The 67,292-nt window shown below is 45.7% G+C and overlaps 2 protein-coding genes across 8 annotated transcripts; one reads left to right on the top strand and one right to left on the bottom strand.

The window, feature by feature from the left end:
• Nucleotides 1-7,793: 7,793 nt before the first annotated feature.
• Nucleotides 7,794-23,321, bottom strand: LOC125701343 (uncharacterized). 7 transcript variants are annotated; one of them, XR_007380212.1, is made up of 6 exons: nt 22,999-23,321; nt 22,284-22,430; nt 21,608-21,697; nt 21,015-21,307; nt 13,901-14,013; nt 11,113-11,518 (listed from the first exon to the last, which is right to left on the bottom strand). XR_007380212.1 is itself a non-coding variant. In XM_048963300.1 (4 exons), exons 1-4 carry the CDS (start codon nt 23,292-23,294, stop codon nt 21,115-21,117), a joined length of 726 nt encoding a protein of 241 aa, XP_048819257.1. In that variant the 5' UTR covers nt 23,295-23,321; the 3' UTR covers nt 20,482-21,114. The 7 variants fall into 7 exon arrangements, 1 of the variants encoding a protein (XP_048819257.1); XR_007380216.1 differs by lacking the exon at nt 11,113-11,518 and adding an exon at nt 7,794-11,105 and having other exon boundaries at nt 22,284-23,321; XR_007380211.1 differs by lacking the exons at nt 11,113-11,518; nt 13,901-14,013 and adding an exon at nt 7,794-11,105.
• Nucleotides 23,322-23,354: 33 nt separating this feature from the next.
• Nucleotides 23,355-66,319, top strand: BMP7 (bone morphogenetic protein 7). The gene is made up of 7 exons (XM_048963269.1): nt 23,355-23,871; nt 46,190-46,382; nt 56,192-56,340; nt 59,653-59,850; nt 61,520-61,596; nt 62,204-62,314; nt 63,564-66,319. The coding sequence occupies exons 1-7, from the start codon at nt 23,355-23,357 to the stop codon at nt 63,711-63,713; spliced, it is 1,395 nt and encodes a 464-aa protein (XP_048819226.1). The 3' UTR covers nt 63,714-66,319.
• The last annotated feature ends 973 nt before the right edge of the window (nt 66,320-67,292 follow it).

The raw sequence follows: 67,292 nt of genomic DNA, 5'->3' as shown, positions 1-67,292 counted from the left end.
TGCAGCCTTTCCCGCCCTGACCGACTGACCCACAGACTGACCCACAGACTGACTGACCCACAGACTGACCCACTGACTGGCTGCAACTGACTGCCTGACTGACCAGGACTGACTGACTGCATTAGCAACTGAAGCCAAAATCGATCTTCAGGGTTGCTGTACCTCAGCAGCTGCTTAAGCAAAGTCCTGCAGCACCCAGATCCCTGCAGGCACTGCAATCAGTGAAACCATTGAGCACAAAATGGCGGCATGGCTCATCAACACTTTTCTCACCCTTCCTGAGCAACCAGTGATTTCTTTCTTCCTCCAGCACCAAAAGTCTCTTCCTGATTGCTCTCAGTAGCTGGAAGAAAGCTGAAAGCCCCAGTGCCAAGCTGAGAAGTCAGTTTCTTTTCTCTAAATGAAATACAGCTTTGTTTAATACTAATTTTATAACTCGCCTCCAGTGTTCAGAGGATTTAGAATAGAGTTGGGATATGTTTTCATGTTTTTCTCAATGCACTGTTAAAAACTTGTGTTCAGAAGAAATACTCAACCTGCAGTGTTGGAAGCTGAGCTTTAAGGAAAAAAAAATGCTGAATATTGTCAGACTTTTGGCTGCAATGGGCCATGTGTGATTCATGTGGAACCATTAGCCACAGGGCATCGCTTCAAAATGGACAACACACAGCTAAACTGTGAATTTGAAAGGAAACCCCACGTGTCCTTATTATCTTGGCACATTTCGTACAATTTTTCTTTAGATATTTGCCTCTTTCCTACCAGAAATTCAGAAGACATCATGAGCTTCGAGAGAAGATGCAGAACTTCTGGGGGAGCAGAACAGCAGAGCAGCGTGCGCCCATCTTCTGCTCAGTTCAGACGTGCTGCAGTGCCCAGGATGAGCTGCATGCTCTTTCTGCTCTGTGGTTTCTGAATGCACAGTACAGGGACCCCCCACTGCAGCTCTGCTGTAATGAAAAGCCACGTCTGGGGATTTACACAGCTCCCACCTCTACAGCTACGGTAGGCCAAGGACTTTTAAGCTCCTAACTGTGTCAGAGCAATTGGCTGACTGAAAACAGTCATTCTGTGAATATTAGTAGTTACTCAGGAGATAAATATCTTTCTGGAGAAAATAGTAGTGAGCTCAGCGCTGATAACACTGCATTCTGTGCACAGCAGGCAGCAACACTGGAAGCTGTGCTGTGCTGAGCTCACTGCCAGCAGCACTTCCAAAGTCGCCATGCTTAGGCTTGTTAGCAGGCAGACGACACGGGGCATAAAATGTTGGAGACAGCAGGTTGTTGCTGTTGCTCCATTGGCTCCTGCCTATGAAGTTTCTTTTCTGGTACTCATGAGAGTAAGCAGTCCAAATCCATCCTGAGTAGGTAATTAAAAGAATCGTGGATTGACTGATCTGAGGAAGGCCCCAGGCCATTAAGAGTCGAACACAAGGTGCTGCAGTTAGCAGAGGCAAGCAGAAGAAAGGGGAAATAATGAATAGAAATTTTCAGTTCTTTCATGTTCAGTCTTTTGGCCTTTAGGTACCTTGAGATCACTCCGGAAATATGTACGTAAAAACTCCGTCGTTCTTTCCAACAATTCAACATCAAAATCAACAGATTTTTGTTTGATGTAGAACTGACAACACAATACCCTGCTCCTAGGGATGGATTGCAAATAAAGCGATATGTATCTACATGAGAGAAGATAATTCAATGACTTGTCCCTCCCCCGTAGCAGCAAACAGCAACTGGAAAAAAAGCAGGACCAAGATTCTCAGTGCTTACATCAAAATGAACAGAATAGAAACTAAATATATGTGTATAAATATGTAAGTATTTGTAAACAAATAAGCTAGTATCCATGATAATAAATGAACAACAATCAGTAATAGAACTAGCAGGTTTATTTCTGAAAGCCCTGTTTAATTATTCATTTTCACTCTATAAGTTCTCCTTATTATTATTATTATTTTTTTTGAAAGCATTTCAATTATAAATGCAGAATGCATTTTTATGTGTGTTAGAGGGAAAAGGACCAGGAAAACTAATCATAAACCATTATTAAATGTTCAGATGTGAAAAAGAGCAGTGTGAGGAATGCAGCAGCATGCGCGCTTGGCCTGCTCCTACAGAGATGTGCAGCAGAGGGCACCACAGATGGCACAGGGAACAGTGCTGCTCTGAAGCTGTTAAGTTCTACCCTGTAATTTCACAGCTTGGATAAAAAAAAGGTAACACAGAAAAGTAAACGTTTGTTTTATGACAGCCGTTTCCCAGTAATTCCCATAAGGCTGCCTATTTGTTACACGTGTGCTCTTTTCAGAGCAGTCGTGAGGGGAGCTCTGCTATGAGATAGTCTGTATGAGAGGTCTGATGTCGACTTCCAAGAATGTTCTGTAACTGCAGAGGAAGAGCCTGTCTGGATCAAAAACTACTGCAGTCAGTACATGCTACAGATAAAAGAGCAGCACAGAGCACAAATGTGCATGTATCTTAGTGCCAAGATATTAAACTGCTGGATACTAATGTTTCCTACATAAATCACCGCATCAATAGAATAAATAAACTCATTTCCTTTTCTTTGTTGCATCAAAAGGTGCTTTCTGTTTTTACGTGCAGCTGGTCGCCTACATTCAGCTCACACGATTGCAGCAGTACATATTTCTCACCAAAGGTCTGTCCTTACCTCTTTCAGTGGACTGGCTGGCAGACCTGTGGATCTGACAGGTTTATTTTGAGTTAACATGAAATAGCATGGGAAATCCAGCACCTCACTCACACCTAAAACAAAGGCAAACCTCTCCAAACTGTAGTGATTCAGGGCAAGCAGAAGTGTTTGGATCAGCAAAGAGTCTCAAGGAGACAGACGAAAGCTGAAACACTGCAGTGAGAATAGGAAAAACAAAATCCCCACTGGCCATTTAAGAGCTTGCCTTAATGCCTACTATGTTCCAGCTAGCTTCAGTCTCTTGCTGCCTCACTTGGCTGTGGTCTGGACAATTGCTGGAAGGACGGACATTCTGTGGGCCAGCAGATCTTACTGTGCAAAGTTAGGATGCAACAGGTGCCAGATGTATCATCTGCCAGCTACACTGAACGTTACTGATCTTCTAATGAGCAAAGCCCGAAGGAAGAAGGGAAAAAGAGAAGAATGGTCATTCTTTGCTAACAGCTAACAACATCAAATGGGACAGCCCCTTCCAACTGATGCCTTTGGGTTTTGAAGAAACAAAAAAAGGAAAAGAATTGCTTAGATGTTTTCAGTTTACCTGCTATAGAGGGAGAAACACCTGCAGCAATCTGTCCTGCAGAGAACCAAATCACCATGAGAGCAAGTGGGGATTTTTGTTACCATCTCTTCCTGTTGTTGTTTAGTTTTTCAGAAGCAAACTCCAGCAGGCCTTTCTTAAAAAGGAAAAGTGATTTTCATCTAACTTCTGTTACAGGGATCCAACATTCCCTTGTGCTTTTAGGAGCAATAATTTATTTTAGGCAGCAGGACAGCTATCTGAGACAAAGAAACACCAAGTGAACTAAATAAAAGGATGTCTTTTCCCAATTCAGCATAAATGCCGTGAGAACTTCATGGACAATAATTAAGCTGCAAACAGAATTATGTGTGAGCACTCAAATAGACAAACTTTATGTGCTGAGAAGTTTGAGCTTCACCAGCACTATCATAACCTTATATTTCAGTCCTTTGCTGGTCTCCAAACTGCCCTGAGACCGAGACTCCAGAATATTGAGGGATTCTCTCTCTGGAATCCAAATCACTGCACCAACTTCCCTGTTTTAAAAGTGCTGCAAGGATGTAACTGCAAACTGTAAAAACAAAAGTGCATGAATTTCAAAGGAAATCAGCTGCAGCAGATCTAGGACTTGCAATAGTTACATGGAAATAAGAATAGGATTCTGTACTGGGAACTTGGACGTTCTACTGCTTTTATTATTCCTTTGAAGAGCATGTTGGGAGGGAATATAAAGTGAGAAGATATTTTGAAACATCCAAACCTCTGTGGAAGTGACTCAGCTGGAATAAAACACAAAGACTGCCCTGCTGTTGAATAACCTGCTGGTCTCTCACACACAAGAAACAAATATAAACATCAAACTCTTCATCTGTCGCCTTCTGTATCAAAATCCCATGAGTGCTGAACTACGAAAGAATCAAGCAAATTAACAGCACCACCTTCTGCACGAACACCTGTCTGCTTCTAACAGAAATTAGCACCTCACGTTTACCTGTTACCACATTCTCCACTGCTAGGAGTAAAATGAGAATTCGGGCTGAAGCGTCCACGTGTCAGCTAAAAAGATAACAAGATCCGAATGGTGAGGGACTGCGGGGGGCTGGCAGCTCCCTCCAGCCTCCTCACAGCCCCCAGCAGCAGCCAGCCCTGCTGTCTGACCAGCTGGGCTCTGCCAAACCCTCTGCCAACAGCAGCAGTGTTCAGGTGGCTGCACATCATCCCCTAGAAGCAGCAAGTGCATTTAATGGATTGATTTGTAAACATTTATATACTTGTCAAATTCCGAATCTGGTTTAGCTGAGCGTTGAATAAACATGTTATTAGGAAAAATTCTGATGATTGAAAAAATGTGTTAGAGGGAAAATATGTTGAAACAAAAAAAATGAAAGACATTTGTGCTAAAATGTAACTGGAAAGCAAGAATGTCTTCTGTTCCAGCGTTGATGTGACAGTGTGAACATCATGGTCAATAGAACATATTCTTGGAAACAGCTGCACCATTTCCTCTGGATTAGGAAAAAGGTAAAATGTTGATTTTTTATTCTCCTTTTGTTGGCAAAGTTCTCGAGAGCACGAGAACTCAGGTGTGATTTTGCTCCTTAAGCCCAAAATTGCCAGCTGCTGTACATTAAAAGTACTTGTGCCAAAACCTGTTCTTTCATTTCAGTGAAAGCTGCACCGCTGCTGTCACGGCCTCAGGTTTATGCCAACAGGTAAATCTCAGGATGGACTTCAGAGCTTTGTTACTAAGTATTTAATAACGCCTGGGGAAAGTGAAGTAAGAGGGTGACGTGGGAGCCTGCTCTGACACCGAGGACCCTGGGCCATGTGAATAACGAGAAGGGAGGGGCGGGTGATTAACACATTCCTGCCTCGTTTTTGAAAGCCTAGATTAAAATCAGCTCTATGTCACTATTCAAAATGCATTTGGAGATTTTAATTTCAGTTGCTAATGTTAATTGGCCTGCACCACAAAAATGCCAGGGGCACTGTGATGCAATTTGGACTAAAAGCAACCCTTCGCTTTGGAGGGTCCTGAGGCTCATACAGAATACGTCAAATAGCAAACAGCACACAGGCGTTGGTTTGCTGGGTTTTGTTTGTTTGTTTTTTCCACTGGAGGAGAGGTGAAAACACGATTCAAACATACACAGGAATCGAACCACAGCACTCACACCGGGTTGCCATGAGAGCAGGTTGGGTGCAGTAAGATTCACTGGCCTTCACTGAAGACTTTTCTGCACCTTTTTCTCAGGCACATTTGTAGCCCTTTCACACGCTGTATACATATTTGTAGACCAGTCTTTTCTCCCCACTGCAGGAAAGCTCAAATGTTAGCTGGATGCTGCTGCCACCTTCTATATTTGGGCATGGAAGAAGGTTGGACATTTTGCTTTGTTTTGCTTTGGTTGACTGCTGTTGGCGATGAAAACCACAACCATCCTGAGCCTGGTTTGGGGGATCTTCTTCCAGGCTGCTTGATGCCTTGTTTTGGGACCAGGCTTTGGGAAGTGCTGAGCTGGACATCCTGCAGCCAAAAAGGGATCCAGCTCACTGTTAGGAGGTATGAATTAAAAGTTTCATTAATAAATTACAGAATCTGTGCACATAAATACAAATTCCTATGATATAAAATTCTCCCCGGCAGATCCCAAAGGGAGTTCAGTGCTTAAAGAATAGAATAGAACAAATTTATACTATTCTCTACAGACCAAATCTTCTGGCACAAACAAGAGTTTGGAGCTAAGGACTGGAAGCTTTTTTGCACTGGAAAATTGACTGGAATTACTATTGCAGAACAAGCTATTCTGCAACAGCTTACCAGCTGACCCGTGACTTTTCCAGACTAGAATATCCACACAGGGAACTATGATGGAACAGTTTATTCAGAAATAGCTGTTGTGGTTAGTCCTCCTGCACAGATAAATGCACGGTGTCCATGGATATCCATAGCAAGGGGGAAACAGGCTGCTTTTGTTGCTGTTCATTTTGCTTTCTTCTTACAGGATAACACTTAATGTCAGATACATTGCATGGCCAAATGGTAAAGCAGGCAGGGAACTTCCAGCCGGGTCCTCGTGCAATTGACTAACACCCATCACTGCGTTTCCTAACGTAACACATGCTCACACTACAATCACTTACACGCTAAGAACATCTCTACATCTGCAAGGCTGTGTTCATCGCAGGAAGTTGCATCAGCTTAAGTAAATAATTAAAAACATCCCTAATCAGCAAAAAAAAAAAAACATTAGCAAACACATCTGTTGAAGTCTCTGACTGACAGAGCTCACATCTCAGTCATCGCCCGCAATGACATCACGCGTGTTGTTAGAAAGAAATATACTGCAGATCCACACACCCGCAACAACCAATCTATTTTAATAAATAGCAAATATCCAACTGATGCCAGCAGCGCCTCTTTCGGGTGGAGAATTCCTGCTTGTGCTTCAGGCACGGTCAGCTCACAGGTCTGGCTCCTTCCCAGAGAGACAGTTCCTTTCTAAAAGTCTGGGGCAGTGCTCATTTATTATCTCGCTATTTTTCTGCATGTCCTCCTTTGTTCTGTTAAAAACTAGTTGAGCTCTATAGAAAAAAGTACATATAACCTGTAAAATCTAGGCTGGTTGGAGTTGAAGCTTGCCTCCAGAAACTGCATTCAACAACTGATGGCATCGTGCTGTGAAATGAAGGGAGAGGAAGTAGGAGAACGGGTTGATAAGTCTTACAGTTTTTAAAGTCATTTTGCCTCCAAAGAGCTTTTCAAGGACTCTTGATTATAGAAGTCACAAAATATATATCAAAATTTCTATCATAAAATACATCTGAATATATAATGACATTCACTTGTATGTTAGAGAGCCTGCCAAAGAAACGCGACGTTTTCTATAAACAGGAATCTTTTTGCCAACAAACAAAGAAGATCAGTTGCCACAGGGAAATAAGCACTCAAATCACACCAGCATCTTAGCAATCAAGCGCTTCTTTGAATAATTGACACGAGGAAGGCAATCAGACCACACGGGCAGCTGGGAAGGACCCAAAGCTCTGCAGATCTGTGCAGGCAGTGAGAGCCGCTGCTGACAGCGCAGCAGGCACTGCTGGCATTTGGAAGCAATTCCTGCTCTTCTAAGAAGCGCTGAGCTGGAGGGAGGTTTTCTGGGAATCGTGGGTCTGCCCATGGGAGCGGATGGGAATTCAGGCTGTCTGCTCGGGCTGACAGAAGGGACGGCCACGGGTCTGTATCACCTCCTTGGGGAGGGAAAAAGCTGCGGCAAAACTTCCCAGGGAGTCCTGGAAAAAAAAAAAAATAAATACATGAAGTTTAATTCTGGTCCAACTACTGATTACAGCGCTATTACCCAAAGCCTTTCATGTCACACTTACTCTGGAAAGCACCAAAAAATGGCAAGTAGGAAGAGAACTGTACAGTCTGCGGGCTGCGACTTGGAAGAAACAGGGTAAAAAACGAAGGAATAAGAGAGATGAGCTGAGCATTGGGAGGATTTAAAGTATTTATTTAAAAAAAACTGAGGGAACAAACAACATTCACGGCCACAGACTCCAGGTCGGAAATCCTGCCTGAGAGGTTCCCATAACACCCTGAGCACATCTCCTGATTTAAGAAACCTGTGCCACATCAGTGCTGCGCTTATTCTCCATGGGCACAGAGAGGAGCAGCGCAGCACCAAGCAGGAGAGGACACTGTGCTCACATCAGATGCATTGAGTCGCTCATAAAGCATGACCTGGGGAAAACAAACCAGTAACTTACACACCAACATGGAGATTCATCTTGATTTGTGAAGAACTTCCCCTTTTCAGGTCACAGAATAACTGTTGCACACTATAAGCTCCTGCACAGCGCCCAGTCACATCCACGCTCAGACCAATTCACCATTATGAGACAGCAGCAGAGTCTCCATCCTTTTTCTCCCTCTGTTACAAAATGTTCAGTCTTTTGCTGGAGATTCAAACCGAGAGAACTTGGACTTTGAAATGAAACATTTGTTTTGCTGTTTCACATGAGACACATGTAATAAATACATTAAGCTCTATAATTCATAATTATAATTAAGCATAAATGCATTAATACTTGCTCAAACTGGTGTCCCTGCCCATGGAGGGGGGTTGGAAACAGATGACCTTAAATGTCCTTTACAACCCATCCCATCCACGATTCCGTTATCTGAAACATGCTAAAACACCACAACAAAATGCTTTCCGCTGAACGTTTGAGAAATCATCAATAACTTTTCAAGTTTTTATAACTGTAAAATCAGAAAACTGACTTCGTATTGGAGAAACATTTCTGTGCTGCACAAATGCATACTGTCATCATAATTTTGAAAATAAAACCGGTGCTGTAAGCTTTGCCAACTGCCTCCCGAGGTATAGGAATTTATAGCTGCCTATAAACGCACTGAGGCGGAATGAGTTCAATGAGATGAAAAGTTCATCTTTGTATTCACTTCTTGCACTCTCATACGAACCGGCAAGATTAGCAGTAGAGTATCCACATTCATTTATACCAGCTCTTCCATTTATTTCCCCAGGGCACACAGACAGAAGTTGTTCAGCCATGGAAGCCCCGCCATGCTCCCCTCTTGCTGGCCTGGATCTGTGCAGCACTGGAGCACCTGGAGGCAGCCGTGGAGGCGCTGGGCAGTGCTTGGCTGGAGGGGTTACATGGCAGGAGGAGAGGGGGCTGGAACTGCACTGCACGAGGGGCAGCTGAGAATTAGGAAAAATTGTGATCCCTTTTTTGGGCATTCCTTGGGGGAAAACAAACAAGCAAACAAATAACAGCAACAAAACAACTACCGAAATTACATCCCAGTTAAAGTACAACAGAAGAACCTCATATAAAATACTAAATTGTCACCCTCTGGTTTCTTACTCTTTCAGATATCTCCCAGCTTCACTATCACACACATTGCACTGCTACAGATATTTTATCTTGCATGTATGTAACATAAGGTATCTGTAGGCCACATTTTTCTTTACATTTCTTCCCATTCAACCATTAGTTGAATGCCTGCAGGATGACACTGAGATGGGCAGTAAGAGCAGGAAAAGAAGCTGGGAATAAATTAAATGGAAAGAACAAGTAACAATTCCACAAAAGACCCTCCATCTCATTGTGGATGACACAGGTAGCAAGATTCAGAAGCAATGCTGGCCATTGGAGGTCGGCTGGAAGCTGCACAGCCCCTCTGCGCCTCCCTTCCCCCATAAATGTCAGCTCTGACAATGGAAAAGAAAAGAACCATGTTTTAAATTCCTTGACATTTGGGCACATGAGAAGGGTTTCACCTCTCTTACACTGCCTGAGTCCTGCTGATGTCAGCCCTTGGGAATCTGAGGTCATAGTTTGGCTCCAAGGAAACTCAGAGAAGCACATTAGGGTGACATACCATCTTTTCTCAGCACTGGAGGGAACGTTTTTGCCCCAGCTTGAAAAAGGGCTTGGGTGTGATTGAGATGAAATAGATTATGGAGAATTTGATCTGCACGTAAATGTCTCCAGATATTTAATCAATGGGGAAGCAGTGGAACAGGTTTGGGCAGCCCACTGGTCGATGACCTGCTCTGATAAAAACCAGCGGACTATAGAAGTCATTCAATATCCATCCTTCCTGCAGTTCCTCATGGCCAGCTAGCTACACGGAGCACACAGGCCTAGTTTTATTGCTTTCACATCTCACCTTCCCACAGTTCTTTGCATTAGGATATAAGAAAGCAATCAGAAAAGAACACTGACATTTCACCTACCTATTAAAAAAAAAAACAAAACTACACGATGTACCCAGATTGAGATGGGAAGGAGAAGAACAGGAAATATTGGCTAGCAGTCCTGCTATATGCATAGACATGAAATCTTGGCTGCCCGCTGTATGAGCTAAAATGTTGGATAGTAACAGTGCTCTAGAAAAGATTGATCCCTAGGGCTTACTGCTAGGCAGTGATGGATTTAATTAGCAGGGTGTGTCTAGAGGGAAAGAGGGAGATTCTTCTTAGTACATGCCTACACTTGAAACTTTGTGTGCTTTTTTGTGCATCTCTGTTAAATGATTTGAAAAAAAAACCAAAAAACCTACAAAAAACAAACCATGGTGCAACCCATGCACACACACTGTAACACTGCACTGCACACGTGACTGATTTTCTGTCACTGCAGGTTCTCATGCGATTGAAGTGCACCTCTTATGAGCTCAGTTTAATTTCTTGTCTTATTCAACCCCCCTTGGAGTTCTGTGCTATTTCCTATGTTGTGAATCATCTCCCACCTTTCCAGTTACAGATAGGATAAAAACTGGCAGGTGAGCGTCAATGCTGGCAGCCGTGGATCTGAAACAAAAGCATCCAGTGAAAACTGTGGCGCTTTCCTCGCCTCTCCTCAACAGGCTTCATTAAATAATGCTTTTCCATGCCTGCAGCATTCGATTCTGCTAGCCAATACAATATGGAACCTTTATTGAAAAGGAAGGACTTCATCTTATAGAACTTGAACCTCGTTACAGGAAATGAATTAATACTTGGAGATTCAGTCTCTTAATTCAGAAGTTCGTGTTCCACTTAGCAGTTTCAGTTGTTATTTAAGTTGCAGGAGTCTGTACCAGAACATGATTCAGCAGGAAAGCCATCAGACGGGGATGTGCACAGCAAGTTTGTGTACAGACCAGAAACGGGGTCCCACGAGCCACACAGCTCCCTGAGAGCCTCCAACACCTCCACGCTCTGACATCCATGCGCCGGTCGCTGTGTCTGCGAGACGGAAGCACAGCACTCGATTCGTCTCACTCGGCTGCCGTTCCTGTAGCACGGATACCAACCATGTGCAGGCGGTGCTGCGCCGCACTGCGAGCCTGACAAAATCAAAGAGAGCAGGATTAGGTTTCGGGCATGGGAAACACTGCATTAACAAGAGCCTTTTTCACATGACTTTATCCTCTGACAAAAGACAAGGAAATTGCTATTAAATGCATTATATTGCATTACAGATGAAAGAAGAAAGCGCTGCCATCTTTCTATTTTGTCAAGAGGAGGAAAGCAGCACGGAGCCATACTGCAGAGAAACGTCTGCATAGTGAGAGCGGTGCTGCACACAGCTTGTGTCCTACGCGTGAATTTCGTTTGCAAAAGAGCTGCCGGTGCTGTTCTGCACACAGCACCCACTCCTCCAGCCCGGCCCTCCGGCGCTCGCACTGCTTCACTTCCTCCTTCTGTGAAGTCTCAAAAGGGAGCAGCAACGGGATCAGTGCTCCCCTCTCACCCGGTGCTGCAGAGGAAAGAAGAAGTTTGATTGAATCCTCTACAAGTACGAAGGCTGAATCAGACCACACACACACACACAAAACAAACAAACAAACAAACAAACAAAACCACCAACAAAAAACCCATGCTCTATGCTGACAAAAAATGCCACCTTCCTACCGACTGGAGCCAAATCCTTTAGAGCTGGTATTTACAATCAAATGCATTCAAATATCTTCAAGCCCTAACGCAGACGATACGGAACCGACCACTGGCTATAACTAAAACAGGCGCTCTGCAGGTCTGGGTGTAGCTCCTATTGCAAACCGACGGACAGGGATGCACAGACACACACACACATATTTCATCCACCGCCACCAGCCCTGGGTCGCATTGATTGACGCTTTTCACATAAACACACTTTTTCTTCCTTGAAATGTTAATGCCTGCTTAGTGCAAGGTGAAAGTCTATCCAACGACTGAATCCCTTAAGAGTGTTAATTAAACAGGACAATAATAATCCACCGGTGATTTATGGCGAGGTGGATGACTAGACCATAGTGGTTGGTCTGATAGGCATTTATTGCCTACTTAACCATTTAAGTATAACAAAAAAAAATCATTGTGGTACAAAAGGTGATGAATGTTGCTGCTAAAACAGTCCATTAAGATGATTCATTAACATTACAAAGAGGTCTGCAGCCTCTGTGCCACTTGGAGCCCGTAAAAGTCTGGGAAAGTGAGAGGCATTACCATAGGAAATGCTTTATGCTAAAGGCGCGCTGATAGAATCTAAAGTCCACTTTCTGCAGATAACATCACTTCTTACATTTTGCACTACAAGGTCTGGGGGTGCTTTGTACTTCTTACTTCTGCAGCTAGAGAATGTATCTTCCTAACAGAGAAGTGCGGGAGGAGTAATAAAAGCCACAAAGCTCTGGCGCACATCTGAGCCTTCCGTGCTTCCCTTTGAACTGATGTCGCTGGAATGCCGAACCGCTGGTTGCACCGCTGCGGAGCGACCGAGAGCCATGAGTTATAGTCACAGTGGTTACAACTTTATTAAACGCACACCAAGAAAAGCTACTACAGCGATCTGTTCAGGTCAAATGACAGCGGATTCCTGCTGCGGGACAGCAAGGAGATGTGCCACGGACGGCTGATGGGTGAAACTGTGCAAGGGTTACATCAGAGCATCAACGTATCTGAACATACCAGATTGCTCTCAGTACCTTCCTAACAAATGATTCCCGGTACCCAATGAAGCCTGTCTCCTTATGGATTCATGCCACATCTCTCTTTCTCTCCCCATCACAACGCTGACTGCCCCCTGCCACAGCCACGTAGTAACGCCCCAGCGCCCCTTAGCCAGCCCCAGGCTTTTTGCATTTACTGAAGAAAACTGCATTTGCTAAGGAGTGATGGAGTAACCTGCAAATCAGAATCATTTGCTGCTGTCAACCACAATGAAGAACTGCTAAATTCTGCCTTCTTCTCAATGGGAGCACTAATAAGAATTCTCTCTTCTCGGTGGGTGCTAACCCCTGCAAAATTGCTAAGGACGCAGCACCTCTGAAACTCCTCTGTAACCTGTGACAAACGTGTCAGCATATTGGAAACTGGGTCAGACAAATAACGAGATTGTGTAAGCAGTTCCCCAGGGAGCCAGACGAAGAGGCATGATAGGATCTCTGCTGACCAGAAGCTGCCAGCGTGGTGTTTATGTATTTCATCCGAGGTGGAGCATCCCCCAGAGCTTCCTCAATTACAGGAAGTGTGTGCAGCACCTGTCCAGGCTACCTGGGCTGGCTCCAAACAAGCTAGACTGGGTTCCAGGAGCACTTGCTAACAAATTCTGTTTCTCAGTAGGTAATTAGCCTAATTCTCAGTAAATGAATTAGCACAGCTACGCTACATCCTGCAGATGGCTTCTGTGGTTCTGATGTCTCTGCGTGGCGTTTGTTTTCATCTGCCCACAGCTCAGAAGCGAATGTTCAAAGTGAAATATTACAGATGCTGAATCTGTACATGGGAACAAAGCAGAGAGGCAGACATGGTATCAAACATAGCCAGCTCCAACACTTCTCAGTGATTTAACTGCCTGGGAACTGGGCAAGCCGCATTTAATATCTGATGCAAAATATATTTCCACTCTGTTCTTCCATGGAAACAAGGCAATGACTGCATATATCATCTGCAGCAACGCGTTATTACAAGGCATACTGAAGTGAGCTGGCTTCATCTGCAGTGATGCCACAAGTGTTTTCAAGTAGAACCATTAACCCAGCAACAGGATTCCTAATAACCAGCTGCAGAAACGGTAACTTCTTTAAAATTAACCATGCTGATTAATGAATTGAGAGCACGGAGGCATGGGAAGCACGCTGCTGGGATGTGTGGCCCCTACCTTGATGCGTTCCTTTTGATGCCCCTGAGACAATTTCTGGTCTCACTTCTTAGCCAGGAATGCCCAAGGATCCAAGTGCCAGTGAAGCACATCCACGGTGGGAGCAGGCTGCCCTGTGGGACAGACAGGAAGGAAGGAATGCAGGCGGTGGGAAGCTGGCAGGAGCAGTGGCAGAACCTGAAAGAGAAGCTGAGCACGAATGGCCAGCAGAGCCTGGGCGTCAGGGTGAGATTGGGAACAGGCATGAAAGGGCCAGACTGCAAGCTCTGTGTTTGCAAAGCAAAGGAGAAGAGCTGTAAGTTTGACCCGGTAAGCTGTTTGTTGTACTTTTTTCTCCGTCCTGAATTTCAATTAATTTCAGTATTCATCGAACTCAGGTCACCCAGAGCTTTTTGCATTGGACCCTGCTTGTTTCTTCTGCACACACGCAGCTTTAATACCCCAGAGCATTTCACTCGTTGTCTCTGCATAAACCTACAGAAATACTGAAGGTGAATTGCATTTGTACAGCGCAGAGTTACATCTCAGCTCAGAACACTGGTCGGGAATTTAGGGGCAAAGTGACTTGCCATCAGGAAATGCCAGTTTGTGAAAAATACACCTTTGATAAAGTGTTATATCGATTCCCACAGAAATAAACTTCCTCAGGTTCAGATATTTCCATGACAAAAAAATCTGTTCTGTGTAAGACCAGAGAACAAACGTGAACATTGCTTACTTTAATCACTCCCAAAGGCAGCAAAATACCCCAGCGTTCACAGCACCGCCTGCGCTCAGCAGAACAGGTGCCTGGCTGCTCTCTGCACGGCCACTCTGCCCTGCTGCTAAAGAAGTTTCCCTCCCTCTGAGGCACACCTACACCACGCTCCCTCCAACTGAGCTCTTTTTCAACCCACTTCCAGAGCCCAAATTTGAGTCTGACAAAAATAATGTTGAAAACACGATGTCAAACGTCTGCTCCAAATCCCATAAAGTGCTGCTTGGACAGGGCCCAAGTAAATACCCCAGCCACTGGATGTTGGCTATTCTGGGATGGCTCATTCTTTCTATTCATGTTTTGTTTTTTAAATTGTTCTGTGACAAATCTAAAACAAATGTCCAAACCCTTCGGTTTTTTGTATGCTAGATATTTTTTTGTTTCTGAACAGCCCGGTTCCCAGTGCAGATCTGAACGTTCTAAAGATCACTTTTGCTTTATACCAATAGATTTGTGCCTTCCTGTCACTAATAGAAGCCGAAAGCTCACAATAAGCTTTTACACGTACTGGAATAAAAACCAACTAACATCACTAAAATGAATTTCGAGACAGCATGGAAGACAATGGCACCATGCAACACGCTTTGGCTTTGGAGATTTGTGGATAACCACATTCACTGCATTCAGGAGACAGCGAATTTGCATTGAGGTTAATAGAAAGTCCACAATGCTACCATGATCCTCATCATTACCGTAACGCAATCACAAGAGAGCCTGAAGAAAAGCCCTCCTTGGCACTGTTGTTCCCCACAACTTACAATTACGATATTCCTAACATGACCCCTAAAGATGAGGAACATGAGAGCTTCTGGTCAAATCCTTACATCAAATCTGCCATTTGGCACCGTTGGAATTATGTCTCTTCATTTATTCTGATCAATTAACTCCCAAAAGCTTCAGTGAACGGATTCAGAAAACAAGGCCATTTCTCAGCCTATCCTCTTGGGATTTTTTGTTCAAAAAGACTTTGAGCTGAAGGCAGCAAGTTTTAGTCACAGAAAGCTGGCCATTTTTAAAGATTTTTTTCCAAAAAACAATGCTAAAACGAGGACTTTTGAGGAAAGCTGTGACAAAATTAATATTGTACCATAGTGTCACGCTCTCAGTTTGGGCAGCTACCACATTTAAAACTGAAAATCAGATGTACAGCACTCCATACAGTGCTTACACACGTACAAATAAGAACAACACAGCTGCCTTCATGGAGCACGTTGGCACATGGGCACATGCTTAGGGACCTGTGCTGAGCTGCAGTGGAAAAGGATGGCTCTCCCAGGTCAGGCCCTGCTTGTTCTTCCTCAGCTCTGCCCTTGAGCAGCACTGCTCTCTGTGCCCGTGGTGCAGTGGGGACACGAGTTACGCTCTGTGTGTTTCATTAGCACCCTCCATGTCCAAGCTGCTCCTCCATACACACCAAATATAGTCAATAGCAAGGCTCTGCTTTTCGTCCTCGCCTCAGGGCTGAGAACAATTCTGCACAACTTGCAAATCCTCTCCATTCATTTTACATCCCCATTCCTCCCACCAGACTGCCAACTGTATCTTTCACAAAGATCCTTTTGTTTTGACTGGAAATTTCCTAAAGTTTCCTCTGACGTTTCCCTTCCTCCCCTGTCCTGTCACTGGGCTTTCATTGCTCTTACCCAAATGCTCCCTTTTTTCCAGGATGCACCAAAACCTCCCTCCCAAATCCCTTATGGAGGAAGAATACGGGCCATGCCCAAAGAAGAGAGCACCACCAGGTGAGCCCACAGCCCCTGGGATGCCATGGGGACCTGAAGGTGCTCCGACTGCTGCAGGAGGAATTGTTTCCATGGTTTAACCTTTACTCAGAATATGTGGTCCCTGCCTTCGTGGATGTTTTCTCTCCTTCCATCTCTTCCTATCTGTTTCTAACCACCCCGTTAAGCTGGAAATCCCCCTGTAAGTCAGATGCTGGAACACAAACCCTGGTTTCTCCCAGAAGAAAATGACATTTCTATTTGCAAATGTAATCAGTGCAATTCCCGAACTACCCAAATTAAGGACTTTTGCTGTCTGACCCATCAACACTTCCTAATTACATACAATGAAGATGCTCTGTAAATAGGATTTTGTTTAAATGGAAGGTCCCCCATGCTATTGTTCTCATGCATTCAGGGCACAGAAATAGGGGCAGAACTAATCAGGAAGCGATTCATAATTTCCATGGCCGTGCTCAGACACACTGTGACAGTTATCTTCAGTGCCGGCACTGACTGAGACACAGCGACGTGGGTTTCATCTGTAGTGGGTTCGATTTAGCACCACAACTCCCTTTTCTCTGGGCAACAAGGGCAGAACCCTGCCCTGCACAGAGCTTTCCCACCCACATAAGCACCATAACCCCCAAAGGTGACTCTTACCCCAAAAACAAATGCAAGGGATTTTACTGGCGTGTGTAAATCCTAAATTCTCAGGATTTTACGGTCGCATAGTTCTCATACGAGCTAAGCAGATAATTCAACTGACCTCAAACAATTAATTAATTAAACTTTCGCATGGAACTCATAAGAATCACCCCACAGGCCCTCGATTTAAGCAAACCGTTTCCTTCTGCCGCTTTCCCGACAATCGAACGCCCAGCGCTCAGTACAGGACGCTCATTGTGGAAACGCACATCGAAGCGATCGCTTTGGTCGCCTCGCACTGCACCAGCAGCGGCTCGCTCCCGCTGCCGCCCGGCAAAGCACAGCGGAGGGGACAGAGGGCCGTTGTTGGGGCTCGGCCGGGGCCGCTGTTTGCGGAGGGGGTCATTAGGAACAGTTTAGTGGGAACAAAAGGGGGTTTGTTTCTATTGTCCCGCTTGCAGTTCGGCGATGTCTTAACTGAAAAATTATCTTAATAGCCCAACAGTATATATTTGCCTATGGGGCTCAGACGACCGCAGAGAAAGGCTTTGGATGAATGCTGAAAGGATGCACTTGACAAAGCGGCCTCAGTGCGCGCCAAGCACCGCTGAGCGAGCAAAAAGGTTCCGACTGAAAACTTAGAAGCTCCAGTCTCCGCGAGGTAACCGCTGATAGCGCTGCGCTCCGACTGACGGATCCGCCACAAAAGGAGCGGCCGCGGTCCCAGGAGCTCAGCGCAGCCACCCAGGTGGGCTCCTGCGGGCTGCGAGTCAGCGTGCTGCTGCTGCTGCTGCTGCTGCTATGCCAGCGTACGCCAGCAGAGGAAACGGTGCCTCCGTACGATTTGGAAACGCTCGGGCAGAGCGCTGTGAGCGCGGGGTCCCGGGCGCAGCTCCGAGCCGCCCCGTCCGATGGAACGGCGGAGATCGGCGCCCCGACGGCAGCGGCGCGGGACGGCGGGCAGCGGCTGGGACTGCGCTACGAGAACGTCGGACCCAGCGCTGTTTCCTGCTTATTTAAACGCGCAAGTACGATAAGCCTCGACAGAAGAGAAGGCTCGGGGTGCGGCTGTTACAATCTTGCGTTCTCTCTGACCGGTCTCCAAAAATCTCTCCGCTCCAGCAGCAGAAGTTTTATGATTCAGGGGCACGGTACATATGGTTTAGCATACACACCCCAGTTTTCCATGCAACCTCCCCTGCTAGGATTACTAATACTTGTGGCATGAGCAGTTTGTGCAGCAGCTGTGCAAGGGTTATGCAAGCATTTATGCGCCCGTTGGAATAAAGGCACAAAATAAAGGTTCTTTTGAGGCGTTACCCCGCACCTGCCTGGAGAAAAAAAGTAAAGCCATCTGAATTTGTCTCGTTGCATTTCACAGCATCAGCTATTGCTTTTGTTCGCTTTGAAAACATGGAATAGGTTTATATGCTTTTCATACACAGACAATTCAAAAAATTAAAATCTGCCTTTAGTAAATACAAACAGCAGAGAGCTAAAACACTCCAGAACACAGAAATACAAGCTAAAAGAACCCCGATAATCTGATGGCGCTCCGTGTAGCAAAGAGCACGCAGTGCAAGGAAGCATTGCCAGCGGGCAGGATTTCCGAGGCACGGAGCTGCTGCAGTGCTATGCGCGCTACTCACAACCCAGAGCGAGTTGTTCTCAGCGTTCTCAGCTCCCACAGCCCTGAGCCGGGGCTTCTGGGTGCTCAGCATGCGTTTTTTCCAGGGAAAGAAGTGCCCGAGTTTATGCCAAAAGTCTCAGCTAAATCAAGAGTATGCAGAACAATTTAGCAGCGCAAAATTAACGTCAGTTTTGCTCGGGCAGCTTTGGTAATACATGGATCTAAAAGTGGTCCTGTGTCAAAAAATATTCACCTGATACCTATGCCATAGAAATGTGTTTCTTATAGAAAGTATAACGACATTACTGCTCCCCACTGCATTTACACACACAGGTACCAACACATCAGATACAGCACGGGGCCACATTCAGGCTGAAAATAGCTGTGTGATGAACATTAGGCTACAAACGTTTCAGTGCTGTGAACCCAACACTGTGCTCTCAGGGTAATAACAAAGAAGTACCCCACGGAGCTCTCGTTTTGTGGAGTGCTCCCAAGTGCTGTGCTGTGAAGGGCCGAGCTTTGCCCACCTCACACAGTGGAGGAATTCAGCATGAGAGCCCGATGTTACAAACCCAAAGACCACTGCTTAGTTACTGCAGCCATCTCCAGAAGCAACAACGCTCTCTCATACCCAAACCTCAGCTTTCAGCTCCACCTCCCCTCCCATCAGCAGCAGTGAGAACCAACATTGAGTTTCTCTCCACAATCAGTGCAGTCCATCCCAGCCCCGACCTGCTCAAATTCCTGGATTAGAACGAATACAATGGCTTACCCATAATGCGATTACGTGTGTTGGTGAGTTCATTCCCAGTAATAACGCCGAGGAGATGAATAGAAACTTTTGATAAGGATAATCCAATATAGTGTAATTAAATATGCAAGCTAATTATGCGGTCTTATACAAATAATGATGCTATTATTGTTGTTATATAAATGTTCCGCATGTGCGAAGCCCAGAGGAACAACCCCAAGTTCCCCAGACACGTGTTAGTTCAGTGGGAACACTTGGAAGGAGAAGAAAAAAGTTTGCTGTAATTCAGGGCTTGCACTTTGAGACAAATGAGAGAAGATGCAAAATAGAACGGAAAAGAAACGTGGTTAAAGCTGAGGACATCAAAGCGGGAAGGCATGGAGTTCGAAAGCGAGCAAGGAAGAAAAATGCTTTGTGTCTGATGTCTGAAAGCAGCCATGAAATGAGTTTGTGAGCAAAGCCTCCACTTCTCACTGCCCATGTGGTAAAACTGCATGCAACTGAATTCCATAACAGGAGTGCACAGCGTTGGGATCAGCACAAATTCATCACACACATACCTGAATTTTGCACTCTATTTCCTGTTTTCAAATCAGATTCCTTATCCTAAAGAAGTACTTCCAAGCGTAGTGAGTTCTACCCCAACAGAAGCAGTGCCAGCAGCAGGGACAAAAGCCAGATAACAGCATACACATGAAGCTCAGAGAGATCACAGAGTGACTCTGGGTAACATGGCTTGCATAGAGCTTCAAGAAACACGGGGAGGTTGTTTTTACAGAAATGAGCCCATGCATCCAGTGCCAGCAAACAGGGATTGCTTCACCATAAGCATTTACTTTTCCATCTCAAAAAGAGAAGGAACGACAGGAGCAGAGAAGAGGAAAAACTGGTTTCCTAATTGATCCAGGAAGGAGGAGGAGGAAGAGGACGATGACACGAAGGTGCCAACATTTCAGCACGCTGTCTGTGGAAGCAGGATGGCGGTCACACAGCAAGAAAAGGGAGGGAAGAGAAGGATGTTGTCCACGAGAAAGACAATCCCCTTTGTAACTTCCTTGTCTGAAAGAGATTTGAAATTCAAGCTCAGATCTGAGGGCTGAACCACTGCAGTCTGAGCTGCATCATCCTTCATTGTGTGCAGCAGAATAAATGCTGCTTTGTGTCCTACAGCGAGCTGAAGTCAATTGCTGTGAGCCTCACGTTAAAGAAATGACTCTTTAACAGATCCCCTCTCATCTCACACTCACAGTGGTTTTGTTTTTAAGAATATATACAAGCAGCACCCTCATTGCAACTATAATGCAGTTCTTTAATGCTCTACCTGGTGCAATAGGAGCACAGAAAACACTGCTAGAAGAGATTACCAACTACCTCTATGAAAGCAGGGGATACAATTTCAGCATTCCCCCCTTTTTAAAGGACATATCCTACATTAAATCAGGAAGTATCCAATCTCAGACAAAACCAGACCACTTAAGCCAACAAAACAAGAAGGAGATAGATTCAAACATCGCTACTTCAAGAAATACGTCAAACTAAGAGGCTTCAAGGTTTGCATTTCTTCCACTGCTATTTCTTCAATGACACAGACTGCTGTGTGTTACCTGAGGTGTTGAGTCACGAGCCAAGCCTTCCAAACAGTATTTTTCTTTTCTTTTTTTCCTTTTCTTCTTTTCCCTTCTTTTCCCTCAGACTGATGCCATTTTAAAATACAACACTGATCTGAGATTTATTCAGTTTGCAAACGTGAGCTAGGGGCAACTCAGGTGTAAGTAATTCAGGCAGCAGGGCCACCTGCTTTCCATTCCACCGGTCCACCCTTACAGACTTCCAGTCTCCCTGACCCTGAGGAATGCGAGTCCCCTGGTCCTGCTGTGTGACAAAAGGCCGACTCTGCCTACAAGGAACAAAAAAGAAAGTGAAATTGAGGTATGTGTGGCTGATAGAGCAGAGAGGGAGATGCTCAGTCACCTCCCTGCCCTTCCATGCCTGGTTTAGGGAAACGCCAGGCATCCCAGCCCAGCCACCCTCTCCTTGCCCCCAGCTGTGCATTCCTGCAGCCTCCCTCATTCCAGCACCATCCCTTACGCACTCAGTAGGATCAAGGAGCTGATCCAGCAGAAAATTAGCTCAGCAAAAACAAACAAGAAATGGTTTGAGAAAGATTAATGCTGAAAAACAGAACAGGCTTCCTGACCTGCGCACACCGGGAGGGCAGTGAGCCTGCAGCTGGAGGGCTGCGCTGGGTGTCAGCAGCTTGGATTTCAGTTGGTCAAGAAACCACACCCTAGGCAGGAGAGAAATTTAGGCAAATAGCTGCCTGGTTAAGAGCAGGTTGGTACTGCTCCTCAGGAACTATGGGGGAGTTTGATCTTAACTGAGAAACACAAGTGCTAAGAGCTGAAGCTCCCATCAGTGGGGGGTGAGGGGAAGGCACCCACTGGGGTGGCATCTGAGCCCCCCCATAGCACCCTGGGCTTAGCACTGCTCCATACTAAAGACCCTGGCTGCCCTGCTCCGCCTCTGCCCCCCACCCCCCACGCATTCCTAAACAACTGAGCTGGATTCAGTGCTGGTTCCACCACTATTTCAATAGCTCTGTGAGTCATGTCAATGCCATGCCTCAGTTTCCCTGTTATTAAAAGGTGCGCACAGACGCACACAAACACGCTAAACCATTTCGGGTCTTTCCCATGCAGCTCTTAACCAGTTACCTGCCATCTGCATGAGGAATTTAAACATAACGAGCTAAAAGAAGGGCAGAACTTCCTTTTTCCATAGCAGATGGAGGATCTGGTGCTAGCACTGCTAGTTATTTCTTGTCCAAAAACACCAGCGGAGCAATCTAACAAATTGCACTGAACCTCTCTCACCCTCTTCTTTCTCCTTTGCCTGAGGAATGAATCTTGATGGCAGCACCAACTTCGTGTGTGCGTCTGGTTCCTGAGGTTACCTGGGGCTGTGCTCGGTGTCCCAGATAAATCTTCTGTCCTGCTTTCCTCTTGCTTTCCAAGCGAGACCTGAGGAAGCAGCAGACTGCATGCTGCTCTCTATCGTTACTGAGTAGCGCTACCCAGACTGGCCGGGGCTGGGGCTGCATTACCGTAGATGTTACACAGACTGTGAGAAACCCAGTGAAATCAGTGCTTCAGAAAGCAGGCGATGCATTCCCAGAGCGTTGCGCAAAGGTGTGCAGGGGGCTGCGGAACGGGCAGGGGACAGAGCAGGGGAGCGGGGTGGCACGAGGTGCCCGAGCAGGTTGGAAGGCGAAAAGCACGGCCACGATGCCGAGTTGGTGGCTCTGCGACTCTAAGCCCATCGCCCCTGTTGCACGAATGCGTGCGAGCGCAGAAGTGCTGCTTTTGAACTACTTGGGTGCCGCGGGCTTTGCGCCGGCCGGGCACGGCTGCGCGCTGTTAGCGCGCACTGGCGGCGTATCCGCACCTCCAAACTCTGCCTCCGCTCAGACCGCCCGCCCTCCTTCCCTCCCTCCCGGGGCGTCTTCTCCTTCATCACGTCCACGTTAATGCGACCGCCGGGACCGGCCGCCCTCGCCCCGAGCCAGCAGCGCACGTCCTGCCGAGCAACCTGATCGTCAGCCGTTCCCCCTCCCGGCGGCAGCGCGGCTTTGCTCTCCCCAGCGGTTTGCAGCGGGCAGGCGAGAGAGGAGCGCGTTGGGTTCCGCTCCTGCTCCTCCCACCAGAGCCACCCTCCCGCTGCCTCTCCGCGGAGCACGCAGCGCACACGGCTCCGCCGCGCCGTGCGGGATCGGCCGCGGCGCTCGGGCTCCGCTCCCGGACGCAGCGCTCTCGCTCCGCTCCGCTCCCTCCTCCTCTCTCGGCGTCCCATGGGCCGGGGCCGCCGCGCAGCCCCCGCCGGGCCATGAGCGGGCCGCGGCTCCTCCGCGGGGGCCGGCGGCCGGCACCGTGAGCGCGGGGCCGCGCATGCCGGAGGGGCGCGTCCCCCGGCGGGGCAGCCCCGCGCCCCCCGCGCCGCCCCCCAGCCGCCGCCGCCGCCGCCGCCTCGCCGCGATGCCGGCGGGGCGCGGGCAGCCCGCCTCCTGGCTGCTGGTGCTGGGCGCCGCCGCCCCCGCCCTCTGGCTGCGCTGCGTCCTCGCCGACTTCACGCTGGACAACGAGGTGCACTCCAGCTTCATCCACCGGCGGCTGCGCGGCCCCGAGCGCCGCGAGATGCAGCGGGAGATCCTCTCCATCCTCGGCCTGCCGCACCGCCCGCGGCCGCACCTCCACGGCAAGCACAACTCGGCCCCCATGTTCATGCTGGACCTCTACAATGCCATGTCCGTGGAGGAGGGGGCGGCGGGGGCGGCGGCCGAGGAGGGCGAGGGCTTCTCCTACCCTTACAAGCCCATATTCAGCACCCAGGGGCCGCCGCTGGCCAGCCTGCAGGACAGCAACTTCCTCACCGAGGCCGACATGGTCATGAGCTTCGTCAACTTGGGTGAGTGCCCGGGGCCGGGGCAGGGCTGGGCTGCGGGCAGGTGGCGGGATGGGCGGCGAGGAGGGGCGGGAGCGGTCCTCGGAAGGTGATGGCGTGGTGGCGAGGCCAGAGTGCGTGCCCAGGGCTCCGGCTGCCATCCCAGCGCACGGACAGCCACCCGCACGCCGACACGCCGAGCGCGTTACTGGCTTCTCCCCGGATGGTTCTGTGCCATCCTCCTGAAAGCGGCCCTGCAGGTAGGAGCTGAGCTGCTGGGCTTGGCCGCATCCAACCTCACTGAGGAGGACACGAAGCCTGCGGGCTCACGGTGCTGCGGGACACGGGGCTGCCAGGACGTGGGGCTCCCAGTGTGTTCCCAATGGCTCAGGGGCATCCCACAATGAACCCGCACTCACTCCTGCAGCTTTTTCTGTTGACCTCCATTAGTGCCGCCAAGTTGCCTCTCTTCCCAAGCGCATGTGGATGGTTTTATGCAAATGATACGAAGTTGGCATGCTTTGTATGCGGCTCGCTAGGCCTCTCTAATTGGATGCTATGGCCCAATCTGATTTCTATTTGCTTGCTGTAGATTGCACACCCGTTTGGACTGACTTGGCCGGATTTGAGTAAAACACCATCAGGACGAGCATTCTATTTTCAATATATAATTACAGACCGTGGTTCACTCTGTCCGTTTTTAGACCTCACCACGCACAGCACTGAAACCACCACACATACAGATTGTGTGTCTGCAAACTCCCAACACAATGCAAGTAGCATTTCCAAAACAAGATCGACTCAAAGTTGGTCCCAACGCAAGAAAAGAGCAGAGCAGTGCACCTCCAGCATGTAATGCGCTGGGGATCGCAGACGCTCCCATCATCCACAAACCTGTTAATGCCTCGCTGGGTCTCTGGGCTCAGGGACAGCACAAGTTAAATCCCCACTCCTCCAATCCCAGAGCCCATAGTATCAGTGTCTGCAAAGCTCAGTGGCAAACAATAGTAATTACCCGACACGGTAGCCGTCCCAACACAATTCTTCCATCACATGGGATGCTGTGTGAGACCTCTGATTTGCACTAAGCTGCACCTCCTCATTAAATGCCGTAAGCTCGCAGCAGGACTCTGAGTTATGTTTGGCCTAGGGATGTGCTCTTTGGGAGGGCTGATGCTTTCCATTTATGATTATCGTGTTTGCCTAATCACTGCTAGATACTTAAGCTGATCAGCAATGATACTCTCAAAGCCAAATATTTGAGCAGCCAAAAGTATGAATGGTGGTCAAATATTTGGCTTTAGAGATAAGAGTGATCTCGCAAACATTGTTCTGTGTGGATCTTGGGTCCTACACGACGTAAACACACCCAGAGCACAGAAGACAAAGGATGTGGAAACAACCCTAGCGAAATTCACACTTCTGTGAGTTTCAGTGGACTGAAAGCACAGAATTTCAGGGAGGCAGAGCACCTAAGAAGCATGTAAGTACCAATGGGGGACGTGCAGCTCTGCTGGTGCGCAGAGCTACGGCTGCACAGCGCTCCCATCCCGCACCACCGGCATCAGGAGAGGCCTTTCCTGCAGCCCGTGGAGGGGTGAAACAAAAGGAGTTAATATTCGGGTCCCAAATTATTTTGAACACAAACGCTTTGTGATTACAGAGGAACCCCTCCATAAACTGCGAAGTGAAAATGACGATCTGGGCTACGTCTAAGTAGGAACTTCCTACAGAGCGGGTTATGCCTGTGTGAGCTGTGCACGCTCAGTACTCCATGTCCCGATGCGATGGCGACAGCGGATAGAGCCATTTCGGCCTGCTGTGTTTTGAACTTGGCTTAGAAACCTGAAAGCGTTCCCCATGCAATATACTGTCAGATGTGAGAGCACAGGCAAAACCCAAAGGCTTTAAACGAGACAGGTGGGATCATTACCAGCAAGGCACCTCTCCGAGGTTTATCTGCGCTGTTTTGTTCCCTTGTCAACACTGCATGCCAGGACGAGTTTAAAAAGGACATAGATCCGTAATAGCTTTCTTCATCCCTGTGCACACCTTTCATCCCATTATAGTCATCGCTCTTTCATCTTTATAGGACAAAGACAGGCTTGTTTAGGGACGTTTGAATGAATTAGCTCAGCCACTCACATATATAGTAAAATGTGACACCTGCTTTGATATGTCCAGCGTGCCATAACATCCAGGGAAAATTAGAAGCTGTTGTAGAACTGGTGCTTTTGGGGAGATTTTCTGCAGTCATCCCTTGGACACCAGAGCTGAATTGCTGGACGCAGGCTGTACTAAACTGTGTCCTACTTTTGTAGGAGCTCCTCTGCGAGCATTGCGTTTCACAGGTAGGCTTTTATTACTATGGTAGAGCCATCGCAATGAGGAAATGTCACCGCATAATAAACTTCCACCTCAGTAGTGGAGGAAGTAAAAGCGACTGAAGAAATAGTAATTTTGAATTTAAATAAACAAAACGTGTTATTCCAGGCTTCCAAGTGCTCATCTACAGATACGGATAGGTTGGTTTGTTTGCTGTATTCATATTCTCCATCTGTTTATGTGGGCATGCAGCTTCGGAGGAAAATGTGTAAGAAATAAAGATTTACACTGAAAGGTTGCCTGGGTTGCATAGTGAAAAAGAAAAAAAACCTCAGAGTGAGCACAAATACACACTGATTTCTATGGAGATGCTGTGTGTATTTATCCCAAAGAATTTACACTGGGCATTGGCAGGGAGGAACCCAGCACAGGTGCTCCATCTCAGGGTTATGTTACAGGGAGCTTTGTACTAAGCATGTAATATTCCTGTAAAATCTTGACAATTAATTAGATTTAGATTTATAACCAGTTAATTCACAGGCGACATTTTGTGTTAACTTACACCTGTGCTAAGATGGATGAGGAATGGATTTGTGTCAAGAATGAATTTACGTGTAAATTAAAAGAGAGTTTAGCCACAGTGTCTGACGAAGCTAGTTAGTTAATTGCTGTCTAATTGTATAAAATTTATTACTGCAATTTCATTAGCTGGAATTCCATTTCAGACCCACGTCCAAATGAAGTTTACAAGCGGATCCATTTTAAGCCCTGAAAAAACACAAAACATTTTTCGCATCGGTTTAATTTCCAGTTTGTAAACAGCAGCTGAAGAGTAAACATCCTCTGCCTCGCATGGACCCTTCTGCTAAAAATAATTGAGCTGTCCTTACGCGGGTGATCCTGGCTTGGTAAACAGACTTGCACAGAACATTTTCTTAAGGAGTCGGCACAAGTGCTGTGCAATTTGTTAATTTGTCTCGTGGTTGATTATAAAATGAACAACATTGCTTAATCCTGGCAAAAAAATAAGGGGGGGGAGGCAGAATTAGTCATTCTTGGAAGGAGCACATCAAAGTGGCTTTTGTTAATGTAAGTGAAGGAGCTGAAGAGCCCCCAAGTTTCCTTTTATTTCATACCATCTGGCTATCCTTTTTGTTGACAAGTGTTTGGCATGGGGAACCATCTCTCTGCCCTTTAATAACAGGCTTTAACACTGTAGGGTATTAGAAAAAGATTCTATAACAGTTAAAAAATTTCCTTCGGGGAATACTTTATAAAGTGAGCACGGGCTGCAGGCATTTGCAGCTGTAACCTGGCTTGTGTTAAAATTTGGAAGGGGCTGCCTTGCATTCCAGCTCACTACAGGCCTTCGTTGGTGTACAGCCAAAGGTTAATATAGATGTCACACAGTTTTTCTTTGGAGAGCCTCAGATATAAGAGTACGCGTACAGCTGTGTTTTTAGTAACCCTTTCATAATCACTTCTTTTAAACCTCATTTTCCTGCTTATATAAATCAAAGATTTTCAAGGATATTTGACCTGGATTTGAACTTATTTGATCTTCACATATTTCCCACTTGAAACAAAGCAGATTAAATGTTAGCCCCAAATGCCTGCTCGCCATCACATGGCTGTGGCCGTGCACGAGGCTGAGCCCTGGGCTTCCTCTCCCCTCCACCCGATGCTGATGCGTCTCCTGCCCAAGCAGATACACCCTGTGGGCAGTGTGGGTGCACACAGCACTGGGTGCCACAGGAGCAGCACGACAGGAGGCCTGCATCACTGGGACAGAGCAGTGCTCGTGCAGCACGCAGCCAGCGGGTCTCTGAGCGCCCAGCCGGCTCCAGGGAGAAATTCATCCCTGTAGCAAGGAGAAAGGGGAAAAAGCTGCAGCAATCAACGCCCTTTGCTTGCGTTTCTGTGGACAGGGGAAGCCCCCAGCCCTGACTGTGTCTGAAAGGCAAAGCGCTGCAGCTCGGAAGCGCTCTGAAGGAGACGAGCCGGACGGCTGGAGCTTGTGTGCCTGAAAGAGCAGCTGTGCACAGGCAAAGCATGCAGCACTGCTCCTGAGAGCACCGCATCCCGCCGCCCTCCTGGCTCTTGCACGGCGGCTGCAAGAGCCCCTGTGCAGCAGCAGGGCTTTCTGCTGTACATGAGCTTGAAGCGCTCCTTCGGGTTGGAGCGAGGGATGTGCGATGGAACGTCGTACAACAGGTTGGAAACATTAATTAAAAAAGAGATTATAACTATTAAAGCCCAGTCGGGGCTGTTGACAGGCTCCTTTTAAGCAGGACACTGCTATGTTTTAGTTTAATACATTCTGGCAGTGTCACCGGGGTTAAGGCTAATACTGGGATGTGTGGATCCTGTCATGTTATTGTCAGGAGGAATGCAGGGATTAGGTTTAAAAGTGGTGGTGGGTGAGCAGCGCAGCTGTGTACACTTATTATAAAAGATTTAAGTCCCACTGGTAAAATCAATATATTAAATTGCGAGAGCCTCTGTTTTTAATTAGTTTAAATCAAATATGCTGTTAGTGCCATTATGGCTTCAATCCTTGGACCAAGTGAGGAAATGCTAATATTTATATAGAAACTGTTAATTTGTGGTTAAAATGATAACACATTTAGTTTTACACATCTAAATCATCCTAACTTGATGAATACCAGCGAGAAGTTGCAATGATGGATGAAGTCATCTGAGCAAGAGTACAAGTAAGCAAATTTTGACAGCAGGCAGATAAAGGGACTACCAGTAGATGCAGAGCACTGAGAGGTCGGGATGTTTTGCATCCTCTCCATGGTACAGCCATCCTTTCTGAGGCCGGCGTCAAAAAAAAAATAAAATATCCTCTTGAGTTGACTACACGAGTAGATATATAAAATAAGCTATCAGATACGTATCTGTTTCTGTCCTAAAGGAAAGGAATTTCTAGAAATGAGGGAGCTTTTAAAATTAGTTTTGGGCTTAAGATTCCCGTTCTAGAAATGTTTGAAGTAAACGGGACTACTTGCTAGGCCCGATCATGTGGATAAAGCTTTGCACGTGCACGTGTTTGGGAAATGGAAACCCAAGAGAAAATTCTTGGCTAGGACTTCACTGGGTGTAAATGGCCATAATTCTACTGGAGCTGGCCCTGCGGTCCCATTTGTACAACTGTACGTCCAAAGTAATCCCAATAAACTCCCGCTTGATTTACACTAGCACAATTGGGAACAGAATTGGGCCAGAGAAATGACCCTGTGCTGAAATAATGAGCATGCAGTAGTTTCTGCTTCAAACACTTCTCTCTCCTAATCTTGACATTGTTTTTGAGGGAGGTTTCCTTTACCACCAATAATCAAAACATGAACGAGCTCCTATTAGTCGCTGCTTATCATTATTAGCCGAATCCGTGTTGTTGAACTACAGCTGAGTTCCCATCTATTGCAACAAAAAGAATTTAACAAATAATGCTTGACAAAAATGTGAAACCGATATTTCTTAATGTAAGACATATTTCACATGGAGAAACTTCAGCGATGAAAGATTCCTGGTATCAAAATATCTGAATCACAGTACAAATAAACAGTGCGTTGTAAAGACTGCGGGGCTGAATTCCGCGCTGGAGGAATTCCATTGAAGGCAGCGGAGTTGTGCCAGGAGATAAACTGCCATCCAGATCCTCTTTGGCGTTTGTGTAAAACCAGAAGGGATTAAGATCTTGTTGGTCAACACTTTTGCTAAGAGAAAGGCGCAGCAAAAAGAACCAGTTCTAGTTCCAGTGTTGCACGTTCGTGTCGACTTCGTGATGAAGCCGGTGAAAATCCTTTAGTGATCCAGACTGAGTGGATTGAATTAATGGCAACTTTGAGACTACGAGTTTTAGTGTAATTGCTTTATTGTTTTGGAACCGAGATGCTTCCAATCCAGTTCCTGTGCAAACATGTTTAACGTGTGTTAATGTGTTTCAAAACCAGACCCTCTCCGCAAAATTCTGCTTCTCATTAATTGACATCAGTAGCATGGTACAGTATTTCAAAGCACTGGCCAAATATAAACTGTGTTTCTAATTTCCTTACTTTCCTGTGTTTGGAATGCCAATGTTAATTTGTTCCCATGCAAGAGTGAGAGCTGCCAACCACAGCTTTATATAAATGGCTTTACAGCGCGGGGCTGCCAGCATTAAATGATACTCAGGAATTTTCATGACACTGTGCATTTAATTCTTCTATGTATGTGTGAGAGGAACAGAGATGTATGGGATGCTGAACAACTGCACAAACACTGACGATCGAGGCAAACGCATCATTTACCCATCACTTAGCTGTTACTTCATGCTCCTTCCCCTTGCAGCTTCTTTTTAACAGTCCATCAGATATTACATAGCATTTTCCCCAGGCCAGGAAAGAAAACCATTTAGCAGTGAGTTCTGTTGCAATCTTTACAGACAGCTCTCAGCTCCCCTCGCCTCCCCATGTTAGTTACTAAGAGGTGAGCAGAGGGGCCTTTGTTTATGTTGATATTCTGATCATTCTGGACTCAGTAGTAAGACTGTGCTCTTACTCAGCATGAGAAAGCACCGAAAGAAAAAGGCTCCTGCAACTGTGGTAGAGGAGGATTCGCTGATTAAAACTGCCAACAGATATTTTTTGTTTTAAAGAATAGGTGTAGCTAGAGAAAATCGCTCTCTCTCTTGAGGACATTCAAGCATCTTCATCGTTCCTTCGGCACCGTGGGGTGCCTTCGTACATGAAACAAACATGAAGTTCCATTTAAAGAAATTAATTTTAAACTGGCGATGACGAAAACAAGGTCTGTTTATGTGTTTCTCCTTTTATTCCTGGAAGAGGTTCAAAATACAAATAGTTCATGTTTCAGCGGATTCCTGTTAATGAGTGCTATGGTTTATCTCTCAGTTTCCCGTTTTATTGGAACAGGTGCAGTGTCTGCCATCTGTGCCAGCGCTGCGCTGCACCAACAAACAAAGTGTTGTTTTGGTTCGCTGGATTTAAAAGCCTCCAGAGAGTAAAGAAATGAAAGAGAAAGAATTTAGAAAGTGCCCAGCGAAGGAAAGGCACTTCAAGTAATGCGCTTTGTCACTCAAGCCTTCCCGTAAATTACCTTAAACTATTTCTAAACTGTCTGAAAAATTGTATCCGTGGAGTATTAAGTTTCTGCCGCGTCTCGGGGTCGCATGCTGTTCTGCCCCTCTTTATCTCACTGCAGGGCTCTTCTCTGGGCAGGTTGAACTAAGTTTTACAGAAGTAAAAATTCTGCTTTTTCTTAAAGAAGTGAAAATTTGCAAAACTGGACCGTTTCTGATTCTGCCTCGTTTAAAAGATACTGCAAATAGTTGAAGCTTAAAGAAGATTATGCTGTAATTAGACAGACAAACTCATAATTATTTAAGGGCTAAAACAACAACAGCAGCCCTTTCAGGCTCATTCTGACAGTGTTTATCCAGTGTATCTGGAAAGGCTTACAATTAAAGTGCCTGAAGGGTGGGGATGAGGTTTTTCAGCATGCAGTCAGTACTATCAGGCCCACCTGGCCTGGGAAACTATGCGGGCTTTGTAGTAGAGAAAATCCTTTAACTTAGATCTTCATGGCAAGCTTTTAAAAGCTACCTTCCTTTTAAAAAGAGGAAGAAAAAAAGAGGAGAGGGGGAAGAGAGGGCACTGCTTCCCTCTAAATAATAATTAAGACAAGCACACGCCCTGCGCGGCTGTTGATGAGAGGGAATAACATTGTGCTGCTCAGGCTGACAATCTCACAGAGCACTGTGTTGTAGAGTTTTGCCTGCTGTGCCCAATCCCCTTCCCAAGGAGCAAGAAGTTCCCTCCGCCGGGCTGCAGCCTCTCAGCGCTGCTGCTCCCATCCCACCTCCACCAGCAGTGTTGGTCCTGTGCTGCTGGCATGGGGCTGCTGAGCGGTGACCTCAGAGCAGCTGAAGCCATCAGAGGGCTGGCACTGTGCCTTCAGCCAGGTTTGGGGGCCGTAAATCAGCTCGAGCTGTGACTCTGTTACGGCCACTGGGCCAAAGCTGCCTCGGCCACCTCGCTTGGTTGGCACCAGCACAGCCGCCTCCATCCTCCCCTTTTTACCAATTGTTTTCTCCATAGTAGAGTGGCAGTAAAACATTTAAAGAGAGACCGAAAGAACCCTGGGAGAGCTACTAAAAATGCTCATAAAATAATGCAGCATCAGTAGTTGGGAGTCATAATTCAGACAGAGAGACAAGCCTGACTGAGAATAGCCAGGAGCAGGGCTGGTAGCGCTTCACTGCTCCTGTGCCTGAAATGGCCATGGGCTGCAACGCGTCCTTCGGCACTCCTAAGGAAAGCCAGTCCAGGTTTATCATGCAAATGGAAGGCAAAGGCTGTAAGTCAGACATTCTGAATCCTCAAATGCTTTTGTATCAATACTTCAGCAGCAGTTTACTTACAGCAGCCCAGTACCTGCAACACCATGAATGATGAGCGATCCCTACCAGTACCTCCCCTACCAGCATGGCAGTCTGCTCCTCCCCCGGCTGTCAGGGTTAAAACTCATTGCTTCTTTCCCCCAGAAATATTCGGAACATTTTAATCTGGCTATTTTTATTTGTTCATTACTCTACAGTAATTATAATCCCACTGGGACTTTTTAGATGTTAATAAAGAGCAGTGCACATCACTCCTGCTGAAGCTTGCGTGGCACTATAAACATCATGCTGAGTTTAAGTTCCCCATTCTGACCAGATCCTGAAAAAATCCAGCGATGGTGAAGAGAAAGGAAAGCTTTTTTTGTTTTTGCTTCCTAACAAAAAGAAATAGGAGAAAAAAAAAAAAAAGGAAGTAACTTTAGCCTCACAATCTGCTAGCTACATAAAGCAGTAAATGTTCAGTTGAGACAGGGAAAAACCAGAACTGCTGGAGATTGGTTGTTTCCTTTTGGAGGAAACAATAAATGTGCCCACTTGTATTTTAACAGCATTACTACCAGGCCCCCTAATTACACAAATATACTTGTAAGAAACTGCAGAAGAGAAGGGCTAAAGAAACAAAATTCCTCACCCCAGCTCTTGCTCTTTGACTCAGAAAGAAGCTTTTGGTAACCAGAAGTCTTTAAATCTCAGCCCAAGTCAGAAGATGAAGATATTTCAGCACTCTGCATTGAATCATTTGTCTTTGAGACAGGTGAAAAGGAGAAGAGAATTGGACACGTGGTGTAAAACTTCTCTCACTGGTGTGAACGCTGCTTTGACCTGCGAGTGCAGCAGTTCCTGCAGCTCAGTGGCATGCGTTGTAATTAAATTACAAGAATATCAGAACTCCATATCCCCAGAAATCTCAGACCGTTACGCTGCGTTAAAATCCAACAGAGGGAATACAGAAGTACATGAAGGAATGCAGAAACACGCTGAAGCAAATCCTGAACATTTCTTTAGAAAGCAGCAACTGTCATTCTGCTCATTAGTCCTTACAACTGTAAGATGAAAGCTGTTTCACTGAGAGTATTACAGTGGGGGAAGCAATTAAAGCAGCGTGTCCAATATTCAGAAAGCTTCTCCTTCCCATATGGGCAGTCCAGGAAGAAGACAGTGGCTGGTGGGCTGGAGGTTGAGCAGAATAAGCTGTGTTGCTCTTCTTGGGAGACACTCAGAAATGCCATAATCTCATCTCAGTGCTATTTTTAACAACTGTACGCACAGGACGTGAACTGTGCTCCCTTCATTCATACCAAAGCGATGTGAAGACACGAGCGTGTATTACGACAGCTGATCTTTTATCCCAGAACTGCAATTGCAAAATTGCTTTTGAAGACAAAAAAAAAAGAAAAGAAAAGAAAAGAAAAAAGGAAGCCAACAGAAAACAAACAGAAAGTTGTTGTTAGGGGCTGACTCAGGAGCTGGGTGGCCCAGCCCTACCAAGAGGTTCAGTGTCAGGAATCCAGCACTGCAATACGGGAGCTGCTGATGGCACCGAGGTTGTTAGCTTGTGCAGACATTCCTCTTGTATAATACAGGTGGTGGGTGGGAATTAAACTGAAAATAAATCTCTTCGATGATTTTATGCCTGGAGCATTGGCCACCAACATTTGAAGTGTAAAGGGGACACATGCACACACATGCGTGCACTCTGTGCATGCAAATACATATATCTTCTGAGGACATTTCTGAAATAATAGCCTAAACTTGCCATCACTTGAGGACACCAGCATTCTACATCTACCAGCAGAACTACACAGGAATGTAATCAACTTACTGATCTTTGATATTCATGATTCTTAGAGCCTTACACTAAATTAGCAAAGGAATGAGCAGCCGCCTCAGTAAAAATAAATGTGCTGAAAAGCAAAACCTCCCTAGAAAGCAAAAACTTCATACGCGTAACTGAGCCCCATCGCAGGCACAGCCATGCAGGGCGACGTGCTGGGCAGGATCCGTGCCCTGCTGGGCGATCACCCTGTCCCTGCTTCCTATGTTTAAAAGCCAGGGAAGTGCTGCAGTGCCCCACCTGCCCCGAGCCATGCTGGCAGCACAAGGAAACGTGATGATCTCAAAGGAAAATGTGAAGTAGGGACGAAGCCCCGCTTTCATAAGGAAGGGCGCTCTGGAGTATCTTCCTAGTCATCATTTTCCAAAATGTTTCCTTCCACATCTCCAGAATATGTACTTCTGTCCAAGAATCCTGGTTTACCAAGCTGCATTCTATCCCTGGACCTGAAAAATGTGCGATGCATGTAGCAGCACAGGTGCAAGTGAAGAGCTGTGTTGCTGCAGGGTTTCCCCCTCTGGGGCTCACGGACCTCTCCCCTCACTAGTTGTTGCCCCTGCACTCCCCTGGCTGAGAAATGTGCAGGTGTTATTGCATAGGCCAGCTCAGGTCCGGCCCATTGTGGGCTTATGGCACTGCAGGGATTGCATACACTCCCAGTCAGAATTTTGCTGATTACTCTGGAAGGCTAAGATTCTTATCTGACAGTTGAATGTCTGATATCTGCTGGTTATTTTGTAATATCCCACAAGCTGCTTTCTCAACAAAGCCAGAATCTGGGATTTCAGCTAAGAAATCCAGCGAGTTGTGTGTTTTCAAACCTGGAAAACTGGTTCTTTCCCCTTATCAGAGTGAACCACAAGAAAGCTCCATTCCTGCTGCCTTCCTCCCTGGGAGCCTGTGCAGGTGGAGACCTAAACTTTGAAATCTTTGGGGGGATGCTGGTGTTGTTGTGGCATTACATTACTAACGAAGGATGGATTAGATCTACGTTATTTATTTGGGCAGTTGTTCAGTAGATGAAAGGAAGCCTAATGCAAATGAAATCAATAAGCACTCAGGGGCCAATTTGCAGTCACTTCTCCCTTATCACAGCCAGTGCAGAATTGGGCACATTCCTTTGACAAAAACTGAGGCATTTGAAGATTCCATCAGCTGAACTTTTTCTTTCAAGTGTTGCCAGTAGATGCACAACATATACATGTGCTTTCAGAAGACTTTTATTTTGAACTCAAGATGTGAATCTACGGTATTAAGGAAAGCAGAACAATCCTTTATTTAGCTGCACCTGCACCTTAATGCCTAATGAGTTTAGTCTGATGGAATCCAGACCTCAGGAAGGATTATAAATTCTCATTTGATTTCGTTTACTTCTAAAATACCTTAAACCAGCTGTACCAGTCTAGAATCCAGTCCCTCTTTCTGTATCAGTTTTGCAAATGTTGTTGAATCTTTTGCTGTGTTAAGGAACTTTATGTGATATAATAATACGCCAGTAGTAATAAGGAACAGAAGGTGACTTAAAAAAAATAATGTCGTGGAAAGATAATTAGCAGCATAGAGGCAGGAAAAGCACTTGTATATGAGTAAAGTTTTTATGAAGTTCTTTGTGCCATGGAAGCAAAATTGGGAAAAAACTGAAACTGAGTTAGTGGGCAGTGTCCTCTTGGAGAAGGCAGAGGAGTCCATCCTGGCACACAGTGGGTATCAGCTGCATGTTCAGCCATTGCTGCCTGCTTTGTACAAACACCCGAGATGCCTGGGCACTGACCTTCCCAAGATTACTGACTCAAGCTGTTTATGATGAACAGTATCTAATTTATCAAATACATCTGAAACCTTCTTAGTTTGCCCCAGTGCTGTTACTGGAATGCAATACTTGAGCATAACTTGATGCTGTTGCATCTCCACAAGATCAAATCACAGCATCAAAGACTTGCTGTATCTCCTTTTTTTCTTTGCACCTCCTATGCACAATGCCTGCTTGCAGATCGAGGTGCCTGTGCTGCATGCTCCCAGCTTCCTGCAGAGGGGCTCAATCCTTCCCTTGGATGAGGGCAAGGGCAGGCACCCAGAGAAGAGCAGGGCAGCTCACAGCACAGCCAGCCGCAATGAGCTGCCTTTCCTCTGCCTTTCCTGAAGCTACCTTAAAGCTGGCTTGAAATGTTGCAGCGAAACTTTCTTCCCTCCCACCTAAGCTGAAATGCGGTCCAAGCTGAAGAACTGCTTCCCAGTTGGAATCCTTTAAGAATTACCTTTTTGTTTCAAAATTTGCATTTTAACCCAAACATCCCATTTTCGGTACCCTCATAGTAGTAGTCACTCTCACACTGCCTCTTATCTCCCCTGGCTGAGTGCCCATGATTTCTGAACAGATCTGCTCAGCCACTTCTCTCCCTCTTTGGGCTGGGGGATTTGTTTCCATTCGTGCAATGCTGTGTACAAGCAGACAGAGCCAACTGCTGGTTTTTGCATCAGTGATTTTTGAGAGGCCTCCAGGTTACAGGAAGCACCTTGAGCCCCATCTGTCTGCTGGCTGGATGGGGGGATTAGTATTTTTCTCAACAAACTATACTGTCACTAACTTCTCCCAGTCTGTGCTCCGCAGTCTCTCCCCATCGCCCTGTTCTCTTCTCTAGAGCAGGTCTGCCTTTGCCCGTGCTTTGCTGCTACCTCAGCCTCCTGACCCAGGTCTGTGCTTCCTCCCCTTGTCCCCAGAACACCCCTATCTCCTTGACCTTCCGATGCACTGGTGAGATGTGTGACTTGCAGTTTGCACCTAATGCTGGTGCGGCTTCCTGCTGAGGCTGGCCTGGTCAGATACATCACACTGATTTCACAGCACACGAAAGCAATCTTGCCACCCCCTGAATTACAAAGGAAAAGAAAGAAGTGTAGCATTAGTGGTCATTGTGTTGAAAGAAGGAAAAGAAAAATAAATTCCTGCATCTCTGCATAACCCCACGCTGCTTTCAGAGTACTCAGGACTTCAGGGATGCATTTGACATTAGTGTGTCTCTACCCTTAGGCTGCATGGCTCTGTGCTACACATTGTGGTGCAGACAAGGACAATACAGGAGTAAGACTGTGTTTGGTAGGCAGCAAACTTAGCAGCTACCCACTCTGGGCAATATGTGATCCTTGCAGGGAGCTGCAGGAGCTCCCAGCTCAGAGCTGCTGTCCCATGCTGTGCCATACAGACAGCTGGCCTGGGCTGTTGGTGGGGCAGGCTGGCACAGTTAAATACCAGCCTCGGTTAACCACGCTCCCAGTGACTGTGTGAGAATTTGGGATGTTTTGAGACAGCCACAATGCCGGGCAGCTGGGAGCACATGGCAAGAGCCAGGTTTTGCAGCATCACTGCAGTTCCCAGCTTGCCTCCCTGGAAAAATGCCATTCCCAAGGTTCTGGGAAAGGGCTTGCTGCTGGATGCACCACTGTGCTGCATCCCCTTTCACAGCAAAGAATGGAAAGAAAGAAGGAGGTTTGAGACTCCTGGAAGGTGAAGGAAGAAGGAGTCTGTCTACAGGAACAACTTCATTCCCCATTTTTTCCTTTCTCTTTGCATCATTCCTTTTCTCTGTTCCCTTACACACCTGCAGTCCTCTAGAATTACTGTACAGCAGCTGCTGACTGATGGCAGCACTGTCCTACTGTGTTTTGTCTGTTAAGGCTCTGAATAAGGTATTTCTGAAGAAACACAACTCTTATACTTCTCTGCTTATTTTACTTTGCTTTCCCCAGATACACATACAGACAGAGCAAACTCAGCATCAGGATTCACACCACAGTTGGTCTGTTTACTATTAGAAGAGTTGTGTTCTCAGTGCAGTCCCCTGTGTAAATTTTTCACAATACTTTTCATCTAGTCTGGCTTGTGATTTCAGCAGAGAAACCACAGCGTAAATGGGTTCTGATCAGGCTATGCTCAAAAAAGAAAATGAATTACCTGCACATAACCTGCCCAGATATCTCATGGATGTTCTTCAAGAAGAAATAGGTTAACCATCTAGCAATGCCTTAAAGTGCCTACACCAAAATTCCAGCAGTGGAGCATCTCCAGATGCAGAAGTGACACACATGCTTCCCTGTCCATCCCCTCCTGGTTGTTATCTTTCCCCTTTGCTATCTACTGTCCTAACGAGCCTTAACTGGAAAGCCCCCTGCACGGTGCAGCAGCACCCACTCATCCCAGGGCTCTTGGGCAGTTGGCAGCTTGGCATCACCCTCCCAAGCCCTGCCGAGCAGGCATGATGATAAAGCTACCACCAGAACATCAGGAAGGGTCCAGGCTTATTCTCATCTCTGCTCTGAGCAGCCCTTGCTGAAGTTCAACTGAGTCAGGAAGAACTTGCTGCTGCTTCGGAGATAATTAAACCCATCCTCCCTCAGCCCGCTGTTTGTACACGCACAATGATACCATTGTTCAGAGTCATGCAACACATATGCTGCCATTAAAGTGTTTAATCTTGTAGTACAGTATTCCATTATTTTTTTGGACATCTGTACATGATAGAAAGGGTACGTATTAAGGGATTTGTTGACAAAGAAATGGCTAATGCTGATACATGTGTGGACTGAAAGGATCTTTCCAAGTTGTGTTCGGCAGTAGGGAGTGCTGCTTCCCAGGCCCGAAGCCTGGCACAGATGTGATACGCACTGCTGCTATTACCACTTCTGAATTTATAACAAGGAGTCAGTGTTCAGAAGAATTTTGGAAGCTCCCTGCTGGGTTTGTGGCTAGGTGGTCTTGCTGGCAACACCACCTTCATGCTGAAAGCTGGAAAAATGAAGTGATGGTTAAAGGAAGAATATTAACTCCAGAGGGCTTTTTCCCTCACTCTCAGAGCAAAAATGCTGACCCCGGATTGCTCTGCAGCCGTGAGCCCTAAAGAATTTAGAATCCCCCTGTTCCTAACCTCTGGGGCTGGGGATCAGGATTTACGGAGCCTGGTTTTCATCTCACTTGAAATTAATGCATTCGCTCTGATTGACACCAGGGGATGGGACAGGACTTCGCTCTGCCGCACACTGAAGTTACTGTACGACAAATTATCACCTTCACCTTCCTTCACCCAGGTGTAAAATGGGCACACGGGTGTGAGTGACCAAAATGGCAATGCACAAGCACAGAGCAGGTGGAGATGAGACTGGCAGGACAGGGCTTTGGCAGCCAGACCCCTGAGAAGTGCGAGTCCACGAGCCTAAATGTGAGCTTACTACATAGTAAGTGTATCTCACAGACTTAACCAACATTTATTTTCCCTTTCATTTCTCCAGAAACCCACAGTAGCTTTTTGATAAGTTGGAGGCTGCAGCTAACCAGTGTAAAAAAAGCCCTCCGAAACTTCTTACCACTCTTAAAGACAATAATCCCATCAGTTATGAACAACCCAGGACACTTGGTCTACTCTGTCTATAGGACTCCCAGATGTTATTCTTTCGCTGCTTCTTCTTCAGGCATTTCTTTAACTGCTGCATTAGCTGCATTAATGGTAGTAAGCAAATCTTATAACCGAGAGAATGAAGCACATGAAAACCAATCACAGAATGTCACATTCCCAAACTCTTGCCATTAGAAATTTACTGCAACTGCTGCTGTAGCTCTTGCCATCAAGCACAACGAGAGGGAAGCATGGGCCTTTGCTGTCTGTGGCTTGGCATGGCGTGATTGCCATCTTCATTATGCTCCCTGTTCTCCTGAGCAAAACATAGGGACTGACCTTGCGCTTCTTGCTCCAGGAGTCCCGCTGGGCCCAGTGGGGTCTTTCAGCTGCAGGGACTCTGGATCCTCCCTCTAATTGCTTTCCTCCTCGAACCTCACCAACATAAGGAGGAAAGGCCCATATTTCATAAGCGACGTGATTTCATCCACCAATTTAGAGACAAAGGAGTGCAATTTATAAAGGGAGCATTTAATCCCTGTTAATTAGGATCCCATCAAGAGCTCTCAAATTTGGCATCCTGACAATTTGCAGAGCCGTTTCACAGCGGCTGTGAGGCCGGGCTGCGGGGGCTGCCCTGCTGCCCCATGCCAGCTGGGGATGAGGCCAGCTGAGAGCCTGGCTGGGGCTGCAGAACGTTCCTCATGCCACAGCCCCTTCCCACAGGGACAGCAGGCAAAGCACGGGCAGGAGCTGACCATCTTTGAGGCCATAGCATCTGTAGGGCTGCGGACGTTTGTGGGTCCCAGGGCAGCTGGTTTGTAGGAACATCTGCACAGGTGATGCGAGGAAGTTTCTCAAGGTTTGGGTTAGGACCTCTAATTTACAGAGGGAATTTTTCTAAGGAAATTCAAATAGCATTTTGCATGATAAATCCAAGCACACTTTGCTTTTCTGTGAAAACACCAAGGCTAAAGCCCTCAGCCCGCAGCACAAGCCAACCTGCTCCGGTCACCTTGAGGGAAGCGCTGGCTTTCTGCAGCTCTGCAGCTGTCAGAGAAGGAGTTAAAGACTTTCCTATCTGCTGAGCTCACCTCCACAGCCCCTGCAGTCCACGGGGTCAGGCAGCCACAGGGACACTCAGAAAACCTGTTAGACCTCGCTGCTGAAGTGTGGCAGATTGGTTTTGGCATCCAGATCTGCAGCAGGATTCCCAGGCGAGGGCTGATGGCTCTCCTGCGTGGCTGAGGCTGAGGCGAGGGGGTGTTGTCTCTTGGAATCTACTTTCCTCTGACTTATCTTTCAGTCTCAGGAATTCAGGACCTTTAATCTATTTGAGATTAAAGTCCTTTACAAATCCCTTCTGGCCTTTTTGGGGAGTAAAGAAGTTACAGACACCCTACTACACATTCCTTTTGGTGCTTTTTTTCCCATTGTAAATTAGAAACAAGTAGCATCCCAGCTTCTGTGATCACTACAATAAACGAGACAACTATTCTTGAAGTGCCTTGTATAAAATTCACACAGTATCAGGAGAAAGTGTTAATGGGGAATTTTACATTTTTACTTGTTTAAATATTCAAAATGTATTCCAAGTACATCCTCCATATGTGCCAGGGGGAAGGAGGCATAGAATTACCAAAGCTTTCACAGTTTGGCAGCCTGAGCACAAAATGTATTCGTCTGGTGTTTACTTTGCTTGTGAAAATGAGGTTGTTTTTATACCTTCAGAAAACAAGTATGTAAAAAAACCCAACTTCACTAAGTAGATTGGCAGAAGTAAGGCCTCCTGTGAAACCCGTTGAAATTGGTGGAAAATAGTTCTATTGACTCCCCTATGGAGTTGAATTAGCTCTTTTAACTGTTCTGTAACAATTTTTAATACAATAATCCTTGGAAAATTATTGCCAGCATCCACTGGTTTGTACTTGATAAATGGAGTTAATGACTGACGTCGTGCTACCGTGCTTGGTATAGAGGCCAAAAACTTTTATCATTTCTTTGGTATGTGTGGACAGAAATAACAGCTAGTGCAGGCTGTCTCATCATAGCCACTGCTGTCATGTTTCATGCCTTGACCGCCACCAGTCCAGTTACAAAGCCTGTGGTCCAGGCAGTGTTTACAAAATTAGCTCAGACCAGCTTTTCACTCAGCATTTACAAAGAAGCTGAGAAAGCTGGAGCTGCCATTCCCAGTCTTAACATAATTTGCTGCGAAAATGACAAACATGGGATCAGCTCAAGTTGCCCAGCTGTCTGCTAATGTATCGTATGCTTTAGAAGTTTGGGTGCCCTGGGGTGTTACACCAGGATCACAAGATTTTCTGTCCAACATTACTTTTTCTGGTAGTATTTTCTATTATGTTACCATAAGTTCTAGATGTCAGCCATTACAATTTTTCATCTCCATATCTTTAAGTTTTGCATCTGAAGAAAGTACATGTGAAAACAAGTCCCATTTTATCTTCATCCTTTCAATATTTTTTTACTTGATACTTGGCTACTTTACACCTGAGTACATGTATCCATCATGTTTTAAACATCCTCACTGCTGCACAACTATGCTACCCTGCCTCCTCTTGCTGCACTGCAATGCCAGAACAGAGTTGGTTAGGAGAAACAAAAGACTTCCAAGAGATCAGAGCCCTGTCTGTGTCAGTAGATGGCTGCAATCTGCACAGCACTCAGATCGCGGACAGATAGCCGAGGCCAGACTTTCAGAGATGTTGAGCTTACTTGCATATTTGCAAGAGAGGTGTGGCAGATGGTACTGATAACCAGTAACCTCAGGTATGTGCTGGTTTTGTTCACATCACCTTAATTGCCTTACACTTCTTGATGTCTTATTTTTTCACAAATTTGTCGTCCATCTCCACACTACAGCTCTCAAGCTCCAACATCTCGGCCTTTTCCAAAGAACTACCTCAAAGGGAGAGCCCACTGATCCCCATCTCACGCAGCTACAGCTAACTGCCACACTCACCATGCCACTCTTGACCCAAGAGGTATTTTGCACTGGCAGGTTTTGAGCTTTGTGTTAAATTAGGTCATAAATTTGTCCATAGTGGTTATGTGCCTCCAGAATAGGAGTCCACCTCTAGAAGTGAGGAGAAGTAGCATTTTGATGGGCATTAAATGTGAAACCCTTTGGATTATTTCGTTAGGGGATCAGATCCACTGTTTTCCCACAGCTAAGGCACACTGTTCCACAGCAGAATTATTTTTCAAGGCTGTTCTTCCTTTTCATATTTTATGATCTTTGACTGCACGTCCAGAGCCTTGGCTTCCTCCCCAAGCAGCTGCCCTGCCAAGGCATTTGAGCTGTGGCAGTTTCTGAGCTGGAGTTTCCAATGTTTGAAATCAGGAGCTGGGCTAAAACCATTCACCAAAAGCCTTTGGGTGGTAGTGATGTGTAAAAGCCCAGGACAAACATGAGTTCAAGTTCTTTGGGCAGGAGGGCCATTAGCTGTAACCACCAAGCAATCACGTTGTGTGACGGCTTCTAAAGGAGCAGTTAACACACAACAGCTGACCAACATGAACTCCATCAGGGATGACCAAAAGCTTCTCGTTATGGTGGGTTGTGTCAATAAAGATCACAGATTTTATAGACCTAACAGAGAAACTTCAGCCATATCCAAAGAGATGTAGCAATTGTCCTGATTGTTTCGCTGAACTTTTGAATACCATTCCCCTCTTTAAACGCCCCTCAACCCAATTCAGACTCCTCAGGTAATTAATTGGTTGCAGAGTTGTCAAAGGTCTGACAGACACCCATCAAATCCAGGAAATTCGGGCTTCTTGAGCACTCCCCTGTTACCTCATGCTGTTGTACTTAAGGTATTACTGGGGACTACAAAAAGTGCACCACCATATATACTGTACCATATGTTCACAAATAACAAAGCACAGCAGCATGAATTAAGGATAGGATTTCAGTCCTCGTAATGAAGAGCCTTGCTTTTATGAGTTCAAGTCAGACCCCTAACATTATTTTAACATAGATTTTGCTGTTTAATTATGTAATAAGATTTACTGCAGTCATCTAACAGATGTTGATTCAGGGTCAGTGTTTCTCATAAATTAGTTCTGAAAGGATTTGTTACTTCTGGGTCAGCAGATAGGTCCAGAGTGCAGAGAAAAAGAGGAAAAACAATAAACACTGAGCTGAAGGGTTTCTTGGGATTCTTTCTTCAGTTACATATCCACATATTTTCATGATCTTAATGACTATGGCCACAGGAATGTTTGCTTTAACACTAAAGATGGCTCAGCCCAAAACCCTATAACCAAACATCTGCAAAGCATGGGAAAGTTCAAACTTTGGGGCTTTTTATTTTATGACCCTGGCCATTAATTTCTCATGCTAATATGACACATTTTTTTCTGGGGCTGTGACTGGAATCACTGGGAACTCAGCAGCACCCAAAGAAGTTCTATCTCGATGCATCTGTTGTCAGACTTTGTGTGATGCGTAGCTAAAGATTAATGCTGGCCGATGTGTTTGCCATCACACATGTATGCTGAAAATTCAGCCTTCCCATGCCTTTGGAAGCAAACCTTGCTATACATGCTACAGCTGACCTGCCTATAATCCACCCTGCTGGTGATGTTATCCATAATGTAATTAAAAACACACAACATTATAGTCGCTCTTCTATAGTTGTGGTTAAAGGAGATATTCCATATTAAAATATTTTTCCACTCCTCTGTAATTTAGGTGCAAACAAATTCCTCTGAGACTGAAATCATACTTGTTGTATCTTTTTCTGCTGCAAATATTTTGGAGGAAAGGGATTGAGGCATATTTAATAGTGTTGCTTGCACTTACGGGGCAGCTTTAGCCTGCCAAGCGTTTTACAAATGCTGGTGACTCCTCACAGTTCTCACACTTCAGGGTAGGAGAGAGCAAGTGATCTTCCTGAGGCTGCAGTAGATGTTAGAGCTGTAGGCACAACAATAACTTCGTTCATTCATTCAGTGCAAGCGAAGGCTGCCCAAACTATAAAACCTTTTGCTGAACTTAATCGCCTCTGTCTTGGAAAGTTTAGGGGTTTCATACCTAAAATACTCCTCTAAGATGAATTCCAGCTATTAGCAAGAGCACTGAAGTATTTCCCTGAGCAGCAATCATACAGTGGCAAACGACGAGCCCTGGACTCCTCGCAGCGATGATGTGCGAGAGGAGGAAGCGCCCGCGGCCAACTGCTGTGCGTCGGCCAGCAGAGCAGTGCTGACCCTGCTGGGGTCCCGTGGGCCCCCCAGTCTGTCCCTGCTGCTGGGGGGGCCCTCGCCTGTGCTTCGGTACTCATATATGTCTGTACTGCAAGTGCTGTACGTTTAAATAGCAATTTTCAGACTTGGGCTGAAACTCCTCTTTTTCAGGAGTAATTCCATTTAAGTCAGTGGATTTACACAATGGATTTACTGCTGCCAGAAGAGAATCAGGCCTGTAGAAAGACACGCATTCTTTGCCAAGAAAATCTCAGAGCTAACTACTTGAATTGTGCAGTCGAGCTGCAGGGAGGTCAAGTGGACAGACAACAGGACCAGGACACACGGGAAGCCCCTGGTTCAAGCCTCAGCTCTTAGAACGATGCACGGTGTGACCTCTGGCGAGTCCGTCCGTCCCCTCATACCTCTGTTTTTCCCCGTTCTCCTTTGTTTGACTTGTCTATTTAATTTGGAGTTTGTCCGACGAAGGGTGCTGTGCTTTGTGTGTTTGGAGGGGGCACTGACACCTCTCCTCCCCTCGCTGGGGACAGCCCTGGAATTCTGTTTCTCACTGACCCTCTGCCCCAACAGCCACAAGCAGTGGTACGGCCCCATCGGGGCGGCGGGTCGATCTGTCGCTCAGGGGCCTTAAAATGAAATCTTCATCCCTTGGAGTGGGACTGAGTGCTGCAATGAATTCAGCTGGCACCAAATGTGGGTCACCGGCATGAAAAACCTCGCAGACTGGGATCTGCACAATTGTGTACATGGCTATGGGTTTATGTGTGTGTTTTCCTCAGGAGGCAGTCAGGCTGAGGACCAGCCCTCCCAAAAAGCCCCACCTGTGCCCTTCGCCTCTTCCTACAGCAGCTTGGTTGTTATCAGTGGCAAATGTCCAGAGTCACTTGTTAAGCACTGCCAAAATCATTAAAACACAACAGTCACCTGTAGCAGGCAGTTGTAAAACTGTTTCAAAGACGCTCCATCAAACATCTTTATACTTACAGTAGCCTAGATAAAGTCTTGTGTTTCCTAGGTGCTTTAACAAACCAAAGGACAGAATGAGATGCTGCAATCTGATATTCTTGCCCTTTTCTGTTGTGGCAACTCACAAGCGTGTTTGATGGTGAGGGGAAAGGGAACAAAGCAGGTGGCTAATGGGCTGTTTTTCTGTTTCAGTGGAGCATGACAGAGAGTTTCACCATCAGCGCTGCCACTACCGAGAGTTCAGGTTTGATCTCTCCAGAATCCCAGAGGGGGAAGCAGTGACGGCTGCCGAGTTCAGGATATACAAGGATTACATCCGCGAACGCTTCGATAATGAAACGTTCCAGATTAGCGTCTACCAGGTCCTCCAGGAGCACCCAGGAAGGTGAGTGACCCGCAGGGAAATCCCGCTAAAGCACAGGCGCAGCAGGTTCCTTCTAAGGGTTATGGCCAATAATGCTAGATAAATTGGTGCTGTCAGCAAAAGGGGTTCAGGCATGAGGGCTGTGAGGTGAAATCTCAGTGCCAACGTCAGCACGGTGCTGCTGTGTGTACTCAGCCCCAAGGGCACAGGGTGAAGGTGCCCCAGGGCAGGAGGAGACCATGGGTGTGAAGTATTTCAAGCTTTCTGGGAGACCTGCCCTGTTCCTCTTGCTGCTTATGGATCTCGAAGTGGTAAAACCACATCTGAATGCTTCCTTTCTAATTGTAGCTTAATTGCTAACCTTTATTACTGAAGGCGTTTGAGAACCCTAATTAACAAAGACAGGTGACACCGTGTTCTTTATATTGACTGATCGTTTTGTGTGTGCAAAACTACAAGATGAGCTATTAAATCCATTCCAAGCAATTATTAATGTATGCCAAGCTCCCTGACAAATCCTCCGGGGAACCTGAATAAGAACATGTGTTTAATTTCCTCATCTGTTTTTAGTTCCAATTAATCAGCAATCTCAAACCATTTATCAAAAGCACTTAGTTTCACTGGCACGTATTTCTTCTAAATACATATCCTACCAAAAGTGAGGTTACATTTATTTACATGAAAAGTATTCACAGTCACATGTTAGTCAGAAGTTATTCTTTAGGACCACTAAATATGAGGTAATAATGCTACAGCCCTAATTTAGGTTTATGAAGAGAGAAACACAAGGGATTTAAAAAGGGGAAAGTCCAAAATGGTAAGAAACAATAGTGCAATCAGGATTCTGGCTTCATAGTTTTATAAGAGGTAATAAAAATGGAAAAAAAAAAAAACAGTTTTGCATTTTTGATCCATTAAAATACGACAGGAGACCTTATCAACATTTTTGAACGCTGAGACATTCAGCAGACTTTGTTGTGTAAGTGCTTAAACACTGGTGCGTGGGTCCAAACTCCTGGCTCTTCAGTATTTCTAATGACATTTACTTGCAGGGTTTTGAGGACTGTGATAGTATCAATCTATTTTTATTGAACAATGATAAGCTATACATTTTAACTAGGGTTTCTAAAGGGAGATGGCAACACGCCACAAGCTGCATGGGACCTCTTAGATTCCTCTTACCACTAACATTTATGTGTAAACTCCATCTTTGGCCCCTATGGAGACAGAAGCCTCCTTTTGCTGTATTTCTTAGGTAGGTCATGAAGGTAAAAACCTGTGGGGAGAAATTTTGCTCTTGGGAAGAGCAGAAGCACAGTGTGCCAGGTCTGGAGGGAATGCCAAAATGTTCTTGGAGGAAATGTCCTTCCTCATCAAGATGATGCCAGGGAAGTTCTCCTTCATATCCTGATTAGTGAGGTGCTCGCTGGGAAATTTACTGACAGAACTGAGTGTCATCTTAATTTTAAGATGAAAGACCCACAGGTTTGTTGAAAGTATCCGCGGAGAGGTCTGTGATGTCCCTTCTGGGGATGGCTATGTGTGTACAGCTGCTTGGAGCAGCAAGTGTTCCTGTGAGCTGCCTCCTCCACAAGTTCTTATTCCTAAAGGAAAAAATGCCTGCAAAGGGCAGGCATCTACATGAACCGCCGGGTGGAAGAGGTGAGGAATCTTGCTAATTATACAGATGTTCCAGCTACAAGATTAGATGCAATTTTACTGCATCACGTTCACCACAGGAACATCTTTTTAAACGAGTGGTCATGCATATTCACCCTTTGCATACATTTTGGCACAGACAACGTGGAGTTTTGAGCAGTTTGTGCTGAAAAAATATTCCTATTGGTTTGGATTGACCAAAGGTAAAAATATTGTCACTAGCATTTGTAAAAATATTTGCTCTTTTTCTGCATTTTTCCACTGACATTTTCCAACCAGCTCTGTCACAGACCAGTCATCCAAGTGAGTGTGTCATTGGGCAAGTGGAGAAAGAAAACAAACTCTCTCCAGTGTTGATCAAAAAACACCCATTCGCTTTGATGCTTTCTTGGCTGTTTGTCTCATCCTGAGCAGGCTGGAAAGTCAGCCCCATCCCAAGTTGTTAGCAACAGGAACAAAACAAAGCCAAACTCTTCCCCCCGCCCCCAGGCAAGAAAGCCTTTGCTCGCATTTTGCTCTGTTGATTCCCTTCCCTACAGCATGGCAGGTATATTGGCCAACAAAACAATAAATGGTTTTCCCTCTCCCCGTGCTCTTAGGGTGATAAAATGGCAGTGGCATCTCCCAGCAGATTACTTGAATTGCCTTTCAAGATCTGAAAACCTAGAATTTCTCCAAGCCTTTGCTCTCCCACAGAGTGCTCTGCATTCACTGCTCCTCCTGCAGCACACAGGAAAGGCTGGGATAGCTTCTAGGACCCAAAGCAGTGCTGCATTTAGCTGGAAAAACAAAGTTGTGGCTGATTAGGGATCTTTTACTTGAGGATGAAGAGACCACTGGATGTGCTGAAGGCTTGGATTTCAGTTAAACCTCAGATTAGCCTCCAGTTTTGAGGGTGTGCCGGTGTGCCCTCAGTTCAAATAAACCGTAAGTACCAGCAACTCAACAATTAGTTACTTTCTTTACAAGTTCAGGCAGGCTGACAGGTATCTAAGCAGCAACGACTCTGTCTGCAGTTTACTGCGGGTGAAAATACAGCTATAGGTCTTTACAGCTTGATGGCTGCACCCACAGCAGGCTGTTCCTGAAATTCTCTACGCAGTGATGCTGACACTTGCACACAGGATGGAAGCTCTCGCTCTGTGGAGCACTGCTCCACCCTCTGCAGCAGGCTGCAGGCCCCTCAGGACTTTGAGATGAATTATCTCTGTCAGTACGAAGCTATAAACACAGGTGTTTATAGGCAACCAGACTAAATGACCAAATCTTTCTGGTCTTTCCAAATCTATGAATTCACTGCAAGGCAAACCTTTCGAACTATCAACATCTCCTGTGTAAAAAAGCAGGTATAGCATTCTTCAGGCACAAAGCAGCAGTTATTCACTGTAAGCAAACAAGTACCTTCATGAGCAGAACGTTCCAAATATAATAAACACCGAGAAAACAGGTGATATTTTGACTAAATAACAAGTCCCAAAGCTTTTGTGTGCACAACTTCTGTTTGGCCTTCATGGTTCACTCACCCAAAAGCTTGGGAAAGAGTTTCGTAAAGCCAGCATCTGGGCTGAAGAAGGTGCTGAGCAGCAGGACATGAGGTCCTGCTTGGGGTCACCAACCTTGCTAGTGGGAACTAAAGGCACCAGGAAGCTCCCATCAACTTCAAGAGCTCAAACTTGCTCATCTGTCTGCACCTTCCAAAGCTGACAGACCTTACTACGCTTTCATCTTCAATTTCAGTGAACCCAGCACTTGCACTGTGGGGTAAATCCCAACCCCTTTGAAGTGGATGGGAGTTTTGTTACTGGAAAGAATAAAGCCAGGTACTTGACCAGCCTTTAGTAATCCTAACATAGTTGTTACACGTTCGCTTTGTGGCCATTGTGGATTTCACAGGCTTCAAAGGCAGAGAACGATTTGAATGCTCATGTTACCAGCCCTACAGAAAATAAGATCTTGCATGATGCATTCCCAGGTTTGACTTGCAGCTGAAATGCTTTAGTCTGTATTTCAAACTGAGCCACTTCTACACCTAGATCAAACCTGAGCCCCTCTCCAGAGTCCTTTCCCTGTTTATGGGGATCTGTTCCCACGTTATGGTTGAAACATGTAATTTTAGTAACTAAGATGGGCTTTGGTCCTCACAACAGGAGAGATAGATGTGCCTTCTTTTTGGAGCTTCATAAAATACCAGTTCTAGGAATTGTGCAGTGAAGAAAGATACAGTCTAACATAGCATCCCAGCACCAGGACGACACCTGCAGGTACTCTGACAGCATCTAGAAAGGTACTGACAGTAGTTCTGATCCTTTTGTGTGTGTGATGTCTGCACATAGGACAGTAACCGTCCTCATCACGTTATGCTTTTGGACACAGCAGCAAGGAAACTCCAGCATGGAAACCTCGTGGCTTTCCAAGGATCGAGCTGCATTTAGTTGTCTCATTCAGACCATTCCTAAAAGCCACTGCAGCCTGCAAAACCCCTGACAAGTCCTGAACTCACTGAGCAAGCACAGCTCTTCACAGGCACTTGAGTAGCTGCAGGAGGCATTCTGCATCCTCCATTGGGCTCTTCCTCAGCTAAGCAATGCACTAATGAACAGCGATTCAATACAGCAGAAACATCTGTATATGAAGAGTCAGAGATGCGTACATAACCTCATTTCTCTCAGCACTGTTTGTACAAGGGGCTTCATAAAGGCTTCGTACCAAAGTCTCCCACTGCCACTTTTAATCAGCATTTGAAACCTAGATCTCCTTCTCAAACACTATCCAGAAAAGGGAGAACAGCAGTGGGGACATGTGAGACAGAATTAAGAATGTGTTGAAATATTTAAATGAATTTTATTTCTCCCAAGATTCAACAAAATGTTCACAAACCTGTCTTGCCAGCATCACAGCCCTCCGAAACCATCTCCAGCACTCTGTGCTCCCTGCTGGGGCCATGCCTTCACCTGGGGAAGCAAGAGGCTGCTCTGCTGGCAGCTGCTCCTCTGGGAGCATGAGAGGGCTTTTACCAGGGGGGAATGCAAGGGAAGGAAGGGCTGGGGACGCTGGGGCAGTGTGGGAGGAGGGCTGCACCGGGTTTGTGTTGTCATGTGCCAGGGAGAGGCCCAGTGAGATCCTGGGGCCCTCTCAGAGTAGGAAAGTCTGAAAAATATTTTCCTAAGCTTGTCTTTGGACAGCTGCAGCCAACTTTAAGCAATGACACCAAGCAAACTGGAATCTGGATACTGCAGTTTTTTAATCCAAACAGATGTCTTCCAACCCCAGACCTCCTCTCCCCTTCCTGGGGTGCCCTTTTTGCCTTCTCCTGCCTTCACTGCTCAAACCTGGACGTGAATGGCCCACAGCTCCCATGCCAGCTTTGCCCTTGGGCTACCTTCCAGTTAATTTGCCAGCTTGCACCACACCACTGACCTAAAGAACCCCTCTAGGGTTATAATACCAGTCAAGAGGATAGGATTGTGCTCCTGTGGTTTATACGCTCAGTCAGTAAGACATTCAACATATCTGTGCCTCCAGCATTGCCCACTTAAAAACTGAGGAGGACTGACCCATATTTGTAAAGCAACTTCAAGTCCATTGCAAGGTGTCACAGCACGGCTATTGTTTCAAATGCTGCTCAGTCTAGCAGGTTGGGATCAGAGCTGAGCAGCAGCTGGACAGCCTGAGTGCACTCCTCGTGTTGTCAGACACCGACAGGGGACTGCAGGACCTGCTGGCTGGCTGCTGCCATCAAGGCTTTCAGCCTACAGGGAAGGCAGCACATCACAGCAATCAGCTCGCTTCGGGTTGTGATGAAAGTTGCCCAGAGCCAGCTTCTCTTCTGCTGCCTGCGCTTCTTCCTATTTATTTTTATCCCATTTGGAAGTGCTTATTAGTGTCAACCAGCAGCTAGAAATAACAGAGCTGAAAAAGAGGATGGGGAAAGGTGAGTGGAGAAAACAGAAGAAAGGCAATATATTCCTTATTACAGTATAAACAAAAATCGCCAAGTTTGATCTGCTGTTCTCTCTTGGGACAGTAGAATTGCCAACTTCTAATTTTGTGGGGTCTCTCCCATTGGTTTCTGTCCTTCCTCGTCCCCCAGCCTGAGGTCTTGTGGTCACAAGGATAGAAGGATGTTGCGCTTTTGATTTTGGGATACATTTCTTCTACAAACTAACAACTACTACAAACTTTATAGCTACAAACTAACATGTATCTGAGAAGCTGAAAACATACTCCAGCAAAGGGCAAAGATGGCTGTTAATCCTCTCTGTTATCTTTGAATTAGTGGGGTTGCCACACAGCTACTCTCTGGCTCTTCCCTTTCAGGGTGTTTTTACTTGCCTTTTCTTTGTTTCACCTACCCTTACTGCTATGAATTGCACTTCCTCCTGTCCTTTCCTTATCCCACTCCTGCTCACACAGCCCTGTAGCAGCTTCAGCTCTTCCACATCCGTAACTCCAGCTGCTTTCCAGTCTCAGGCGCGTCCTCCCCTGCCTGCCTGTCTTTGCAACACTTGTTATTCAACCTTCAGTCCAGAAACACCGAGTTAGCAAAGGACATTTTGTAGACCACACAGCAATTATGTGACCTGCGGATAAACTTTGGGCTGTGCTTTCTAGTGGGAGGTGTGTCTCCTTTCTAGTGTCCAGCACACCAGAACTACTGAAGCAATCAGCAGACAAGTGCCAACCTCCTGTCCTCAGCCCTGGCTGCATCGACAGCCCGATACTGTTTGGCCTGCCTAAGCTGAAAGCCCTGAGTTTTATCATCTCTAGTAGCTTTGACACTCCCACTGATGTAAGCACTTTGAACGCTGAACCATTTTGATGTGGTCTCAACAAAACATACTTGTGGTCTGGATGCAGACTTCACCATTTATGTAACTCTAATCTGGACATTAACATTTCCATGTCCCAGCTTAATTTTCTGTGAAATGGGGATCGTGTTCCTTTTTGTATCTCTTGGCCTGATAGAAGGCTCAGTGAAGTTTCCCACATGCTCTGAATGTCTCAGATTAAGGGATTGAACAGAGGTACAAGGAACCAAAGCGCATCTCTGCCTCCCGGTTGTAAAGCCATTATTGATCCTGCTCCACGATCCTGCACACTGTTGCTAGGTCAGGTACCAGTGGGTAAGATGTGCACTGGAAACCTTCTCTTTGCACTTAGATCTTTATCTCAAATCAAACACCACAACCAGTCGCATCAGACTTAACTAGCACTAACTTGTACAACAACTCATCAATCAGGAGCCCTCAGAACAAATTTTAAGACTGAGTAGAATAACATTTCTTTGCTGTGCTGCATACAGTTACCCAACACTGATGTCTAAAGGGATTGTTGTCTATTAGCTAGTGATTCGACACTGTTCAGCCATAAGTCTTTAGGAAGCAGGGCCTTTCACTTAAAGGGAGGTTGCTCTTTTGAGCAGAACAGGAGGTTTCTTTTCATTGGAACCTGAGGAGTGTCAGATGCTCTGCTTGCAAGGCCAGGCAGCTTTGTCATCCCAGTCCTGGCCACTGCCGATGGGCCAGAGTTGACAGTGCAAATCCAAGGGTGCTTGAACTTCTTCAGGGAGCATCTGACACAAGGACTTTTTGGGTCCAAATGTTCCAAGTGTGCGTGGGAAGGACATTTCTCCTTAGTGGATCCCTTTGATCTCTCTCACTTTGGGCTTCCCCTACAGGCCTATTGTTTGCACATTGCTGTAACTACAGGAAAACAAATGCATTATACAATTTCCCAGCCTGACTCACCCTGGTACTTGATGCCTCATGTTGTCTGGTTACCCTGATTGCATCATGTCAGCATGGGAGGCTTAAAGGCTGTTTTTTCTGAGTAATAACACTGAAGTTGAGCAGAAGTTAACAAAAATGTATATACATCATTATTGCTATTATCTTCAACCTGCAAACTACAAGGGAGAAAAGCCAAGCAAGCCAAGTCCCTATTAACTAACCCCTGTGTGAATCATGAGTTCCAGTCAGGGGCCATGCTTAAATGATGCAGTATGTGAATATAAAAGTCCTTCATTTCTGGAAACTTGGACTCAGCCATCGGAATGGCCCAATCTGTACTACTCCCTCATCTCCAGCTCCTCTGGGATGCGTTCTGCTCAGTGTGTTGTAAACAGGGAAGGGCGGGAGGTGTCTGCGCGGCTGTGTCATGCACTGCGGGAACGCAGCCATTGCTTCAGGGTGGGGATGGAACCCTGGGAAATCTGCACGCCCCCCAGGTCTGAGCTCAAGCATCATGCATTCCTGTAACTACCACAGGCACAGAGGGAGGGGGGTATCTGAGATGCCTGTTTTTGGCTGCCCTAGGTGTGCCCAGCGGAGCTGACAGCTCCAGAGAGCAAATCTCACACCTGGGCTGATCCTCTCCATCCCCACGGGCCCTTCCTAAGCCCTGGCTGCACAAACATCTGCTGAAGTGCTCCGTGTAGGAACCCGTGTACTGGCAAGAAAACAGAAAGTTCAGTTCTCACGTAGGGTTTCTTCCACAAACCAAAACTTTGCTGAAAAGGAAGCACGGCACAGAAGTGCTGGGCAAAGGGAGGCACCGCAGTCATTACCTCCTTCCCACACCCCCAGAACATCTCCTGCAAGGATCAGATCTGCCTCTTTGTTCTGCACTGAGCTGACCCAGAAAGCCACTGCAGTCCCCAGGCTGTCACACTCAGCACAGGCAGATGCAACACACGCAGCTGTGCTGTATGCAGAGGCTAACAGTGTCATGCACCGGTGAGGAAACAACACAATCCTCCCTTTACACGTTTGGTGCTGTGCTCACATGCTCTGTGGAACTCATTTCTGTAGTTTAGTTCCATGAGAGCCAGCCCAGAGCCAGAGGTGGTGACATCTATGAGCTCACAGAGGAAAGCCATCATCCCTCACACACCCTCACCCACAAAGGTTGAGAGGAGAAGTAGGTAGTAAGAACGCTGCAATAATACTCTGTTTCTGTTTTGAGTCAGTTGTGTGGGACAAAAGCTTCTAATTTCTCTGTATCTCCCAGGGAAAATAATTACTAAAATCTGAAAGGCAAAAGCCTCTATGCTGACAGCTCTTCTCTGATTCACTTTTGATCACTTAATAGAACAAGAGCCCCTGAGAAAACGAAGTTAAATCAATATGTATTTGCACTGACAGTGCAATAGTGGCAAAATTAGTAAGGCCTTCTTCTAGCTCCGAGGACATGAGTAAAGGGTTTTCCAAGGATGTATTTTCATTCAAAAGGATGTAATTACACTGAAACCAGTTATCACCTTAGTGCACCGCTGCCCTCGCAGGACTTGTCTAGGCACTTCCACCCTGTTTCTTCTTGTAAAGTCCTTTGGGAAAAGGAACCACACCACCATCCAATTCTGTTACTATTTTCAACAAGTTTTATCTCTTTCTTAGCTTCTGGTAAGAGAAGATTCTTTCCTTTGCACAACCTGTTGTTTGTTTGGTTTTTTTTTCACCTCAAATTTTCATTTTACAGAAATTTGCCAGGAAATGTTTTGTAAATCCAGAATGATTTCACCCTTCTTAAATGCATGAAATCCTTTCTATTACTGATCTGGTTTCAGTTCCACAACCTGAAAAATCCAGCAGTGGTCTTCTAAAATTTTAAAGAACAAATTGAAAGGAAATTGCCGCCCAATGTAATGCAAACCTGTGACTGTGCAGAGGGTTATTGCCTCAATCAATTATCTGCAACCTCAGATGAACGAGTTTAAAAAACCATTACATATGTTAATATATGCACGACAGTGTTCCAGCTGGCTTGCACTAGTGCTACAATTATGCATAAAAGTCAGGAAATGATGTGTGGAAAGGATAATGAGCAGCATTGTCTACCCAATTACTAGGTTTGCATATGCAAACAGTAATTTTGCAAATCTGTGCCTGGCAAGCATTTTTTCCAAAGTCGCATCAGCAGCTCTGAGGTGAAATGCAGCAGCAAAGTAACCCCAAACCACCTCAACTCTGCTTCAACCCCTCCTCCCTTTTTTGAAGAGGAGAAAAGCACTTCATAGGAAGGTGATTAGGCAGGAAAGCACGCCAGCCAAGCTCCAGAATAACCTGTCTGCTCCTGACAGCCAACCAAGCGTGTTGTGTAAAGCACGTATGGGAACGTCCTCAGAGGTCCCAGCGGAAAGTCCAACTAACTGGGAGTTACACTTCTTGTTTCAGGGATTCTGATTTGTTCCTGCTCGACTCCCGAACGATCTGGGCTGCAGAAGAGGGGTGGCTGGTGTTTGACATCACTGCGACCAGTAATCACTGGGTGGTGAATCCACAGCACAACCTTGGCCTGCAGCTATCTGTGGAAAGCATAGATGGTGAGTTTCAAACTAAGTTGGTGAATGCTTGGGGTATATGGTCCCAGACAGGAGAAGACTTAAGCACTCAGTATTCTGTCCTTTGAACAGGATCTCATGAGAATATTTCTCCTTAAGATTTTCCCTATTTGCTCAAGATGTGAAAAAGACACATTTCAAGCTTAGGGTGTACTCCAATGCCTTAGCAGATTAGTAATCTGTGTGCAGTCATGTCAGTATTACCACGTTTGGGATGTACACACAGCTATGTGTACACTGCTGGCAACTGCACAGCAGAACAACAACTGCATTTCTCCAGGTACAGTTGTGATGATTGAGAATGGATGGGAAGAGCTGGCTCTCAACTATTTTCAGAAGGGATGCACAAAAATTCAAATTCCACTTGGTTTAAAAGCTATCATAACTCTTAAAACTGAAAGAGTAAGGAAGACTGAGCCAAGACAAATTCAACCCTGTTTTCAGTCACCTGTCCTTGCTTTTAATTTCCAGTTTGCCTCCTAAAGGAAATAGGATCACAGATGTGCCCAGAGTGATGGCACATTCATTCAATTCAGGTTCACACAGAGGAAAATCATACAGATCCAGCCTAGAGCCCATAGAAAAGCAGTAGCTGGAGGTATGCTTAGTATCTCTAAACTCCATAGGTACTACAGTATCACTCTCATGCTCTTCTGCTCAGAACACCTTATTGCTGCTGTGCCCAGCCCTGGTCTGGTGTTCTCACAGTGCAGGCCAGTCTTTTTTTCATTACTGAGGAGAAACCCAGGTAATTGTTTGCTTATAGGCTACAGATTTCACTTGTGACCTTCTGGGGTCCCACATACAAGGAAAGGAACAACACACACAGCCATGGGATGTGCTGAGCTGGGGCAGTCAGAAGCAGACCCTTAAAAGCATAAATCAAATTTATCAGAGCGAGTCTTCAAAACCAGAAAACTTGGGTTTCAATGATTTGTGCATTCTCATCTGTTACATCACTCAAAGCAAACCAGGAATCTGGTTTCTCTTTACACTCCTGAAAAATCCAGCTGTGTTTATAAACGTGTTTGAAATAATGTAAAAAATAAGTTGCTGCTTTCTCAGAATAGATTAACAAAATACTTTAATCAGCCTGTCACCGTGGTTAGGAAAGCCAACTGCAGCATTCAGAAAGTAAATACAGAGATACAGAGCCTGACTGTCTCTTGCTGTTTGTAACCGAGTCCCCTGGCAGCTTACTTCTGCTCTCACATTTCTCCACCATGCATGTGAATTTTTCTTTCTATTTTGAATGGCAAGGACATGTCCTTCCTTGCTCCCCAAGTTTTGTTTTGGATTTAGACCAACTGCAAGAGAGCTGCTTTTACACCTGGATTTCATATGAAAATCATCTGCTGAAAGCACAGCAGGGCTTTGCTGGAACGCTGTATGCTTGGGCAACCCCCAAAGCTTTAAGTGAAAGACCTTTCCTTTGTATCTGTCCCTAAATATAGACATCTCCAACCATGAAACCAGTACAGCTTCCATAATAAAAAAAAATTAAGTGACATCATGAGTATTGTCCAGGTGAGATTACAGATAAGAAATTCAGTAACTCATCATTTCTTTATAATCTTGCCACATGGGTATCAATATGTATAACGGATGTGGAATCACAGGGTAGAATTTTACTCATAGAAAATGGGGATCAGCTCAAGCAGCAAGCAAGAAAAATATTGGAGTGACTCAGCAGCCTGCAGAGCTCTCAGCCCTGCTCCAATCTGCCTCGCTTGGCACCAGCAGTTACCACCTTGGGTTTGCTTAAGCTGCTGCTTGAGATCCCATATTTGACAGTACTAAAAAGCAGCTTCATAAAAGCAAGTAATGCTTTGCCCTCTGGTTCAAGAGCACAGCTTTAGCTCTTTTTGTAGACATTTATCATTGCTTATAGGGGACTTACATACGTGCCCTCAGGTTTAACTTCATTACCTGGTTCTAACACTCTCATACACCCAAATACTGGATTTTTCCACTCCTTTTTAATAAAACGAATTCCCATTATTATTAATAATAATAGAAAGGAATACACTCCCATACAGAGCCTCTTTTCCCTTCTGAAAACATTGGGACTGTACTGGTCTTGAACACATTGGTGTTAAATAAGGAACTAATAGCTCAGATGCAACTTATTGTTGCATTAATGAAAACCTGTTAAACTTCTGTGTGAAGTCCACTCGCATCACTGCACACCACTGACTTAATCTCCAGGTACACCATAAAGGTGAAATAATTTACCCTGGAAAAACCGCAGCCACAGAGGTACCTGGTAGATGAAACAACTTGGGAAAACAAAAAGGCTTCTCTGAAGGGGAAAGAGATTTGCCTGGGACAGTATTCATGGAGTTCCTTCAGCTGAGTTTGCTTTCAGGAAGTAAGGCTTGGATCTGGCAAAGCCCAAGGATGAGAACTCCCTATCTATTCAGCATTGGGTGCTTGCTTAAGCACTTTGTGCACTCAGCCTTGTTTATTTCAAACACAAACCAGGCACATTTCCAGATAGGAGCTTAGGCTGAAAGTTGATGTGTGTCCACACAAAAGTCCTCATACGTAACTTTCTGCTACTTCAACCTGACCTGTCCTGGTGCCCTGCCCAGGAAATTGTTCACAGGGACCCTGGATGCCCTCACCTACCATAAATCTCTCTTTTGTAAACAATTAATTCTACAGCAAAACCACTTAATGAGCTTTCGGCAAAAATAAAACTAATTTCAGTAGTGCGGGATGAAAGAAGCACACGTGGTGATGAATGGCTTAGGACCAAGGTTATTGCTTACCTTAGTGCTGAGATACAGCAATAAGCGAAACGTCTCTGAACATCTCAACTATTTGTTTCTCTCAGCTGCAGTATATCTGGAACTCTGACAGTATTTCGTACAAGGCATTTTTATTTTAAGTTAATAACCTTCCAGTGGGCATTTAGTGCTCCTATGGGCTGAGTTTTATGGTTCCTTTTATAGGATCACTTCAAATTATAGGTTGGTGAACTTAATGAAACCCCTGTAAAGAATGTAGGAAAAGTTAATGCTGAGCGGATTTAGGGTAAAATAATTATACGTAGGAGTATTTTATGTAACTTTTACATGCAGATATAAAATGAAGTTAGCTGTGCTAAGCTGCTCTCCTCAGAAGTAGCTTTGCCCATTAAGTCCAGGCCCTCGGTGTACTGATGCATATGGATGTACCTAGGATCCACCCTTCTGGACCAGACAGCAGCTCTCCCTCCTGCTGTACTTACAATGTCTGCCGAAAATGGAAAGTTAACACAATCCTGCTCAATGCTGTGTTGTCGTTAAGGGCAAAGCATCAACCCCAAGCTGGCAGGGCTCATTGGGAGGCACGGCCCACAGAACAAGCAGCCCTTCACGGTCGCCTTCTTCAAAGCCACTGAGGTTCATCTCCGCAGCATCCGCTCCACAGGAGGGAAGCAGAGGAGCCAGAATCGATCCAAAACACCAAAGAACCAGGAAGCTTTCCGGGTGTCAAACATTGCAGGTACAGGGAGGTTTGCTGGGCCCGTTTTGCTGGGTGTGGGATAGTGCTGTGCTGGACTGGGCACTACATGGGAACTGTTCCTCCCATACTCGGTGTTGGCTGTTATCTCTTTGGTTTCCTGCTAGTTTTTGGTTGCTGGTCTGAAACCACTTGGTTTCAGGGAATAGGGGTTATTCAAACAAAACAAAACAAACAAAAGCAACACTATTTTTCTTTGAAACAGTGTAGAACTGAGGGATATCCTAACCCAACTTGAAAAAGAAAAGCCATCTACACAGAAGCTGTCACACGGAGTAAATTCTTATTTGGAGATGTAAGATAAGGACTTTAAAAGAAGTAACACGAGTGCTACAATAATGTATTTCAGAGGATCCGAATTGAAATGCTGTAGCTTTTCAAAAGGCTGCAATTTTAAATGCGGCCACCCAAAGGCTTAATGATCCCAAATGAGGAAAACCCATTCTTTGCTCAGGATAACTGCAGCTATTCTGGGGGGAGCTGCACTTCCCTAATATGGAAGAAAACTGTCAGGCATTTAAAATAGAAACGCGGTTTAATTATGAGATACCTCAGCACAACGGGCCCTCAGTGACCTTCCCAGCAGGACCCAGAGCGCAGGGCTAGCTCCACTGAGGGCAGCACTGCATTCCAGCTCTATTTCTGTGAGCACGTCACCAGACAAAGACCTTGCAAGAGGTGGAAGGAGCAGGACAACCTCGGGTACAAGACATGATTTGCCTTTCCTGGAGGTTGTCTGGCGCAACCTGCAAGGCTGTGGAACAACTCTTCCCTCTCGGTTGTGTTGCAGCTCCCTACTTTCAATCAGGTCATTCCTGTCCTAGGACTAATGATGTTTTTCTGCAGCTCTGGAGACAGGTGTGGCTTCTCTGACCTGCCCACATGTATGCATTTCTGTACCTTACACACCAAATCTTGGAGTGTCTTAAAATGCTTTTCCATATCTTGCATTTCTGAGCTCAGAGTTTTGCAGTTCCCCAGGCAATTGCTGCTTTGCAGTTAAAGTGTGCATGTTTATTAACTGATACATCAATTGCTTTTTAAAGGATGGATGAGGGATAAAATAATTCCTTTCTTCTGTGAGCGGGTCAGAAAAGCCCCTGCAAAGCAGTGTCTGCTTGCAGCCTGAGGCCCCTGTGTTGATTTTGTTTCCAACAAGAGTTGGTACTTCTCCTAGGTCTGTAGCTCACGCTTTGTTCTTTGGGTTTGCCATAAAGCATCATCATTCACTCTGACTGCAGCTGCATTGGACAGAACAGGTTTCACATTATGTCCTAGCTCTGCTTTGTATGCCTGAAGGTGCAGCTATCCTGCTCAGACAGCTTGAAGCATAGGAAATAATTAAAGGTTGCTTTTCTCCTATCAGTCCTTTCACAAGTTCTTTTCACACAGTAGGCAATAACCAAAGAGATCTGGTTTGTGCCAACATGAGGTCAGAGAAAACTCAGGGGCAAAAAAGCATTTTCCCAGGCTGCCTTTGGCCAGAAGTGCAATTTATATTTTACGACTACAGCACAAGAGATTGAAACTGGTTTTAAAAAAAAAAACAACAACCAAACAAAAAGAGCATCAGCAAGCACAACAGCTGAGCAGAGCAACTCCTGTTGTGTGGTGTTGGGCAGCCCAGCCTAACAGCCCCTGTCCCCTACAGAGAACAGCAGCAGCGACCAGCGCCAGGCCTGCAAGAAGCACGAGCTCTACGTCAGCTTCAGGGACCTGGGGTGGCAGGTAAGGGCCACACACGACTGGTGCCTCTGCAAATGGTGCTTCAGGGTGCTAGAGAGATCAAGCTAAGAAACGGATTTTTTAAAATTATTATTATTTATCCTTGGGGGAAAAAAAAACAAAATTACATGCCGCATTTAGTCTGCTGGAAAAGCGCAGTTAGGATATCCAAATATTTAGTGTGAAACTGGCCAGAACTCAGCATGCTTAAGTCCTTGTGAGATACTGAGGGCCCTGTACTTCCCTCTGGCAGCACTGGGAGCACATCCTCCAGCAATTCTTTCAGACTTGGCTAAAGTATTTTCATTTCTGTCAGCGATGGGTGGGCAACCGGGAGGACACTGCCGCATGGATCATAAAACTGACCCTGAGCTTCAGTGACTCCATGGACACGACTGCAAGGTGGGACAGGACCCTGCAGGAAGGGCAGCTGCTTTAGAGGTGTATTAGACAGCAGCAGGAGGGCCAGCATGTCCGATTTCTTATTTTGCAAGCAACTGTAATTGTATGCAGACATAGGAATTGATAGATTTATGTGCCATTCTACTTTGTATTTCTCTGCACAATATTGCTGTCTTTCTCCACAATCTAATGTCTTCAATTAATCAAGGACTGGATCATCGCTCCAGAGGGCTATGCTGCGTATTACTGTGAAGGAGAATGCGCTTTCCCATTGAATTCATACATGAATGCTACAAATCATGCCATTGTGCAGACACTGGTAGGTGCAACATACCTTGTAGTAGAGTTATTTCTAATAGGTGCTGCTCAGAAATAAGTTCATATCCCCCAAAGTCTCTATGCTAACGAGAGAAGGAAGGTCTGCATTAGCTCATTGAGATGCCTGCAGCATCTGGCTAAACATGTCTAGCCAAGTGGCCTGAATTAATAGTTGGCGAGGAATTACCCTGTCTTTGCTGCAAGCATTGACACGCTCTCTCTAGCTTAAAGGGGCCCTATGATAGACATCTTAATGGTTGTATAGCCTCACTGCATGGGGAGGGAAGAGCAGGATGTGAGACCCACTACCAGCATCTCCTGAAAAAAACAACCCAGCACAGCATGCTGCCTCCAAAAGCAGATCTGGGGACAGGCTGAGGAAGGGGTCAGCAAAACCCGGAATTACACAGCCCAGCTGCTCTGTGGGTGTATTTATTTTATGCAATTGTGCAAAGATGTCTAGATAGGAGTCCTGAGCCAGCGCATCCACATGGCACAGTGCCTGTGCTTTGAGGGACCACTGGGGACCCCAGCTGCTTCACCAAAGCCAATGCTTTGGTGCATTGGCACCACAGCAGCTCAAGTGGCCAGGGGACACACCAGCCCCTGGTGCCCGGCTGCACGGCATCCCCAGTTGACATGGGGACACCCTCCTGACACAGCCATGTCCCCTGCACGCATCTGTGGAGCACGAGGAGGCTCCCTCCTCTTCTTCATCTGTGTCCTATGCCTATGCACATCTAAGGACAGCGCTGCAAAAAGCACTAGGGAAGCTAGAAGCATCCACATATCCAAGACAAGAAGCTTTGCATATTCTCCTCCTGGAGGACTGTTTATTTTCCGCCCTCTTGGAGGCCCTGCAGCAGCAGCCAGGGACCTGCAGCCCTTGGTGCCAGCTGGTACTGGGCCCCCCGCACAGTGCCTGTGGGACTGCTCCCAAAACCTCACCCGCACGTCCTGCAGAGTTTATTGGAACTGGTACACTTCTGCAGAACACTGGCTGCTCTGACAGATGGGAATTTTCTAATGAAAACCTGCTTCACTGAAAGATTTCCAACTAGATCTGACTTGGGTGCGTGCGTCAGCCTCCATACATGCAGGGGACATCTCGAGACATTTGTACACAAAGCCAGGTGTTCAAAACATGTCTGTGTGTGCTTATGGGGGAGAGAGGGCTGCCTGGGAAACAAAAACATGAGGGAGGAGAAGGGAAATGGAAATCTTAACATGCTTCTGCTTTAATTCCTCAGGTTCACTTTATAAACCCAGAGACTGTGCCGAAACCTTGCTGCGCTCCCACCCAACTCAATGCTATCTCTGTGCTCTATTTTGATGACAGCTCCAACGTTATCTTAAAAAAGTACAGAAACATGGTGGTACGAGCATGTGGCTGTCATTAGATTTGTAGGAAAGAGTAAGACTATTCGTAAAGAGAGTTTTGTATGGATGTTGGGGGAGGGGGAAAGGTTAGCACTGCAGCAACGAGCTCAAAAATCCCAGTTTTTAAGACTGGGCTTCTGAAAGTTCAGACAATGGAGCAGTTTCTGGATCTAAGTGGCATTTGAACACATTTTGTTTTAGTTTATTACAGACAATGAGCTTGTAAACTGAAACAAGCCAGAGAAACCATTTAAAATCAAATCTGCCTACAAAATTGGCTCCTACAACACATACTTCTGCAAACGAGTCTTTCAGAAGATTGCAAATTCACCAGTGTTGATTGTGAATTAAAAATTAATAATTATCCAAAGTGAGAATGTGCTGTGACTATTGAGTATGTGTAGTTCCTGTAACACAGTTTGCAATAAAATAAGTGAACAAAATATACCTGGAGTGAACAGGTATTTTGTTAGAGATGTTATTACTTCCATCCCTCTATTTGCTTCAGTTTCATAAGCAGAAGCAATTTTAATTGGATGCAAGTTGCAGTTTTAAATTGCAGGAGCAGAAGCTATGTCTGAATTGAATGGAGTTCAAAAGGATAAACCACTCTCAGGAAAAGAAAATCATAATAGGCAAGCAAGAGAACTGAAGAAAGTAACTCCAAAGAACAAGACTTTTAGGGTATACTTTTTTTTACTCAAGGGAAAAGAAATTCCCTGTAGCAACCAGAAAGAATTTACGTGTTACGAATTTGAAACAGGAAAGCAGCAAAACATTAAGAAACAACTTGGGATTAAACCCAATGCTTAGCTGAGGTACCCCAATCAGCTATATGGAGTTATGAAAGACAGATGAAGATCCTCCTCCTCTTTGGATAATATCCATTGGCTTCAATGACAGAACAAATTCCAACACCTTTTCAAAGACGTGGAGTCAGAAGGTGCTGTGAGCAGAGACAAACTGCCAGCACCCCCCTGACACTGCAGGGGACCTTGCTTTCCAGGGTCAGTGATTACAATACAAGACACTGCTCTACTACTGCTCTCATCTCCGAACACAGCAAACAAGCAAAAAACCAAACAAACAAACAAAAAAACCCCACAACAAACCAACACTTTCAGGAGCCACATCAACGAGCTGGAAGCAGAGACAAGAAACCACCCCTTTTCCTTCTTTTTAAAGCACAGGTTACACAAACATCACATCTATGTAATTGAAACTTGATTGAAGTCACTGTGATAAGAACACAGATTAGCAGTAACCGATCGCGGGCTGACTCAAAACTTGGGCATACATCACAATTACAAAAGCAGGACTGGCTTAAGTTTTACACTAGAAATAAAAGTTCTGTCCAAATAAACACCAGGTCCTCAGCAAACCCAGCTCTAAATCCTCAAGCTTCTAAAGTGTGGGCCTCCAACAGATGGGTCCAGAATATCAGTAAGTGCCTGGACTCGGTTCTCAGCACGCTGAGGAGATGCAATACTGCCACAGGGGAACTCAGCCCCAGGTCCCTCCTTAGAGAACGGAGAGAAAGAAGATAACAGAACGCAACCACGAGAATTTGGAAATCAGTCCCTGCTCCTCTTCTTTTAGTCACGGACCAAATCCAGACCAGATGGCTCATTTAAAAAGCAAACAAACAAGTCAAGGAAGAAAAAGATTACTCTGTGAAATCAATTGGAAACTTGTTTCTGACGGTCTAATTCTAATTGCATTTAAGTCAATTGGTGTTTTCCCAACAAAGCAGGATTAGGCTTATGGGAACGTGGAGGTCTCTCTATGATATTGGTAGGCTTTGGGTCTCCAGATGTGCCCCACTTCCAAACCAGGCAACTCAAACATGTGCAGGAACGGCCCACCCGCAGCACACACAGCACACAGCTGCAGAGAACTTCCACCTGCAGCAAGGTGAGGCTGACCAAGCTGTCACCCACAGCCACGACAACTGCTGAAGCCAAACGTGCCTCCCTGGAGCCTGCAGAGAAGACCAGCCACAGCAGTCATGACAAAACTGCCCTCAGGGCATTTCTTAGAGAGAGGTATTGAAATCCTACAGGTCAGAAGCATCTTTGGACGTTGTATGTGTATGTACACCAGTGTTTCTGTAAGCTTCCTGAAGGAAGGTAAGGTGCTACCTAGAAGTTACGAGCTAATCAGACCTGAACTTCCACTATTTAGTAGTCAAGGGTTAGTTTTTCCTGCAACTGTTTCTGTGTTGGTGGTCACAGCGTTGGTGTATTGCATTTTTTTTTAACTTGGACTGCAGTATCTTGCTGTATAGGATTCATATATTAAATATTATGTGGGGATTGTTTGTTTGTTTTTTCCACATAATAGGATTCCTGTTGCTAGGCTTAACATCAGTTTCACTGTTTGTACATTTTTATGTAAATAGTTGTCACAAAGCAGAAGAATTATTTATTTCCATCTCTGAATTCCTTTTCAATCACATCCAGGAAAAATGATTCTCAGTTCCTAAGCACATTTGTTTCCTTATTTAAGAAGATATTTATTAACAGTTGGCAAAAATGCATACACATTTCTGGTTCTTCTCATAGAGCAGTTGTCAGAAGCCTTTTGTACAAACTAGTAAAATAAATCATTGCAACTTTACAAAAGATATCCCAACAACATCGTGTATCTGTGTGGTTCTTCTCCCTATATCCAAAAAACCTTTTTGGCTGGGCAGTATTTCACCTTGAGCATCTGTTTCCATGTAGCTCAATCTCTGTGTATTGGCAAAATCAGCACGTCACTGTTTGGTGCAGCTCCTTTTGCCCAACTACAACAGAGGAAAGAATATGAAAAAAAAATATGAATATGTTTTGCAGAGTGCATTGCAAAGATCTATGATTGAATTATAGTGCAGCTGTCAGCAGCTGTTTCAAAGAAGCGGGGGGTAAATTAGTTCTGTTTACTGCTAACATAGTTCAGAGATTTAGTCATCCCAATAAAATTATAGAGGCACAAGGAAGGAAAAAAGAAACTCCAAAGGAACATCAGCCAAGAAGCTGACATTTTCTAATTTAGATTGTTTTAGCATATTTCGGAGATGCTGCTGGCAGGAGGTTTCCTACTGTGGATACCACACTGCATTGCTATGGAGGCAGCTGAAAAAAGTAACGGTCTGAATTCCTGTATTAACTAAACTTTATATCTTTGTGGCATAACAGCAATTTTTGGGTTCTTGTTTACTCTGAACTGCGAGCAGAGTTGTGCCAGTTCACATAAATGCATTTTGCTGATCCAGAAGCTTAAACTGTCAGCTTTCTGGAGTTAAACTATCACCTTTCACAAGCGATTATACACTCATAAGTTTGCAGGATGTTCTGATGTAAAGTCCAGCCAAGTGTGAGAGGAAAGACCTTTCTTGACTTAACTGATGTCTACCCAGGCTTTGTAAGTCTTGATTAGTCTTATAAGGAGAACCTTCCAGTACTTCTCAGTGCGGACCAAATTCTCCACACCCATTTAAGCCAGATGTGGCTCTTGCAAAGGGATGAAAGAAGTAAGACATCATCATGCCTTACAGCGCCAGCCTCACTATATAGCAGCCAACAGAAGCTCCACCACCAACTTCAACACATCCAGCC

This window comes from Lagopus muta, chromosome 16 (assembly GCF_023343835.1).
Source record: "Lagopus muta isolate bLagMut1 chromosome 16, bLagMut1 primary, whole genome shotgun sequence".
In the NCBI taxonomy this organism is placed as follows: Eukaryota; Metazoa; Chordata; class Aves; order Galliformes; family Phasianidae; genus Lagopus; species Lagopus muta.
This window is presented reverse-complemented; position numbering and strand designations above follow the sequence as displayed.

Bases quoted from the DNA above. Each gene is read 5' to 3' on its own strand.
- BMP7 (XM_048963269.1), top strand. From the start codon at position 23,355: ATGCCGGAGGGGCGCGTCCCCCGGCGGGGCAGCCCCGCGCCCCCCGCG. The intron at 61,597-62,203 runs GTAAGGGCCACA...CAATTAATCAAG, and splicing joins TCAGGGACCTGGGGTGGCAG to GACTGGATCATCGCTCCAGA. The intron at 62,315-63,563 runs GTAGGTGCAACA...TTAATTCCTCAG, and splicing joins ATGCCATTGTGCAGACACTG to GTTCACTTTATAAACCCAGA.
- LOC125701343 (XM_048963300.1), bottom strand. From the start codon at position 23,294: ATGGCCCGGCGGGGGCTGCGCGGCGGCCCCGGCCCATGGGACGCCGAG. The intron at 22,431-22,998 runs GTTGCTCGGCAG...CTGCTTCCTCAG, and splicing joins GGGGAACGGCTGACGATCAG to GTCTCGCTTGGAAAGCAAGA. The intron at 21,698-22,283 runs GTGAGAGAGGTT...TCTCCTGCCTAG, and splicing joins GGCAAAGGAGAAAGAAGAGG to GGTGTGGTTTCTTGACCAAC.